At 43.7% G+C, this 72,089-nt stretch overlaps 2 protein-coding genes and 1 pseudogene across 4 annotated transcripts; all 3 read right to left on the reverse strand.

Moving 5' to 3' along the window:
* Positions 1–2,068: 2,068 nt before the first annotated feature.
* On the reverse strand, positions 2,069–11,807 carry LOC117023526 (zinc finger protein with KRAB and SCAN domains 4-like; annotated as a pseudogene).
* Positions 11,808–39,451: 27,644 nt separating this feature from the next.
* On the reverse strand, positions 39,452–45,954 carry PBDC1 (polysaccharide biosynthesis domain containing 1). 3 transcript variants are annotated; one of them, XM_033102545.1, is made up of 7 exons: positions 45,874–45,954; positions 45,718–45,783; positions 44,451–44,510; positions 43,806–43,946; positions 42,712–42,823; positions 42,194–42,432; positions 39,452–40,761 (listed from the first exon to the last, which is right to left on the reverse strand). In XM_033102545.1, exons 1-6 carry the CDS (start codon positions 45,901–45,903, stop codon positions 42,242–42,244), a joined length of 600 nt encoding a protein of 199 aa, XP_032958436.1. In that variant the 5' UTR covers positions 45,904–45,954; the 3' UTR covers positions 39,452–40,761; positions 42,194–42,241. The 3 variants fall into 3 exon arrangements, with proteins under 3 accessions (XP_032958436.1, XP_032958352.1, XP_032958517.1); XM_033102461.1 differs by lacking the exon at positions 39,452–40,761 and having other exon boundaries at positions 41,954–42,432; XM_033102626.1 differs by lacking the exons at positions 39,452–40,761; positions 45,718–45,783 and having other exon boundaries at positions 41,954–42,432; positions 45,874–45,946.
* A 14,774-nt stretch (positions 45,955–60,728) lies between these two features.
* On the reverse strand, positions 60,729–63,036 carry MAGEE2 (MAGE family member E2). The gene has a single exon (XM_033106486.1). It carries the CDS (start codon positions 62,833–62,835, stop codon positions 61,264–61,266), a length of 1,572 nt encoding a protein of 523 aa, XP_032962377.1. The 5' UTR covers positions 62,836–63,036; the 3' UTR covers positions 60,729–61,263.
* Between the last annotated feature and the right edge of the window lie 9,053 nt (positions 63,037–72,089).

The following is a 72,089-nucleotide window of genomic DNA, read 5'->3' on the forward strand; positions in this document are numbered from 1 at the left end:
TCTGGTCCCCTCGGCCCTCGGACTCCATTTCCCAGGAATCTTCGACACGGTCCCGAAGTTCTCAGAGCTAAATGGAAGAATTTTTTCCTGCTTTGTAGCTCCACATTCGGCTCTGCTGCGCCCTCCCGGCCTGGGCCTCACCTGCAATCTGGAGCCCTGAGGTCCCAGCCACAAGAACGAGCAACGACTTCACCCGTGCAAAGCCTTCCTGGATTTTAATTCATCCCCCAACCCCGGTGGGACTCATATACCAAATTCGATTAATCATTATCCCTGGCTCTAAAACTTGAACGTTCCTGGACCCATTTCCCAATCTGTAAGAACTACAACAATTTACATTTACTATCAGTCTCTTCCTTGTCTTTCTCCATATCTCCTCTCATCTGAGAGAACCACTATTAAAAATCTTATCATCCTTTTACTTTTATAAATATAGTTCTATCAGGTACATATGCATGCCCAAAAAATATATGGTTTGACTTTTCGATCAAGAAGGCATCACATCATAAGTAATCTGATACTGCCTTTTCACTCAATACGTTACTAAGATTTATCCACTTTTTGAGTTAAAATTAATTTTCATTAACAATTGTATAACCCACTAGAGGATATAGCATTTCATTCATCCATTCTCCTAAAGATGGGTCGATACACTATTATCTCGCTTCTGGATTACTGCCATAACCTTATAACTGGTCCCTCTGCTTTTACCAGTGTCCTCCACAGTCTATTCTCAATAGAGCAGCCAGAGGGATACTGTTGAAGCCTAAATTCTATCATGCTACTGAATGGTACCAGAATATGCTTCCCCAAAACACGCGCTTCAATAGACTGGTTATCTTGCGCCATAAGCACTTGAAAAACAGCAAAGAGAGAGGCTTTGTCTGACACCCCTTTCCCCACCCCCCTTCCCTTATCTGCCTAAAGACAGAGTATCCAAAAGGAATTGTCATAAATCCTCTCCCTGGGGTTTCATCAACCAGGGAAGGCTGGTTATTAATCACAGGAGAGGAGTAACAATGCGACCAGCTAAAGAGTCAATTTCCTAGTCTCTGTTACTGTTAGGAGCGTTCAATTAAATTTATGAATATTGTTTTGTGCATAATAATGTTTTGGGTTTCCTGGAAAGCTCTGTAAGGGTGCTGCCTTAGATGAAAGACACACCGTTTTGCTTCTTCCTTCTTCTCTCTGATGGTTGGAGCTCCAATAGCCAACATGACCATGGGGTTACCTTGAGGATGGAAGTTGTACACTACAGATGGTAGAATAGAAATATAGAAGAGGCATGGGTCCCTTGTGACCACGAAGCCACCATACCAATCATGGACTTCCTACCTTATAGACTACTTTTATGTGAGGTAAATACAGATAGCTACCTTGTTTAAGCCATTGTTGTTATCTGTTCCTATTACTAGCATTCCAAAAGCAATTCCCAATAGATTTTCTTAGCTAATATTCGGGAAGAATCTATGCATGATTTTAAAAAAGCAATCCCTAACAGATTTAGTAGAGATACTTACAACTTAGTTTGCTCATCTTTGGGAGGTTAGCTTGCATTTGATAAGCATAAAAGTTACATTGGAAAGAAAGTTACATTTATATTATTCTGAAAATAGAAACCTGGATTAAGAGGAATTTTGATGGGGAAGGAGAAGGTATTAAGTTTCTTATTTAGGGAATATATAAATATTAACCTTAACATAGTCATAAAAATGTTGGGATAATTATTAAAAACAACAGTAACAGGCTGAATGATTTACCAGTCACTATAGGAAAAAAGTAAGAAACATGACTACTGTACTAAATAAATTTTGACTATAAATATATGTAGGTTCTTAGTTTTCTAATGAAATAGAGACAAGAACAATTTGTCAACAAGTATATAACAACTTTTCAACATATACATAAACCAGTCAAATGTCTACTGGTAACATTTACTTAAGTTTAAATGTATTTATTTGACATCATACCAGTAATTTTCACAGGGTGACTCACCTCATAAGTGGCAGAGGCAAGATTTAATCTGACTCTACAGCATGAGTTCTTAACTGCAAGGGACGCTGCCTTTTCATGATTGCATGAACTCTGAAGGTAATTCAAGACTCAGAACATTAAATCTAATTGTCCTGAATGAGTTGCAAATTTGTACACCTCCAAACCCTTTATCTTGATTTTCCATGAAAAATTGAAATATTTCAGACTGGGTCTCCTAATTCTGTTTTGTGTAGATAAAAAAATATTTTTGTAGCTCTTTACTAAAACTTGGTTTAGGTTTATGTTCCACTATATCCATTGTCATATTTTAAATAAACACTCCTCAGTCCTTGCAAATTCTGTACTAAAATTTCTATGTACTTGGCAATGAATGCACTAGATTGACCCAGAATCTAGAACCTCAGAGAATTAGACAAACAAAAATGGCCTTAGATAGAAACCCTTGAAATCTAGACACCAGATTTTCCGCGAAATGAAGGTCAATGCAGTGGTCTATTTAATAAACATCTGTAGCACCTACACGCAAGGCACAATGGTGGGGTAGAGATGTCACTGATCCAACCCACTTGTGAAGGGTTCACATAGGCAAAATGAGGGGTCAGAGAGAAGCCCCAAATCAGCCACCTACCCAGGATCTGTCATCAAGTAATGGCTGGGAGTGGTGAGTCAGTCTGGAAGCCCTTGAAGTCCGGTAGGTGAGAGCAAACCACTCGAGGTCCTACCTCTTCCAGACAACGCTTCCTTTCCAACAAGTTTTTTTCTAGTCACCTTCTAGAATGTAGAAGATAATTCATCTCAGCCACGCACTATATTTCCCCTCACACACACGCCTGACGGTGTACAGGGGGCAATACATCCCAAGCCCAGTTTCTGTAGTCAGGAAGGGACCCAGGGTGCCTTCACTTCAACTTTGGCACGGAAGACGTAGGTCACCGAGACAGAATTGTTTTCCCAACATGGCTCCTCTGATGTTGAACAAGGTATGAAGTCCGGGTGAAGCCTTTTCCACATTCATCACAGGGATACGGCTTCTCTCCAGTGTGGATTTTGTGATGTTCAATAAGGCTTCTATTCCTAGTGAAACTCCTCTCACACTCATTACATCGATAAGACATGGGAGCCTCAACGTTCCCCTTGTGACTCTCCAGCGTCCCCTGACTCTCCCAGCTCTCCCCGTGTTCAGGATCCTGAACGCTTTTATCACTCTGGATCTTCCGATGTCTCAGGAGATGTGACTTCCGCCTAAAGGCTTTGCCACATATGTCGCACTGGTATGGCTTCTCCCCAGTGTGGATTTTGTGATGTTCCAGGAGGCTGCAGCTCTGGCTAAAGGTCTTTCCACACTCATCACACTCATAGGGCTTCTCCCCGGTGTGAGTTCTCTGGTGCTTGGTGAGGTCTGAGCTCTGAATGAAGGCCTTCCCACATTCATCACACTCATAGGGTTTCTCCCCAGTGTGGACTCTCTGGTGAATGATGAGAGCAGAGCTCCCAATGAAGGACTTGCCACAGTCCTCACACTCGTAGGGCTTCTCCCCAGTGTGGATTCTCCTGTGCTTAGTCAGGCCTGAACTCTGAGCAAAACTCTTCCCACATTCCTGGCAGATGTGCCGCCTTTCTGCTTTCTGTGTAACCTGCCCTCCTGCTCACCAGCTTCTGCACGTGCAGGGATCTGGGCAATGGCTTCACCCAGGTGGTGCGGGGTTGGAGCAATGGCTTCACACAGGTGGCGCAGGGTCTGCCCAGGCTCCTCTTCTGGATGTTTCTCATCTAGAGGCAAGTCTCTGATCTTATTCTGCATTTCACCACCTGAAATAACAAATGACCAGCAACTCTCAATTGTGCCACGCCATGGAAAAAAGCTCTCTGATGACCCCAGGGTGGCGAGAATTACAGAGGTCTGTATAAGCGTGGATGAGGATTTCAGTACAGGAATCAGGATGGAAATGAAGAGGAAGGGGTGCTCGGAGGAAGAAGGGTCCAAGCTGAGGATGGAGGAAAGGGGTGTCAACTGTGCTGGGGACACATGCAGAGGCTCCAAAGGGCTATCAACGTTGACATAGCATCTGAGATGAGCCAGGCCTATACTAGGCGTTGTATCCGCATCCTCCCGTTTAACCTGACTAGAACACTGACAGGGCAGGGAGGAAAGCCCTGTCAGAGAGCTAGTCCATAACAGCCTTCTGAATGCAAACCGTGGCTTCTAACTGCCCAGTTGGTTCTCATACAAAGGAAGCCAGGAAACCTGACGAGCAATCAGTGCCCATTGCTCTTACCCAGGGAGGTCAGAGGAACACCGTCCTCCTGCCTTTCACCTCTGTATGACTTTCACCTGAGATGAATCCAGCTCTGTCCATCCAGGGGACACAGTGAGAGCCACATCTTCCATTTTCAGCAGCCCTTGCAACAACAGGGAATCCCACCTAGTTCCTCTCGTCCAAAATCACTCCAAAGCTGACACATGCAAAGAATGAACATCCCCTGAAAGGGGCCCTGTGAAAAAGAGCCTGTGTGGCACCCTTTGACCCACTTAATCTGATCTCTAATCACATGGGCCATATAAGGAAAGAACTATTACACGCATTGGGGTAAGTACTTCACTTAATACCTAAACAGTCCAGAAAGTGAACCGGTTTGGAAAATAAAGGCCAACACAGTGAAGAAAACGAAACCAAATCGAAATCTTTCTGAAGATTTGTGGTGTGCTGGGACAAAGTGGGGTGGGGGTTCGTTTACATTACTCATTTTTTTAAATACAACGAAATCGAGGTCTGAGGGGAGAAAAGGCAGGGAAGAAAATGGACACTACAGAGCCTCAAACACTGTCTTCAAGGGCCTGAAGAACTGGGTAGCAAATTAAAACCCAGTGTAAGTAAAGCTTGTTCAGACTGTATTCTAAGTTTAGATAAAAGAACATGCCCTATCTGTCCCTTCAAATTTAAGTTCCTTGAAGGCCGAGGCCATGGGTTTTTAATTGCTCACTAACAGGACGCTTTTCAGAAACTTTAAGAAACAGAACCAAACGAAACCACCATCACAAGAAAATCTTCAGTTTCATTTGCTATAGCGTCCTTCTGGAAGAAGAAAATCCCTTTGAGGAAGGAGCTGACCAGAGAGACAGAATAGGGAAGATCTGGGGAACACAGACAGCCCCCCGCCAAGCTACTGACAAAACAGGAAAAGGCTCTGGGAAGAGAGCAGCCCTCGGTCACGGAGTGGTTTCTCCTAGTTATGAGTCAGCCTATCACAGGTCATCGTGATAAAGTGACTGTCATGCTGTTGCTTACTTAACAATCGACTATAATACAAAGCACTGAGAAGCTCTTAACCATCTGCGTAAGTCAATTCTACTTTTTGGAGGAAAACAGACACAACAGGACAAAGCTTTCCGCCAGGCACCAAAAAGAAGCGAGGAGATGGTCAACAGCCTCGGCACAGATGAGGACATGAAAATCCCATCTAGGACTTGGGTTGGGGTCTAGGGTGGGGATGGCGGGACCCCATGGCAGCACACAGGAGCAGAGGGCACGGAAGAGGGAGAGGGGCTCCAGCTCACCTGGGACTCTGGAGTTAGCCCGGCGGCCACCACTGCGTGCGCTGTATAGCGCCCGCCCACAGCAAGCCCAGGCACCTGCAGAGCTGGGAAGGAGAGAGGCCCTGGATGAGATCCACACCCTCGCATGCCGCCTTCCTGCCTGTGGGACCCAAGTTCAAATGCTGGGTTTGCACCTTCCTGCCAGGAAGTGCCTATGGAGTGCTCCTTTCCAGAATTCCTGACCCCACCAGCTCCGTCCTAGGGCCCCAACGTGTGGTGTGCTCTATAGATGGATGAAAACTACAGAAAAAGACAGGCTGCTCAGTAGGGATGGTGTAGTGAAACCAACGTGAAAACAAAACAGAGCCTTCCGTTTGAAGATGCTTTAGTCTTGAACTTCGCCAGGATAAGGGATAAGAGGATTTCTGTTGCTGTTGTTACAGTGTCTTTCGTAGCTCTTGGGGTATTTTTTGCTTTACTTTTAAAAACCTCAAGGAGCCAGACAGAGCTGGGCCCAGAAAGGAGGAAACTGGTGTCTGCTCATATAGAATTTGCTCAGATTCGAGAAGCGAAAGGGAACTTTTACATTTTAGAAATAAGGACTGTGTGGTATAACTGGCGTGTCCCAGTGTCGCGTGTATTGAGAATCCACCCACGTGTTCACAGCACATGGCGAACACCGGGAACACGAAGCAGTTTCCTACTGAGTGATTTTCATCCTGTTCTCATTGCAGACCGAGGGTTTATGCTCCTCTGTCTGCAGCTGTCCTAAAATCTCGGGACTATTCCGGCTGGCTTTACCGATTCTGCCTTATCTTCTTCACAGCTTTTACCAGTGCCTAAAATTGTATTCTGAATGTACGTGCTATCTTCCTTCCCGGAATGTAAGCTCCACTGCAGCAAGAAATCTGTCTTATGCCGCCTCTGCCCCTGGTGCCTACTGTACGGCTACCACATATCCACAAAGATATGTTAAATGAGTGGAGACCACAGTGTTGTTAAAAATTCAATTCTTTCCAAACCCACATATTAACGAAGTCTAATTTACTATGTCCAGATTTGGTGAGGAACGCTCTCCACCACCGTTTGAAATTTCCCTTTTCGTCTCAGTCTGAAAGTCGAGTCCATCTGTGCTGGGCACGTGGAGCCCCAGCAACAGTTCTGCCTTGTCACGAACCTGAAGCGAAACTGGACGAGGTCGGCGGAAGATAATCCTCACCTCTGTCTGGTGGGGACTGGGATCCCACACATTCGTGCTTGAGCAGAGCCTTCATCGGCTGGAACCGGGCACTTCGTGACCTCTGAGCCGGAGTCAACACTGCCATCGTGCAACAGAGCAGCGGCCCCTGGTCACCACCTGGCACCTGGAAGTCATTCATTTATTCACTCATGAAACACTTCTACCATGCTCTGCACGTGCTAGTACCTTCTCTTTTCCAGGCACTACTTCTATGAGCTCTACGAATCTTAATCCACTCAACGCAAACAACAACCCTCTGAGCTGGGTACTATTATTGTTATTTTTGTAATGGGGAAACTGAGGTACAGAGTTTCCTTAGCTTGCCCAAGGTCACCCAGCTAATAAGTGGTAGTGCCATGATGGGAGCTCGGAGGCTGTGGCTCCAGAACCCGTGCTCTTAACCATGACTCACTGATCCCTCATTATAACGTTTGTACTTATGTGAAAACTCTGGGGCCTCAGAGAACACTCCTATCTCTTCTTGTGTGAAAAACGAGGACAGTAATTTCTACCTTACAGGTTTCTGGGGACCAGTCAACGAGGTCACGGTATGTGAAAGCACCTAACAGGCCCCTGCGTGTGGTATGTCCGCGTTAATGCAGGCTTCCCTCCAGACATTTATAGTCAAATTCCTTTCTCCCACATCCTCTGTAAAGAATGAAGAGCCTGAGATAAGTGACTTCAAATGACTTTTCCGTTACGGGGCACGGGTGCAGTAGGTCCCCGTCAAGAACCCTGGTCTCTTGGTCACTGTTTAGAAGGATCTGGCCACACGTCCTCAGAAGGAACGTTCACAAGGACACAGCACAATGCAAAGAGGAAACCTCCTCCTAAAACAGGCAAGAAGATGCAGGACAAAGTCAACCTATTTTCCACCAAAAGTTCTGAATCTGTGATCCCTGGACTCCCTCCCACAGGAAAAAAAAAACCGATCTTCATTTTTACTAGAGAAGCAACAGAGCCACGTGGCATAATCATACCCAGGACTCTGTCATCAAGAGAAACTGCAGATGTTCTCACATCACATCACAAGCAGGCAAAAATTGTCCAAGTCACGCATGCTTAGAACCTTGAAATGACCCGTTACTGGACCTGTCCCTAGATCTGCCTAGTATTTAGTGCACTCATTTGAAAATGCATATATAATGTTCCCACGAATTTGTGGAACGCTTGGCTAACTGCAGTCCCGCCCAACTGTGTTCTTCGATGTTCTGCTCTATGTTCCTCTACACGTTTAGAAATATCACTGTGAGAGGGGCCCGGGGCTTCACCTCGCTGCCAGGGAGGTTCACGGCGCACACAGTGCCACCTCGGGGTCTGAAAGGAATGCCCACACTCGTTCCGAGTTCAGGGGGAAACAGCGCGGCTCTACCTGCGGCCTGGGCTCAGGCAGCTGCCTGTCCAGGGACTCCAGCGCGGCCACCACCGCGTCCCAGCTCTCCGGATGCTGTGCGCGCACGCAGGCCTGGAGCTCCCGGGCAGGATGCTCAGGAACTGCTCCAGCACCAGCAGCTCCAGCATCTGCTCCTTGCTGTGCGTCTCGGGTCGCAGCCACAGGCGGCAGAGCTGGCGCAGCCGGCCCAGCGCCTCGCGGGGTCCCTTGGCCTCGGGGTAGCGGAAGCCGCGGAAGCGCTGGCGGGAGCGCTCGGGCCCGGGAGCGGGGCTGCAACTGGCCTCCTCGTCCTCCACCTTTACGACAAGAAGCCCCAACTGGTCGTCCGTGGACGGGGCGCCCAGGGCTTCGCTGGGTCTGGACTCTGTCGCCATGCTGGGCTTACCGTGGCTGGACCTGAGCTTCTGCAGCAGATTCCTGAAAGCAGGGAATCTCTATGAGCAGTACAATGCAGGTGGCCCCTCCGTGGGCCCCGGGACACAGGACAAGGCCCGGGAGTAGCTGTGAAGATTCCTTCCCCAAGTTTCCTGGCCTCTGCTGCCACGTCTCTGCAGGGCAAACAGACTACATGCCCCCTCTTCTGTGGAGCCTCTCACCCACCCCCTCATGCCAAATGAACTGTCTCCTCCATGGAAAGAGCACACTGAGAGTGCTCCATGGATTTCACAGGAAACACACAACGGCAGCTGTCCATCCTTGTTCACCACTTAACAATCTGTTTACCCTGCTGAACTTGGCTGTGTTGAAAACAGCTCCATCTTGAGCTTCCTCATTTTTGTATTCCCCAGGTCCTGACACAGTAAACACAGAATAATTTTGTTGTGTTTTCTAAGTGAAAGGACAAAGCAATGCGAAAGCATTAGGTGAATAGTTGTCTGTGTAAAGCACTGCTAACATTCGGGTGGCCTTAATCTATGCTATGGGAGGCTGGTGGGCTGTCCTGTAAATAGTAGGGTGTTCAGCAGCACCCCGCCTCTACCCACTAGATGCCAGTAGCAAAACCCACCCCTCCCATCATGACAATCAAAAAACATCTCCAAAAAGGGAACGCTTGTGCACTGTTGGTGGGACTGCAGACTGGTGCAGCCGCTATGGAAAACAGTATGGAGGTATCTCAAAAATCTGAAAATGGAACTACCTTATGATCCAGTAATTCCACTCCTAGGCATCTATCCGGAGAAATCCAAAACTTCAATTCAAAAATCTTTATGCACTCCTATGTTTATTGCAGCACTATACACAATAGCTAAGACATGGAAACAACCAAAATGCCCATCGGTAGATGACTGGATTAAGAAACTGTGGTACATTTACACAATGGAGTATTATGCAGCCATAAAGAAGAAAGAAATCTTACCATTTGCAACAACATGGATGGATCTAGAGAACATTATGTTAAGTGAAATAAGTCAGACAGCGAAAGATAAGTACCATATGATCTCACTTATTTGCAGATTCTAAAGAAAAGAATAAGTGAATGAACTAATCAGAAACAGTTTGGGAGACAATGAGGAAAAACTGAGAGTTGCTAGATGGGCGGGAGGGGTGGGGGGTGGGAGGGAGGGTGAGGGGATTGGAGGGCAATCGGTGACCATAGGATGGCCATGGGCTTGAAAATTAATCTGGGGAACGTAATTTGGTGGTTACCAGAAGGTAAAGGGGTTGGGGGGTGGGGGATGAGGATGAGGGGGATCAAATGTATGGTGATGGAAGGGGAGCTGACTCTGGGTGGTGAACACACAGTGTGATTTATGGATGATGTGATACAGAATTGCACACCTGAAATCTATGTAATTTTACTAACAATTGTCACCCCAATAAATTAAAAATAAATTAATAAAAAAAAAAAAAAAAACATCTCCAGACATCACTAAATTTTACCCTGGGAACTAAAGGGCCCCCAGCTTAGTAGCATTGCTGTCAAGAATGAAAACACGAAGTTCTGAGTTACAAAATCATCTGATAAGTCTCAGTGGCAAACGCTTATAGGGAACATAGGGACCAGAAGAGGGAGTCACCTGGCCAGTGAGTAAGAACAAAGCTCCTTCCAGGTAAGACAGGCAGGCATCATAGAGACTCCTAAGTCTCCCATAGTCGGACACGGGGAGCAGAATGGGGTGGGCAGACAGGGACTGGGGACTGTGTCTCCTGAAGACAGAGAATACATGGGGTGTCCCACGAAAACCGAAGGGAATGCCCACCCTGCCCTCACTGTGAAGTCTCAGGTGTTAGTGGCTGCAGAGAAGTGACAAATGGGCATTCAGAGGCTGCCTAATGTGCCTTATATGAGCGCTGTCACTAAGCAAAATCAATGCCAGAACCAGGCTGGGTGAGCTACCCTACACTGTTGTTAGAACACTGGCACAGGGACAAGACAGCCTCGATTTAAATGTTATCTCTGCCACTTATTTGCTGTGTTTCTTATCAACTACTCAGTGCCTCAGTTTACCTATCTCTAAAAGGGGGATAATAAAAGGATCTACCTCATGGAGTTGTTACACACTTGTCAATATTTGTAAAGCACTTAGAACACTGGCCGGCACACAAAACATACGTTGAATGAAACATACAGGATGGGGTTCTAGATTGGTCCCTTCAATTTTAGTACACAGGTAACAAAATTCTCTCTCGGAAGCTGGATAGGTCCAGGAAAGAAAGGAAGAAAAGGAGAAGGTGGTGGAGACTACACATACACCATACCTCGTAGGTTACTCCCTCTCTGTCATTAGCCATTCCCAGAAGCCACTGGACCTGGGCATGCCCTAAAAGGAAAGGGAGCCCTGAGATTCCTTTGCAACAGATGGCACTAGTTCTAAACCTTAAGTGACTGCAAACCAAAAATGACGGGGTTCAAGTGTCAGTAAGTGACTTTACTCCTACGGTAGAGGAACTATAAAATGTCAGGTTGGTAGTGGTTACTCTGGTAAAAACAATTACAGTTCTGCACCTTCCGGAGTTTTAATTCTTAACCCAACCTTAGACAGTACAGAGGGACAAGGAAGGATGGAATTTGGGCAATTGAGAGCCCCCAGAAAATACTTCCTGCTAACAGTTGCCACAAGAGACCTGGGACACTGCTCCACGAACAAACTATGGAGAAACAAGTGCGCCCAAGTCCAATCAAGTCTAGATCCAAGCGCCAGGCACCGGTAATGACCTTGTCTCCCGGTGGAGCAGCAATGCAACGGCTCCCATTTTCAGGGCTTGTCTGTGGGCGACCCAATATTCCCGTCTCCTAACGCCGAGGCACGGACCCAGACACCCAGGAACGGCCCTAGACAAGGGGCACCTGTCATGGGCCCCACGCGGGGACCTCCCGCACCACTCTGGCAGCGGCAGAGCACCCTTCCAGCCAGCCCCAGGGTCTCTCCCAGGGGTCTCGCTCCTGGGAGACTCGGCTGCCTGGGTGGGTGCGGGCAGCGTTTCTGTACGCACGCGCGCGCGCTCCTACCGGGAGACACACACACACACACACACACACACACCACCACCACCACCACCACCACCCGAGAAAAAACTGCTGCGGAACTGCCGGAGGACGGCCCCAAAAGGACACCGAAACCAGCCACGGGATGACCGCGACTTACCCCACACTCACCGACTGTCAGAAGCCCGCGAACCGCCGTGGGGTGGGTCACAGGGGCCACTTCCGGCCTCTCTGGCCGCCGCCCCGCCAGACACTCTGTGGTTCACTAGCTCCCCGCCGTTCACCTCGCCTCCCCCGTGCCTATTAAAAAGGCTTTTAAAAATGAGCTTTGCAGCTGTGATAAAAGGAGAAAAGCAAGGCGCAGGTCTCTGTCTATAGTTTGCTACATTTGAGAATAGAAGGTAGTAAAAATAATTAGTTATATTTTCTTGTGCAGTCAGAAAGAAACCCTGAAGAATACATAAGACAATAAGTGGATACCTGTAAGGGGTGAATGGTTGGAAACTGAGTGCAAAGGAGGACCAGGATGAGAGGAAGAATGTTACTGTACATGTTTTTAATATATTTTTTTAAATTAGAGCTGATTGAATTACCTAGTTAAAACAATTACAAATACAAAACTTTTAAGGAACAGGCTGAATTATTTACATAGAAAACTCAAGATAATAATCTAATACTCAAATTATGATGCTCTATAAGAGAGCTTAGCAAGGATGTAGACTTTTTTAAAATTTATAGTCACAAATGAATTTCCCATCACCAGTCAGATTTTGCTTCCAGAAAAGCATCTTGGGTGCCAGTGGACCCAAAGGGGCTGGTGGTGAGTCTGCACAAGCAGCGGCTGAATGAATTCAACCAAGGTTTGGCACACACACAAGCCACCACCAAACACTGATGACCACAGAACAGCAGCAGGGTTGTGCCAAATGGGTCTTGAGACCTTAGTCTCTGTGCATTAAATCCCATACTCAGGGAGAGAAGTACTAGAATCCAGGCCTTCTGAAAACCAGAATAGCCAGTAGTCTCATTGGAACTCGTGGGAACTCATATATGTTATATATGAGAGAGAACAAGCTCCTGGGTTGACCTGATTATTTCCCACGAAAGGATACTACTAGGGGGGGAGGATGGTTGGGCCCAAAGTCCAACCCCTCCTCTAATCACCAGCCCACTCTCTTGTCAGTCATGGGGGAAATAAATCTTTTTAGTTACTTAGCCCAGAGTGGCTCCTTTTCTAATTTTCAATTCTTCATGTGAGACTGCAGGAGTTCTGAGAAAAGGAACTGCAGCATTAGGCCTCTGGAGTAGGTGTCATTCATTGTTCTGATGATGACGCTTAGAACTCATGTGAGTGAACATATTAAAAATAATGGTGAAACTTCTTTAAATGAAGTTGTACTTGAGACTTATTGCTATTAGACAACACTAATATTTATACTCATGTTTTTAAATCTAATGAGCAGATAGTTTACTGGACAGTGGAATTGGAATAGAAAGATACTGAGAAAATTGTGTGCATACATTGTTCTCATTGCTCGACTGCTAACTTAAACTTTGAGTCTAATCTCCTTCCTGTCATCATCTCAGAAAAACGTGGTCAGAGCAGGAAAAAATGCTTCCAGACCCAGTTATACAGAAACTCTACAGCTAGGAGTATACCCTGAGGAACTAATATTAACTGTATGGACAGTGTTAGAATATTCACTGCAGAGAAATAGTTTAAGTCAACCTAGATTTAACAGGAGGACGTCTATGCATACGACATATACATGAGATGGCATATACACAACCATTTACAATCACATTTACACAGAACATTTATGCAGTGGGAAATAATCTTGATGTATGTGGAGTTTCTTAAAAATGTAGTAACGGTCTGGGATAAATTTGAAGGAACACAACACCTACCAAGACTGAATCACACACAAATAGAAAATCTGAATAGACCTGTAACAAATAAGGAGATTGAATCCGTAATCAAAAATCAAATAGAGTAGTACATACAGAAAGGGCTTTGGGAAATGGGGAGAGGTGTACAAACATAAGCTTTTATTGCAGAACACTCAGCAGAATTGTGTACATAGGTTTACCCAAATTACTTAATGTTTGAATGACTAAACAAGTCTTTTCAACATACGATTGGTAGAAAAGGGAACGGTGAAGATGCTGAGGAGTCACCCTCCCAATGTCACAGGGGCTCCTGGGCCAATTCATGCTCTTCTAAGTTTGCTGCACTTCAGTGTGTGAGCAACTTGGGGAAATAGGAATTTAATTTTTCAATGACCTGAATAGAACCTTCTCCATATTAGACACACAGATGGTCAACAGGCACACTAAAATGTTAAACACCATTAGACATCATGGAAATACAAATTAAAACCACAATGTGAAACCCCTTCACATGAAACAGAATGGCTATAATTGAGAAAAATAAAACAAATGGCAGCAACAATGTGGAGAAATTAGAACCCTTAAATATTCCTTCTGAAAATGTAAAATGGTGGCCTGAGTGTGCTATAGTTTGGAATTTCCACCCCATAAAAAAATTCCCCTGTGGTACAACAAATCCACTTCTAGAAATAGACCCCCAAAATTGAAAACTGATGTTCAAACAAACACTGATACATGAATTCACAGAATCACTGTTCACAACAGCGGAGGCCTAAACAATCCAAATGTCCATCTTAATCAGCAGTGAAAACTAAGTAAATAATTGTGTAGCTATACCAGGATTCTTTAGATTGATATAATTATGAACATATTAATAATTTCTAGAAACATTTATCCCCATAGCACACACAAAAATTTTAATGTACCAGAAGACATGTTTACTAATACACCAATAAATTTAGTTCCTCTACAATAAATACCAACAAATTGATAACTCCATCTTCAGTAATCAGTGTTTCATTTTCTCCTATTTGGAAGTAGTCTAGACATTCTATACATATCAATCATAAATTTAGATAACACAATTGTAAAGTTTCAAATTACCAAAGACACGTAGAAACCTTTTTCAATGATTATGTACAATATAATTATCGCTAAAAAGTTTACATAAATATCTTTTATTTTCATTGTATCTATTATATATATATTCGTTTAAAATCTGAGATGTCAAAATCAATTATTACCGAAGCTATTTTCTTGACACATTTTGTAACACAGATAACAAACTTATTTTTAGAAGCCCAGTTAAAATATATACATTTTATGTTAATAACTTTCAAAGATATGACTATGTGATAAACCCAAACTAAAACCAGCTTTAATATCAAATATTTCACCACATCATGTGATCTTGGAAAGCATTTAGGTTAGTTTGTATTTTATTTATCAATTTATATAAGCATTTAATTTGTTCAAACCAATCAAATATTACACTAGTAACACCATCCACAGATACAAAACATCTTACCACACACAAAACAAACTGGTTTCACACAGAGATCAAAAATTGACAGAATTAGTAATAACTATAGAGAACTCACAAGATGTTTTACCAAGAAAACAGCTGGTAGTCACAAGAGCTCTGTAACACAATTTAAATGTAGAAGTTTTTCCCATTCCAGGATCCATCGTCTGTCCAAGGACAGTGAGGACTAAATAGTGAGACAACCAACCAGCCTCTTTACAGCTCAGGCCAGGAAGCCAGAGGCCCCTCCACACCGAGTACAGAGGAAGCAGCCCTCCCAGAGCCAAAGGGTCACCCCAAAGACAGTCAGAGAAAGCACAGACCTGCGTCACCCAGGCAGTAGGGATGGTGGGGTGGACAGGGTGTCTCCAGTCTCCCACAAAATGTGAGGCACCTCCAAGTCCCAAACCCACTAATTTGTGGCCCCCTGGAGGTGCTACTGGACCGGGATCTGTCCAGTACTAACAGGTAAGGAAGGCTGGGGAGACAGATGCCCCTTAAGGGCAGAGGCCCCTCAGGACACACTCCCTGGGAGCTGGCATGGCCAGGCAGAGGCACACTGAGGACCCCAGCTTATCTTACTGGCCACCAGGCTCAATGGAGTAACTGCACCTGGCCGATGGTGGGGACCGGAGAGGATTAGCTTCCTTGGTTACAAAGCCAAGCTCCCAAGACACGAAGAGAGAAGAAAAACCTCAAGCGGTTTTTAGAGAGGGATCCACAGCAAAGTTTGTCTCCGCAGACGCCAGTCTGGAGAGAACCGCTTAACTCCCCAGCCAGTGGGGCCGGCTCCCACGACAGGCTTACGGGAGCCTGTGCCTGTGTTCTGTCCCCGTGGTAGTGCCTTCTTAGGACAAACGACATCCAAGACACAGACACAGGAAAAAACCAACATCTCTGGGAGGAAAGAATATAGAAAACTCTTAAGTCTCTAGGTGCAAAAAGTTAGCTGCACAAATATTTTTTTCTGCTGATCTAAATTCAGAAAAGAGACAAAAGCCTCACCAGCCTTCTAACTTCTACCCAACCCGACAGACAGAGACCGGGAATTGTAATACATGCGCACCTAGAAATCACATAACCATGAAATTTCCGAAGACAGTGAGGAGAAATCAGGTAAATATGACATTTTTGACAAGGGTGGGAGTGGACTCTTAGATTTTAGATGTAAAATGGGAGATTTACAGGTAATTCAGGAAAAGCTGAATACCCGTGGAAGGTACATTTGGTGAGTCTGCTGCATGGAGTCTTCCTGTCTTCTGCTAAGGGGATTGTGCTCAGGGCTTTATTTGTGCTTCACAGCCTTTGGGGAGGCAGGAAAAGGGGAGCCAGGCTGCAGGAGGGAGGCTTGTATTGTTAAAAGTGCCCCTTTTGCGATTTCTTTTCCTTTGCTCAGCTCAATAGCCTCAGGGAGTTGTGGGCTGTGTTTACATTTCTGATCTGCTCGGCCGAGGACCTGGGGGAGATGCTGAGACTAATTTCAATCAGACTGAAAAAGAAGATTCCATTTTGGTCAAGTTTCTGATCAGTTATTACATTCCTTAAAACTTGTTCCAACATACCAATTCTCATAATATTAGATCGAAATACAGTTTTTAAAAATTTGCACATCTCTTTTTTCCCTTCTGCCTTTTTTAAACCTAATGTTGACATTAGCATTTTTAAGACCCAACAAGCTGAAGAACTAATTCAAAAGTTAAATTTCCTTGAATTCGTTTGTATTAAACATGTGGTCTTCCTCTAGGTTCCGATAAAACAGCTATTTGCCATGAAAGTTCTCCAACACATTCTCAGAACTTGAAGTTTTTCCAATTCAAAGGAGCCATGGTCTGACCACTAAGGATAGGATTTTAATAGCTCCTCAAACCAAAAAGCCCTTTTACTAGCTAAACCAAGGAAGCCCAAGGCTTTCTGTACCTGTGACCTTTTTTTTTAATTAGAGTTTATTGGAGTGACAATTGTTAGTAAAGTTACATAGATTTCAGGTGTACAATTCTGTATTACATCACCTATAAATCACATTGTGTGTTCACCACCCAGAGTCAGTTCTCCTTCCATCACCATACATTTCATCCCCTTTACCACCCCCCTCTCCCCTTGGTATTTCCTTTTGATTACAAACGCACAAGAGACAGACACAGAAAAAAATGACCACTTATGAGAGGAAAGAATCAATAAAGAAAACTTGTGAGTCGTTACTCCCAAAAAGCTAGCTTCACAAACATTTTTTCCTGACAATCTACAAGTACAATACAGGAAAAGGATATGCAGCACTTCTAGATTCTCCCCAACTCCACAGAAACAGACCAGGAAAGATGACAGGGTGAACAGAAACACTGCTTACCTCTGCCTGCACGTCCTTGAGCTCCCAGCTGCAGCGGTTTCCAGGAGCTAGCAGTGCTCCAGCCAGTAATTCTCCTCACAGGCTCCCCAATACTGCGGGGGCTTAAAAAAACATTTTTTTGATCTCATCTTGTGTGTTAGAGGAGATCAGGTCCTTGTATCATCACAGGAAGACATTCCAGGATGTAGGAACAATGCATCATGAACGAAGGCAAGCAGGCCAAGGATTTACTAAAAGAAAGAAAATATATTCCCAAAATGCAGGAGTACACAAGACCACTGGGAGAGCGACTGAGCTGGAACAAAGAAAAATTAGGATTATATCTGAATGAGGGCGGGAAATATTCCAGGGTGGAGTCACAGGTGATCTATGGGCGTCTCTAGGGCATTCCCAGGGCATGTCTTTGTTGATGCCTCCTTCCCACCAGGAGGGATTCATTCCCCTGTAGGAACTGTCAAAGAGGTGGAGAATTTTCCCTGCCTGCAATGCTAATAGTGTTATGGCCAATTACAATTAGCTGTAGGTGTACCTTTCCTTAGGAGTGATTGCATTTCTGTTTTCTTTGTTTCCTCTCACATCTTCCTTCCTTTCCTCCTCCCTCCCCCCGTGGCCCTGTGCTCTCTGCCTATGGTAACAACTTTTTCTAGCTGAGTTAATCATAAAATTAATACAATCAGATTAAGGTGAAATAGAATTTTAATACATGCACATGGAGAATTCACATACGTGTAAAAATTCCAAAGGCAGCGAGTTCAGATTGGGTGCTTTGCAGGTAATTTAGGAAGAGTGGCACACTCTCGGGCTACCCAGAAAATAATGGGACATGGGGGAAGGGTGGTCAGCAGGCTCCACAAGGCGTCTTCCCACCTTATGCTAAGGAGTTGATGCCAAGGTTCCCTCCCTAAACCAGGTCTTTCCACCTGAATCTCTTAGACTGGAAAAGGGGAGGGTCAAAGGGTGATTCAGAGTCTTTTGTTCCCTGACAAGGAGCTTAAAGTCAATGTGCCCAAAGGCAAAACTCTTGGTCCTCTTCATTCCCACCTTTGTAACTTTAATACAAGTTTCACATCCAGAAGGTAAATTGGTAGATTGTTCCATATTTCATTGAGCTAATCATTCAATCCGGAGAATAAGTTAGTTTAGTTAAATTGTTGGATCTTATTTCATGATGCGGTGATGTAGAACGATCCCAAATTTCACCTTTTATCAACTACCTGATGACTTGCCTAGGTGGAGGGAAGGAACAAACTGTCTTCTACCCTCAAGGTTCTTTTGGCTGTTCTAAAAATCAAAAAGATGTGAAATAGATTAGCCAAGAGAAAATAAGACGATTTAATACATACACATGGGAACCCCGCATAGAGGAGAGTCAGAGACCCCACATACAGGAGAGGTAGGGAGATAGAAAGGGAACGTATGTAGCTAAGACATGCCAAGCTAGGGATGAAGTAAGGTCCCTTGGGGGCTTGAAAGGGTCACTGCAGGGGGGTGACAAGAACAGATGTTTCATAAATATCTTGAACCTAGTCAGACAGACAGATGTTGACATAGACTAAAGGAAGTCAGACAGGGGCAGAAATAGACAAAGAATGTGGGGTGTGGGGTGCTGAGCTGCTACCAGCCCAAGGTCGCTGACTGTGTGTGACCTGTGGGTTTGGGGTCTCTCGGGGTGTCCTTGGCTGGCTCTGCACGGTTTTCCCAGGTCTTCCATATATGCCTACAGGCCCCCCCCCAAGACTGAAATTCCCACACCAGGCCAGCACTCTAGACCTGAGAGTGGCCCCAGCCTTGGATGAGACCCCTTATTCCAGGGAAACGCTGAGGGACTGTACCCCAACCCACCGGATAGGTCCAGCTACCATAGCTGTGCAGGGGCGAGCCTGTTCCAGCAAAGCTGCGCCAGGAGCCTGGTGTTCAGCTCCCCGTGTAAATGCTGCACCTGGAGTGGAGTCCCCAAGGCCCCTTCAGGAGCAGTGCCCAGGCCAGAGCTTGGGATCCCACCACAGCCTGCCTCCTCTGCCAGGAATGCTAATAGTGTTTTAACCCACTACAATTAGCTGTAGCTGCACCATTTCTTAGGAATAATCTCATCTCCTCTCTTTCCTTTGTTTTGCCTCACATCTTAGTTCCTTTCCTCCCCTCTTTCCCTGAGACACTGTTCTCTTTGGCCTATGATTACAACTTGTACCTGAGCAGTCATCAAATGAACAAAATTAGATTAATAACATACATCAAATTTTAATATATGTGCATGCGGAATTCACATACTCGTGAAAATTCCACAGGCAGTGAGGTAAGTAAAATTGGGTGTTTTGCATGTAATTTAGGAAGAGTGGCACTCATGAAAGGTAAATTTTTGTGACCCAGAAAGTAATGGGACACGGGGGAAGGGTGGTCAGCATTATCCACTGGGCGTCTTCCCGTCTTATGCTAAGGAGTTTATGCCAAGTTTCCCTTCCTAAACCAGGTTTTTCCATCTGAATCTCTTCGGCAAGAAATGGGGTGGGGTGTCAAACGTTCTTTCTAACTCTTAACAACCAGCTTTAAATCAATAGTCCCAAAAGCAAAAGTTTTAGTCCTCTTCTTTCCCACCTTTGAAAGTTTATAAGTTTCACATCCATAAGTTACATTGGTAAATTGTTCCATATTTCATTGATCACTCATTCCTAATGATGGAGGAATATTTTCCTGTGATTCCCCAAATGATGTAGATAATGTTGGATCTGCCGGCAGTTTCTGGGTGTGGGCCAGGATCGGGTCTTGTGAGACTTAAGAATGGAAACACGGACCCAGGACAGGTAAAGAGTTTTAAAAAGAGAATAGTTTATTGAAAGCAAAGAGTCAGAGCTCCCGAGCGGCAGGGGGTCCCAAATGGGGGTGGCCCTGTGACTGAGGCAAAAGCCCTTACTTTCTTATCTTCACTTGCCTGTTTGGGAAATGGGACCTGTTTGAAGAAGGGAACTGGCGCCTTCTAATCACATTCATCTACCAGGTTTGTTCTGCTTGCCCGTCCTGAAGGAATTAGCAAAGTAACCCACTCTTATGTATCAGATCTATTCCGTTTGTCAGGCCAAAAGGAATTTTATGATTCATCTCAAGGCCTCGTTACATTATGTCCTGGAGCGAGGGAGTGATTTCAAAACCTGGAGTTTTAGGATATGGCTGCCTTTTGTTTATTCCACCAGGGACCTCCCTGTCTACCTAGGGACATGCTAACTAACCTGTACCATTAATAATAAGTTAGTTTATAAACTAATTGTTGAATCTTATTTTATGATGCAGTGATGTAGATGTACTCCCAAATCTCACCTTTTAACTATCTGATTACTTGCTTATGTGAAGGAGGAAGACACTTTCCTCTACCATCAAGTTCCTTTTGGCTGCTCTGATAATCAAATAGACATGAGACAGATTAGCAAGAGAAAATAAGCAGATTTAATGCATACATAGGGGAACCTCACACACAGGAGAGAGTCAGAGACCCAGGTACAGGAGAGGTGTGGAGATAGAAATGGTAAATAAGGCCTCCCGAGCTAGGGATGAGATCAGGTCCCTTAGGGGCTTCCAAGTGTCACTGCAGGGGAGTGTGACAGAGCAGATGTTTCATGAATATCTTGAACCTAGTCAAAGACAGATGTTGACAGAGACCAAAGGAGAAGGTCAGACAGGGACAGAAATAGAAGCACAGTGTGGGGTGTGGGGTGCTGAGCTGCTGCCAGCCCACAGTTGCCAACTGAGTGCGTGGCCTATGGATTTGGGATCTCTCGGGGTGTCCCTTGGCTGACTCTGCACTGTTTTCCCAGGTCTTTCATATATGCCTTTAGGCCCCCTGCTTCCCCAGCTGTCCCCCTGCTTCCCCAGCTGTCCCAGGAGGCTGCCATCTGGACCCTGCGGGCCTCTCTGTAGTCTCTGAAACGAGGCCTGGTTGGGACCCCCACAAAAGAGGCCTCACCTCTCCCTGCCCCAGAGCTTAACAGATGACCAACCCCCTCCCGGCGGTTTGGGCTTGGAATGTCCCGTTCCTGAGCTTAGGAGATCCCCCTGTCCCAGTGACATGCTTTAGATAATTACCCTGAAACTTATGCTTGCTTACTAGTCACAGTGCCCTGTGCTTGCCGATTACAATCTTTAAGGCCTAGCATTCTTTCCAGGTCACTGCTCCTGGGTTGGTGAACACATTGGAGAGGCACATCGCCAAAGGGAAGCCTCCATGCAGACCCCCGGCACCATCACGTGGGTTCTGGAGGAATGCCCAGATTTCCTATAAATATCCCAGGCTGGTCTGAGAATGTCAGGGCAGTTTTTGGAGATGTTAACCTGCTGCCTTCTCAGACCACCGGTGCTCTGATAATAAACGCTTATTCTGTGACCCAACTCCTGTGTCGGTCTATTGGCTGAGCGACGCAGGCAGCACGAGCCCCAGACTCGTTTGCCTCCAGTTTCAGTTTGTGGCAACCAGATGGGACAGCCTCGGGGCTCCTCCGGTAAGTGTCGGCTAGCGGAGGGTCTCGGGGGCTGCCTTTGACTGGGCAGATTCCTTGGTGCAGGACCGACCTCTGCCGAGATATTTTGCTCGTGGAGGTGGGGTTTGTGCCAGGGCCTGCCCGTCATGGACGCCTGTTCTGCACAGTTGGGATAGAATAAGCGTTGGCTCTGTTTCCTGCCTCTAATTTCTGGTTTGGAAATCGGAGTGGCTCTGGCATGCGCAGCCAGAGGACTTTGCACTCAACATCTGGGGCTCCTCTTTGAGGGCCATCTGGGGGTCATATTGACCCATTGGCGTCAATAGGTGAGGTTGCAACATCCAGCAAGGCATAATACCCCCACCAGTAAGGCGCTCTGGTACCAAGTTTACACTGGTCTGGGAAGCACGCCTGCACTGTGAAAACCACCACGCTTGGTTTCAGTCTTTGGGCATTGGGTAGCCTTAGGGCTACACTTGGTTTTTGGTATTCGCTCACTGGCCGATTGTGTGATGGTGAACGGACCGTGTATATGGAATAAGACAACATCGCATCCCAATTTGGTGCCTCACCAGGTTTTGGTTTTGGTATTCGGATCCGAAGTTAGTTTTTCTGGTTTTTCTCTATCTGATTCAGGAAGTACTTGGAGCTGTGTGTGTGTGTGTGTCTGTGTGTGTGAGTGTATATCAAGTGTAGCTGTATTTGTTCAAGCTCAAACATGGGATCTAAGGTTTCAATCCCAGCTGGGAGCCCATTCGGTAAAATATTAGGAAATTGGCAGAAGCACAGCTATAAGCCGTTGACCAAAAAGAAATTAATGTTCTACTACAGTGCTGTTTGGCCAGTGTATATATTAGATTATGGAGAGTGCTGGTTGCTTAATAGTTCTTTAAATTATTACAATATTTTGCAACTGGAATTGTTCTGTTAGAGGTCTGAGAAATAGGATGAAATTTCTTATGTATAAGCCTTTATGATAGACTCTGAAAAGATTGGAAGAAAACTGATAGTTCAGCAAAAAGGGGACTCCACCCATCTCTAATCCACCCTAATCCACTAATAACCAGGAATGCAGAGGCTGAGGTAACTTAAGGAAAAAAAAAAAGACACTTTTAAAACCAAGCGGCTAATTCTCAAGCCAGACCTCCCACCCCTTGTTTCAGCCTCTTTGAAATTTTAGGGGTAACTGTAAGATCTTAGGACTTCTCTGCAATTGTTAATTCTATTCATATGTATATGATCTGTGATGTGTGTTTGTATGTTTTACATATAATGTTTTTGCCTCCGGATGTATTGCCAGTTTATAATTGATTGGCTTAAAAACAAAGATTAATCACTTATAAATTTAAATAATAAAAACTAACTCAAGTACTTTTCATGATCAGGTGATCTAAGAAAATATTTGATACTAAGGATAGTTTAACTTTTAGATATGGTTTCTTTTTTAAGGTATTAACATTAAATAGGGTATCTTTTGCCTGGGTTTACAAACATAAATTCATGTTATCTCAGTCAAAAGTTTTGTCTGTTAACATATTAAGAACTAATAATATGTTATCAGATAAAACTTTTCAGTAATAATATAGTGTGGATGTTTGGACGAGGTTTCTCAGCATCTGTTGGTAACTTAAGATTTCAGTTCTGGGCAACTGGTTGGCTCAGTGGTTGGAGCACAGTGCTCATAACACCAAGGTCACTGGTTTGATTCCCCTGTGGGCCAGTGAGCTGCGTCCTCCACAACTAGATTGAAAGCAATGACTTGACCTGGAGGTGAGCTGCGCCCTCCACAATTAGATTGAAAATTACTTGACTTATAGCTGATGGGTTCCCCAATATTCCCCCAATAAAAAAACTTTAAAAAAAAAAAACTTAAAAAATTTCAGTTTTACTAAGTTGCATTAAATGATAAAAACTATTGAATGTGTAGGTATTTCAAAATAACCAAATGCTGCAATATTAATTACTGGATGAGTCTGAGTTCACCTACTTTTTGGTGTCTTGTCACAGGACATCTGAAAGCTAACTTACGATGTCAGTAAATGTGTTTTTTAATTTTCTTTAAAATATAATTTTTAAAAATTGGTAGATATATTGCTAACAAAAACCTATACTTCTAAACGTTGCAAAATGTGTTTATGGATTTGATAATGGAAATATTGGATACTTGCTTTTAGTTGTCAGTAAAAATTAAGGCTCTGAAGGTTATAGATTTTCATTAATATATAAGGAAATGATGTATGTTTTCAAGAAACGCATAGGGTATAAAAATACATTTTTGAAGGAAAAGACAGAAAGAAGTTTGTCCTAAGGATGATTATTTCTGAATGAGTGAGAGGAGACAAACCAAAAGGGACTGGGAAAGTTATAGAAGTTTTGTGAAGGAAAATCTTGAAGAAATTTTATATATGGTTAAACTAAATGTGACTTAAATAAATTTAAGAATCAAAAGTAACCTGGTGCAAAATTCGGGAAAATTTCTCTCTCTGCTAAATAAAACAAAGTTTGTTAGACTACTGGTCTGCTAATGATATTATAAAACAGTTTTCTGTCTGAAAAGCAAAGATTACATGTCATGAAAATAATTTTCTATGTATTATATTGTCTTAATTAGATCTTCAGTTATTCAGGAAAAATAAATCTAAGAACTGAGTTTTGCTAATAGTTATGTAAACGTCCGTATTTTAGGACTGCTGCAGTTCATGTGTTCTCCTCAGTGTCACATATAGAATACAAGGAAGCTTGTTTTTCCTAACCTGGCAAGGTAATACAATGGTTCTGGTCCACTGTTACATTCCTGATAGAGGCTCAGATCCTAAAAGAAGGACAGGGGGTTTGTTCATATGTCTTTAACAACCGAGACAGGGAATAGGAGGAAAGGAATAGTGAGACTGTAGATGAGGCCAGAGGCAGGCCAGATTTTTGGCTGCAGTTAATAGACAGTTACCTCAGGGCCACCCCGGCAGCCCCAGAAAGGAAAAGGAGCCTGCTTTGGACATGGAAACCCAGGCCAGTGGGGTAAGGTGTGTTCGAATCCTGCAAAGCAGCCATGCCCACTGTGCAAACTGAAGGGCACTGGAGGAGGGATTGTCCCCTGTTCTGAAGGGAGCAGGGACCAACTTCTTCCCTGCAAATGGCTGTAATTGACTGAGGGACCTAAAGTGCCCAGTGGCTCCTCAGAAGAAAGAGCTCATGCTCATCACAGAGGAGGACCTGCGGGTGACCCTTGCCGTGGCAGGTGAGCCTGTTAATTCCCCGATTGATATGGGAGCCATTTATTCTGTCTTGACTGCTCACTCTAGACCTATTTCTTCCTCTAAAATCTGCTTGGTTATAAAGATAAAGAGAGCCCCTAGACTTGGGCTCATTCTACTCAGCCTGTTCCTTACCAATGGTCTATACCTGAGAGAAAATATAAAATGAACAAATCAGACTTAAAAAGGGCTCTGGAGAAGTTTTGTGAGGAGACCTCTAGGCCCTGGCTGTAATTGCTGCCCATTGCTTTAGATGGTGACCTCAATTCTGTTGTGTCCTGTGTTAACTTGGGAGAGGTTCAGCAGGCACTTAGGAAATAGGGGGGACCAGTACCTCCCCCAGGCCAACCCCTCTACACATTGTAGCCCCAGAAAGCCAGGAGGCCAAATACTACTGAGCGCCTAGAGGGTGAGGGGTCTCTAACAGATCAGTTAGCTCAGAAATGAAACGGACCCTTTGCAGTTTTCCCGAGCCCCACAACTGTTGTTGAGCTTCAGAGAGTCGGTGGCTGGGTCCACTTCCCTCGAATCAATTCTGTTTCATTTAAGTCTCCACAGGACGCCCCCAGAAGGAAGACTGTCACTCCTGTCCTGTGAGCCAGCTGAAGACATTGCTCCTCTTCAAACAGACAAGTATGTGTCGTCTGGAACACAGCAGTTTTCATCTCCAGATGGCCATCCGCCAGGGTTCTAACTCGTCCCTCCCGAGGATGACAAGCCAGGCCAGTAGCCACTTAATAACCAGAGGACCTTTCCTCCATAGTCCCCTCCCCGCTGGAACTGAACAGCAAAGAACTTTGTTAGCCACAGGCAGGGACTAGGCCATCTCAGCAGGAAGTAGCAAGAGCCCTGTCACCAGTATACCTGGATTTAAAAATCTTTATAATATAGTTATTTGTTTTCTCTCTACTTTCACCTTACTGATTTTATAGAAATAAAATGAACATAAGGCACGGGGGAGTTTAAACAGAGTCTGATTGGGACGCCACAAAAGAGGCCTCGCCTCTCCTTGCCCTAGAGCTTAACAATTGATCAACCCCCCGCGCCTCCCTGCTGTTTGGGCTTGGAATGTCCTGTCCTAGTTCCTGAGCTTAGGATGTCCCCTGTCCCAGTTCCCTGCTTTAGATAATTACCCTGAAACTTGTGTCCCTGTACTTACTGATCACAGTCTTTATGGCCTAGCATTCCTTCCAGGTTACTGTCATCACTGCTCCTTGGTTGGTGACCACATTGGAGAACAACATCGCCAGAAGGAAGGCTCCGTGCAGACCCCTGGAACTATCAGGTGGCCTCTGGAGGAACGCACAGATTTCCCCTTAAATATGCCAGGCTGGTCTGAGAATGTTACGGCAGTTTTTGGAGGTGTTAACCGGCTGCCTTCTCAGACCACCGGTGCTCTCATAATAAACGCTTATTCTATGACCCAGCTCCTGTGTAGGTCAACTGGCTGAAGGGCGCACGCAGCATGAGCCCCGGACTTGTTTGGCCTCCCTGTGGTCTTTCCATACCCAACCTTTCAACTCGCACATCTTGGTTCCTTTTGGTCTGGTTCTCCAGGGATGCCTCTTTTACAAGCAAAATAAACCTTTGCTTTGCACGCCACTGCTCCCAGATGTGGCAACATACAGAGGCTGTCTAGGCAAACTATTAATTCAAAAGCAGCCCTGGGGAAGGTCGGGAGCCAAGAGGGGCTGGTGACATAAGGCTGCATAGGTAAGAGACAGGCGAGAAGGCAGTTAATTCAGGTGTGCCAAGCCCTGTGCCGGGTTTCGCCTCCAGGACTCCACATTCCAGCGGGCAGCTGCCAGGGCACAGATGACTGCACCTGGGGCACAGCCCTGGGTCTGGCACCTTGGCTCAGAAGCCTTTGGAAAGCAGAGCTTATCCTGACCTCCACTCAGGTGTTATTCCCAAGATGCACACAAGATGGCAGCAGAGAATAGCTTTTCCTGGTGACCTGCACATACTGTTATTCCAAAGATGAACACGAGATGGCAGCAGAGAGCGTCTCCCTGCCCACCCGCTTTAAAATGAGATTCCAGACCCTGGGGCTGAGCTCGCTGAGAGATAAACCCAGTTCCAGGCCCTTCACACACCTCATCTCACCCACTGTCCCCATTTTCCAGATAAGGCAGAGACGATTACTATCCACATTTCACAGGTATTTAAAGGGGAGACTGATTCTAACACAGTGCTGAGTCCAGAACCGAGGCTGAAATGGGCCCACATGGGCCAGTAGACCTTGCACACACGGGGTCCTGGACACACAGTGATCCAAACAGTCCTTACAGCACTGGGTGGAATCTTGGTCATTCTATTCAGGAAAATCTGCAGATAACCTCACGTTCCACCTTGCCTTGCACTCACCCAGGCTGGTTTTGGGGTGGGACCAGGGCCGGCAGATGGGGACAGGGACGGGTGGGAAGGGAGGTGGTGGCCTGGCCCTTCCCAGGAGGACAAGAAGCACCAGATCCCTGTGACGAGGACTCCCCCACAGCTATGCGAGGCCTGTGCTCGGGCCTTTTTAAATCTCTTCTTCCTCAGCCCTGAGCATGGCTCTGCTCTGCCCACGCCCCCTTCCTCTGAGGTCACAACCGACAGGAGCTTCCTGGCTGCTCAGACTGGAGTCTGGGGTGACACTTTCCTTATGGAGGGGTGCCTGAGCCTCAGATAAGTGCAGAGCTGACGACTGTCCCCTCGAAGTACTACCTGTGCGACTTCAGGCAAAGACTTTCATGGAAAGTCAGTCTCCTCGCCTGTTAGGTGGGGATAACCCACTCTCAATCTTGGGGTGGCTGTGAGGTCAGTGAGGTGATGCAGGTCGGCTCCTGCCCCACACGTGATGGGCCCTCACTCCCCCTCCCTCTTCCCTTCTCAGTCCTTTCTCTACCTTCCATGGGCTGGAAGGATCAAGCGTTTAGCAAACAGCCTCCTTGTGGCAGAATGAGCTTTCCTATTGGTGTCCACACAGCCACAGTCCTCTGAGTGCTGACTCTGGTACCTGTGCCAGCTTCATCCGCAGGGCGGCACTCACCACAGCCCCTCCCTGGTCATCTCACCCCCACTCATCTCCAAACTCATGGTCCCCACCTCAGCTCAGGCCAGCAGCACCTCTCACCAGTCTTCTCAGTGGTCTCCCTGCTTCCCTTCCCTCTCTCTGGTCCATTGCTACCTCCACGCTGTGACCAGCTAAATCTTTCTAAATTAGGGATCTAATCCTGTCACTTATTGTGCCTACAACTACCAACAGCTTCACTTGGGCTAGAGAATAAATTCTTTATCATCAGCACAGTGTTGAGACTTTGTCAGGCCTCATATTCTTCTCCTTGTCTCATTTCCTATCATAACACCCCAGTTCAGTCACCAGGTACCCCAGTTGTCAGCATTAACCTGTCTGGTTGGATGACCAGTGTGGGCTTTAGCAGAGGTTGCAGCACTGAGACTGAGCCTGAATGCAGGAACCTGAATAAAATACAGACTTTAGTGAATAATAATGCATTAGCATTTGTTCATTAACTGTAAAAATTATTTAAAAATCTAGACAGAGAGGAAAAATTAAAAGTCAAATAAGAGAAACCTATTGCATCAAAATGGGTGATTTCCTAGGAAACATACACCTTAACAAAGTGGACCCTAAAATAAGGAAAATAGCAACCAATTAGCCATCCAGGACCTCTTTCTCCTGCTGGTTCTCCTCACATTGTTCTGCGGTTCCCTCTCCTGGGACAGGGAAGGCACAGGGACACAGCTGTTTGACACCTCCCCTAACCCAGTGTCCTCCCCACTACCCCCCACCCAGTGTCCTCATTTCCCCCACCCAGAAGTCTCTTGATTCTGATATGTCAGCTAGGACTTTTTTGATTGCAAGGGACTGGACACTGTTACTGAAATAAAATAAATTAATATTTTTAAATGGTAGAAATACATTAATACTTGCAAGAGGCCCGTTAAGAGTGGGTTTGGACCTGGAAGTTTCATGTTCTCAGTGGCACTTTGTGACCTGATTCCTCTCCAACACTCTGTCATGCTAAATGCCTTTGGGTGGCCCCATTCACAGGCACAGTCTCTCTCCCTGCATTCAGGGCCTCCAGCCACTACAGGCTGACACCCACTCACTGTCCATTCTACCATGAGGGTCTCTTTCCCTTGGGTTCCATGAAAAGTCATGGCCTTAAATGTTTTTGGCCTGGTGTGGGTCACCATCTCATGCTTGAACCCATCAGAGCACCCAGAGGATGGGTTGTGGGGTTGGCTAGACATGGGGTCAGCCCTCTGGAACTGTTTGGACTGGAAGCAGGTGAGATGAGTCCCTAAAGGAAGTTGAGGTGCTCGACTTGGGCCTGAGAACAGATGCTGGGTCAGGGAAAGCAACAGATTCCACATCACTAAACCCTAAACCCCAAACCTAAAACCTAATCCTTAAACCTGAACACTAAGCCCTTAACACTAAACCTAAACCTAAACCATAAAACCTTACAAACATAAATCATAACCATCACTATAAAGAATAATACTAACCTATAACCATAAAGCATAAGCCACAAACTATAAATTATGAACGATAACCATAAAGCATAATTATAACCATAAACCAGAGCCGTAACCATAAACTGCAACCATAAACTGAAACCATAACCAAACTTTAAACCATAACCTTAATCCATAAACATAACCATAAGCCATAAATGTAATATATACTCTGTTACCATTCACCATAAATTGTACACATAGCTGTAAACAGGAAACATAAACCATAACCCATAACTTTAACCCCTAACCCAGCCCTAATGCCCACCCTAGACCAGGCCCTACTCCTACCTAGCCCTGTAAATGACTAACGTTAACCGTTATCCAACCAAATCACGGAGCTACATCACAAAAACAGAATATACGGACCTACATCCCTTATAAAGATGTACATGAATCCTCCATAAAATAATAGTAATATGAATCCAACAGCACATTAAAATGATTATGCACCAAAAGCAATGGCCTTTACACCAGAAATTTGAGGGTTGTTCAACTTACAAAAACCAAGCCAGGGAATATCCGACAATAGTATGAAGGAAAAACCCATGATCACATTGGTGAGGCACAAAGAGCTTTTCAGAAAACCCAGTCCTATTTCATGATTTAAACACTCAAGAAAGTAGGGACAAAAGGAAGTTTCTTCAGTGTGATCAAGAACATTAGGCGATACTTAAGCAAGCTTCATGGCTCCTTATTGAAGATGACAGGTTTAGTCCTGAAATCAGGAACAAGGCCAGGATGCTGGCTTTCACCTCGTCATTCAATAATGTACCGGAAGCTGGATCCAGAGCAATTAGGAAAGGAATGAGAGGCATCCCTGTGAAAGGAAAAACTAAAGCTGTCTATTCACAGATGACACGATGACACGTCACATCTTCTTATAAGTATATAATAGGACTTCCACAGACAGGGCGTGCCCACTCACAGAGGTCGACTGCAGGGCTCACAGCAGGCCCTCCCCCCATCTAAGTCCACTGATTTTTTTTACAAAGGGCAGACAACATTACATTGGGTAAAGAAAGGTCTTTTCATCAAATGCTGCTAGGTAACTGGCCATCCACATGAAGAGAAATGAAACTGGACCCTAACTTCACACAACAAACAAAAATTAACTCAAAATAGACAAAGGGCTTAAATATAGAAGGTAAAAGTATAAAATCTTGAACAAAACATGGAGATATATTTTCATCACCTTGCATTAGCAATGGTTTCTTAGATATGACACCACATACAAACAACAAAATAAAAAATAGATAAATTGGACTTCCTCAAAATTAAAAACATATGCTCATCAAAAGAAGCTATCCAGAAGGTGAAAACACAGCCCATAGAATGGAAGAAAAGAGTTGCAACTTTTATCTCTGATAAGAGTCTGTTATCCAGAATAGATAAAGAACATTTACAACTTATGAACAAAAAACACAGACAACTAACATTTTAAAACGGACTTGAATAGACCCTTCTCCAGAGAACTCATGCAGATGGTCAACAGGCACACTAAGATGTTCCACATCCTCAGTCCTGATGCAAATGCAAATGAAAACCACAGAGTGATCCTCCCTCACACACACTAGCATGGCTATAATCCAGAAACTAAAACTAACAAATGTCATCAACAATGTAGACAAATTGAAACCCTTAAACATGGCTTGTGAAAATGTAAAATCCACTTCTATACATGTAGCAGGTGTTCAAACATGAATCCACTGCAGCACTGTTCACAACACCAGAGGCATAAACAAGTCAAACATCCATCTTAATCAAAAGTGAAAACAAGGTAAGGAATTGTGCACTGGTACAGCAGGATTCTGTAGATTGATGCAATTATGAACATATTTAATCTAGAAATATATTTCCTCATAGCACACAAAAAATTGTTAATGTGGCAGAAGACATATTTACTAATACACCCAAATATATTTAATTCCTCTGAAATAAAAATTAAACAGTCGATAAATCTATATTCAGTAATTAGTGTTTCATTATTTTCTCTTATTTAGAAATGTTCCAGACATTCAATGAATACCATCATTTAATTTAGATGGCAAAACTTTAAAGATTCAACTTACCAAAGGCACCTAGAAAAACTTTTCAATGTATATATACAGTACAATTATTGTTTAAAAGTTTGCCTAAAAACCTTTTATTTGTATCTATCTTATTTTCGTTAAAACTTTATGAGATTTCAATTACCCAAGCTATTTTCTTGACACATTCTGTAAAACAAATATCATAAACTTATTTTTGTTAACACGGCTAAAATAAATGTATTTTATATTAATAACTTTCAAAGACATGTCTATATAATCAAACCAAACTTAAATCAGCTTTAATATGAAATAGTTCACCAGATCGTCTGATCCTGAAAAGTATTTGGGTTAGTTTGCATTTTATTTATCAATTTATATATACATTTAATTTGTTCAAGCCAATCAAATATCACAAACTGGTAACACCATCCGGAGCTAGAAAACATCTGACCACAATCAAACACCATTTCAGACAGAGATCACAAATTAACAGAATTAGTAATAACTATAGAGAACACACAAGATGTTTTACCAAGAAAACAGCTGGTTGTCACAAGAGCTCTGTAACACAATGTAAATGTAGCAGTCTTTCCCATTCCAGGATCCATCGTCTGTCCATGGACAGTGAGGACTAAACAGTTAGACAACCAACCAGCCTCTTTACAGCTCAGGCCAGGAAGCCAGAGGCCCCTCCACACCGAGTACAGAGGAAGCAGCCCTCCCAGAGCCAAAGGGTCACCCCCAAAGACAATCAGAGAAAGCACAGACCGTCGTCACCCAGGAGGTCAGGATGGTGGGGTGGACAGGGTGTCTCCGGTCTCCCAAAAAATGTGAGGCACCTCCAGCCCCAAACGCACTAAATCGTGGTCCCCGGGAGGTGCTACTAGACTGGGATCTGTCCAGCACTAACGGGTAAGGAAGACTGGGGGGACAGATGCCCCTTATGGGCAGAGGCCCCTCAGGACACACTCCCCTGGGAGCGGGCACAGCCAGGCAGAGGCGCACTGGGAACCCCAGCTTCTCCCACTGGCCACCAGGCTCAATGGAGTAAGTGCACCTGGCCGATGGTGGGGACCAGAGAGGATTAGGTTCCCCAGTCATAAAGCCAAGCTCCCGGAACACAGAACAAGAAGGAAAGAAAAACCTCACACAGTTTTTAGACAGGGACCCACAGCAAAGTTTGTCTCCACAGACACCGGTCTGGAGAGATCCGCTTAAGTCCCCAGCGTATGGGGCCGGCTCCAACCAACCACAGGCTTACGGGAGCCTGTGCCTGTGTTCTGTCCCCGTGGTAGTTCCTTCTTAGGACAAAGGACACGCAAAATACACACACAGGAAAAAAGGAACATCTCTGGGAGGAAAGAATACAAACCCTAGAGTCTCTCGGTGCAAGAAGTTAGCTGCACAAATATTTTTCTCTGCTGATCTAAATTCAGGAAAGACAAAGGCCTCGTACCGCTTCTAACTTCTACCCAACCCCACACACAGAGACCAGGAATTGTAATACATGTGCACCTAGAATTCATATAAGCATGAAATTTCCAAAGACTGAGGAGAAACCGGATTAAATATTGTAAGGGTGACACTGTCTTCTATTTTGAGATTGAAACCTATAATGTAATTCGATTTAACGGGGTAGTTTAGCTTGGGACTTTCTGAAAGTTTTTTTCTTCACCTCTCTCTGGCTAAATTTAATGACTCTGTTTACTATACATTTATTATTCAGACCAGTTTCAATGACTCTCTTTACTCCTGGCCAAGACCACCTCACCTCCACTCACCCCTTTTTTCCTTTGTTCTTCCTCTTCTTCTGTGCCCAGGAAATCTTTCGGCTGTGCTAGGAGGTGGGGTGGGGGTTCTTTGGACAGGTGTCCTCCATTCCCCAGATTGCTGGCATTTGGAATAAACCTGCTTTTCTTTCCACCAACCTCCTCTGGCTTTCATGCAACCAGCAGCCAAACATTTAGCGTGGTAACAATATAACATTTTAGACAACGGTGGGAGTTGGCTCTTAGACTTTAGATGTAAAAATGGGAGATTTACGGTAATTCAGGAAAAGCTGAACACACGTGGCAGGTCAAGTTTTGTGAGGCTCCTGCATGGAGTCTTCCTGTCTACTGCTAAGAGGATTGTGCTCAGGGTTTTATTTGTGCTTCACAGTCTTTAAGGAGGCAGGAAAAGGGGAGCCAGGCTGGAAGAGGGAGGCTTGTGTTGTTAAAACTGCCCCTTTTGAAATTTTTATTTTATTTACCTCAGCGGGCCTAGGGCAGCTGTGGACTGTGTTTACATTTCTCATCTACTCGGCAGAGGGCCTGGGGGAGACGCTGAGACTTTCTCATTTCTATCAGACTGAAAAATCAGCTTCCATTTTTGTCAAGTTTGTGACCGGTTATCAAATCCTTTAAAACCTGTTTCAACATACCAGTTCTCAAAATCTTGTATCTCCACAAATTTTTAAATTTGCACACCTCTTGATTTGCTCTTCTGCCTTTTTCAAACCTAATGTTGATATTAACATCTATAGGACCCAAGCTGCTGAAGAAATAATTCAAAAGATTAAGAATGGTTAAATTTCCTTGTATCCGTTTATATTAAAAATGTGGTCTTTCTCTAGGTACCAATAAAACAGCTGTTTGTCATGAGAGTTCTCTAACACATTTTCCAATTTAGAAGTTTTCCCAGGGGAAAACTTCTGGCCACTGACGGTAGGATTTTAATAGCTACTCAAACCAATAAGCCTTTTCACTGCTTAACCAAGGAAGCAAAAGGCTCTCTGTCCCTATGGTATTTCCTTGTTACGACAAAACGACACAAGAGACATAGACACCAAAAAGCTGACCATCTCTGAGAGGAAAGATTCAATTCAAAAACCCCATGAGTCGCTACTCCCGAGAAGCTACCTTCACAAATATTTTTTCCTGCCAATAAACATGTAGAACAGAGGAAAAGGACATGTAGCACTTCTAAATTCTCCCAAACCCCACAGAAATAGACCAGGAAGTCTGACAGGGAAAACAGAAACACTGCTTACCTCGGCCCGCAGATATACACAAGCTCTCAGCTGCAGCAGTTTCCAGGAGCTAGCAGGGCCCCAGCCAGGCAAGCTTCCCAATACTGTGGGGACTTAAATAAAATAAAGGCTTTTGCTCTCACCTTTTAAGTTCTTCTTGCAGACTTAATAATCAAATTAACAAAATCAGATTAACAAAATAAAATCGAGTTTAATATATGCGCATGGGGAATTCACAATACGCATGAAAATTCCAAAGATAGTGAGGTAAACTTGGGTGCTTTGCAGGTATTTTAGGAAGAGTGGCACACTCATGGAAGGTAAATAGTTGTTAGGCAACCCAGAAAATAATGGGACATGGGGGAAGGGTGGTCAGCAGTCTCCACTGGATGTCTTCCTGCCTCTTAAAGGGGATTATGCTAAGGTTCCCTTCCTAAACCGGGTCTTTACATCTGAATCTCTTAGGCAGGAAAGGGGGAGGGTCAAAGGCTGTTTCTGAGTCTTTTGTTTTTTAACCAGGCTAAAATCATTATGCCCAAAGCAAAATTTTTGGTCCTCTTCATTCCCGCTTTTGAAACTGTAATGCAAGTTTCACATCCAGAAGTAAAATTGGTAGATTGCCCCATATTTCATTGATCTAATCAATCAGTCCTAAGAATAAGTTAGTTTAGTTAAATTGTGGAATCTTATTTCATGACACAGCGATGTAGATATACTCCAAAATTCCACCTGTTATTAACTATCTGAATTCTTGCTTAGGTTGGGAAGAAATTTTACCCTCAAGCTTTTGGCTGCTCTAATTATCAAATAATTACCAAGAGAAAATAAACAGATTTAATACATATATGGGAACCATGCACAAAGGAGAGAGTCAGGGTCCCACATGCAGGAGAGGTGTGGAGATAGAAAGGGAACGTGTGTACATATAGACATCCTGACCTAGGGATGAAGTGTCAATGAAAAACATCCAGCTTAAGAGAAAGCTTATAAGAGATTGAGTCAAACTGACGATAATTGCCGGGAAGCAAGGTCTCAACAGATTGAGAAAATGCTCCGGAAAACGGCCGCTTTGCAACTTATTTTATACATTAGAATCAAAGGAGGAAGGTTACATGAAATCCACTAGTTGTAGATTAAGGGGGTGGGAGAAAGCAAAGCGGGGAAACCTGTGGGATTGGATAAAAAGCAAAGTGGAGAGATACACAGTTTTTTTTTTTTATTGGGAAACAGTGTGTTTTTCCAGGACCCATCAGCTCCATGTGAAGTCGTTTTCAATCTAGTTGTGGGGTAGAGGAGGGGCACATCTCAGCGCCAGGTCAAGTCCTTGTTTTCAGACTAGTTGTGGAGGGCACGGCTCAATGCGTTCTAACCACTGAACTAACCACCTGCCGCCAGACACACACTTCTTTTACATTGATGGATACAGGATAGTTAATAGCATTTACAGCACAGAGAGATGGTTTTGGGGAAACAATATAACAATGAGGGATATTGCAGTTTCCTGCACTGGTATGGTAGGTTGTGTCCCCTGGGGGGTCCGGAAAAAGGGATTACTCTGATATTCCAAGGGTTTGTTATCTTAGATGCAAAAAGACGACAGACAGTCTCACTTAGTGTAAAGAGTGACCTTTGTCAAGGAAGCTACAGGCCAAGGACGTGATTCCGGCCATGGCTCACCATAGTTAGGAATTTTTATGCTCATGCCATCCTCTGTGGTTATTTTCAGTCTCCTGAGCTTGTCAGGTTTAACATGTCCACCCTTTTCCGTCCACAGAAGTAAGGTACCTTGGGGACTTCAAAGGGTCAATGCAGGGTGATGAGAAGAGCAGATGTTTCATGAATATCTTGAACCAAGTCAGACAAAGACGGATGTTGACAGAGACTGAAGGAGAAAAACAGGGACAGAATATACGGAGAATGTGAGGTGTGGGTGCTGAGCAGCTGCCAGCCCACGGTTGCTGACTGAGTGCGTGGCCTTTGGGTCTGGGATCTCTGGGGGTGACCATGGCTGACTCTGCACTGTGTTCCCAGGTCTTCCATATAAGCCTTTAGGCCCCCAGGACTGAAGTTCCCACACCAGGCCAGCCCTCTGGACCTGAGAGTGGCCCCATCCTTGGACTAGACACTTTATGCCAGGGTAGAGGTAAGGGACTCTACCCCAACCTACCGCACAGGTCCAGCTACTACAGCTGGGCAGGGGGACACTGTTCCAGCAAAGCTGCCCGAGGAGCCTGGTGTTCAGCTCCCCCTGCAAATGCTGCACCTGGAGTGGAGTCCCCAAGGCCCCTTCCGCCCCAGCGCCCAGGCCAGAGCCTGGGATCCCACTACAGCCTGCCTCCCCAGCTCTCCCTGGGGGCTGCAGTCTTGTCCCTGCAGGCCTCCCTGTGGTCTTCCCATACCCAGGCTTTCAGCTCTCAGACCTGGGTTCCTTTGGAGTGATCCTCCTGGGCTGCCTCTTTTACGTGCAAAATAAATCTTTGGTTTGCACCCCACTGCCCCCAGATGTGGCGACTTACAGAGGCTCTCTAAGCACACTGTTCAAAAACGGCCCTGGGGAAGTTTGAGAGCCAGGAGGGGAGGGTGGCATAAGGCAGCATAGGTAAGAGACAGGCCAGAAGGCAGTTAATTCAGGTGTGGCAAGCCCTGTGCCGGGTTTCGCCTCCAGGACTCCACATTCCAGTGGGCAGCTTCCAGGGCACAGATGACTGCACCTGGGTCTGACACCTTGGCTCAGAAGCCTTTGGAAAAAAGAGCTTATCCTGACCTCCACTTAGGTGTTATTCCCAAGATGCACACAAGATGGCAGCAGAGAATAGCTTTTCCTGGTGACCTGCACATACTGTTATTCCAAAGATGAACACGAGATGGCAGCAGAGAGCGTCTCCCTGCCCACCCGCTTTAAAATGAGATTCCAGACCCTGGGGCTGAGCTCGCTGAGAGATAAACCCAGTTCCAGGCCCTTCACACACCTCATCTCACCCACTGTCCCCATTTTCCAGATAAGGCAGAGACGATTACTATCCACATTTCACAGGTATTTAAAGGGGAGACTGATTCTAACACAGTGCTGAGTCCAGAACCGAGGCTGAAATGGGCCCACATGGGCCAGTAGACCTTGCACACATGGGGTCCTGGACACAGAGTGATCCAAATAGTCCTTACAGCATTGGGTGGAATCTTGGTCATTCTATTCAGGAAAATCTGCAGATAACCTCACGTTCCACCTTGCCTTGCACTCACCCAGGCTGGTTTTGGGGTGGGACCAGGGCCGGCAGATGGGGACAGGGACGGGTGGGAAGGGAGGTGGTGGCCTGGCCCTTCCCAGGAGGACAAGAAGCACCAGATCCCTGTGACGAGGACTCCCCCACAGCTATGCGAGGCCTGTGCTCGGGCCTTTTTAAATCTCTTCTTCCTCAGCCCTGAGCATGGCTCTGCTCTGCCCACGCCCCCGTCCTCTGAGGTCACAACCGACAGGAGCTTCCTGGCTGCTCAGACTGGAGTCTGGGGTGACACTTTCCTTATGGAGGGGTGCCTGAGCCTCATACAGGCGCAGACCTGGCTTCTGTCTCCTCCAAGTACTAGTGTGACTCCAGACAAAGACATGGAAAGTCAGGCTCCTCACCTGTCAGGTGGGGATAACCGCTCCCTGTCGGGGTGGCTGTGAGATCAGTGAGGTGATGGAGGTCAGCTCCTGCCCCACACGTGATGGGCCCTCACTCCCCCTCTCTCTTCCCTTCCCAGTCCTTTCTCTACCTCAATGGGCTGGAAGGATCAAGCGTTTAGCAAATAGTCTCCTTGTGGCAGATGAGCTCTCCTTTTGGTGTCCACACAGCCACAGTCCTCTGAGTGCTGACTCTGGTACCTGTGCCAGTTTCATCCTCAGGGCAGCGCTCAGCACAGCCCCTCCCTGGTCTTCTCACCCCCACTCATCTCCAAATTCAGGGCCCTTGTCTCAGCTCAGGCCAGAGCGCCTCTCACCGCTCTTCTCACTGGTCTCCCTGCTACTGGTCTCGTCCTTCTCTCGTCCAGTGCAACCTCCACACTGTGACCAGCCAGATCTTTCTAACTAAGTTAGGGATCTAATCCTGTCACTTCCTGTGCCTACAACTACCAACAGCTTCCTTCTAGGGTCAGGAATAAAGTCTCTGTTATCAGCAGTGTCAGCACAGTGATGAGACTTTTATCAGGCTTAATCTCAGGCAGCAGCTCCTCCGCACCACAGAGCCGATGTGCTGGAGCTGGACAAGAACAAGGACGACCTGGAGGTGTTCTCAAAGTGCCCCCATCCCTAGCAACTTCTTTTCAGGTGCAGCCAGCCTGGAACTCTGGGAGAGAGAGAACCAGAGTCTAGAGAAATGGTTCTTGATTTAGTATTGTTGGTTGTGGATTTGAGACTGCATGCACCCTGCTTATTAAGTGTTGTACAAGTACATGTGTTGGACACTTAGAAACAGGTAAGAAGCACTTCTCTAGAACCACATAGATTAAGTCCCCAGCATTGAGGCACCCCAACCATCACATCTTCTCGGCTAAGGCCTCATATGTAAGTGAGGAGAGACAAGCCACTTCTGCTGTCCTGCCTGACTTTTTGACACAATAAACCAGTGAGCATAATAAAATATAAAAACAATAAAATTATTTTATATCACTAAAAAAAGAACATACGATTATGAGAGCAACTATGGTGTACCAATGTGGGGTAGTGAGAATTGTCCACACTGCATGCAAGCAAAAAATGTTTTAGTATCTGTAGAAAATTTAAAAACAATAAGAAAAAAAATGAAAACATGGCATGCTTTAATTATCACCACACTCTGGCAATTTTTAACAATGTCAATGATAAAATATGCCTCTCCAGAAAAAATGTTTTCTTGTTCTAAGGTCTAAACAATTGAAGTTACTCTTAAATTTTATTAATATACATATTCATTAATAAGTATTGCATTGGACATAGGAATAAACTTAGAGAACTCCCAGGTATACCAACAACACCTGATACACACAGACTCAGCTGCAGGAGTTCCTTTGGAAAGTAAGTTCAAAATGGTTTAGAATTATTGAAGTTTGCTTTGGGTGCAGTTCCTAAATCACCTGGCATAGCGTATCCTAGTTTAAACCATAGTTCAAAATAAATAATGACAGTGGAGTGGGTGTTTGTACTTTTGGAGCAGAGCTCAGCAGGCCTTTTTAGTTTCCTATTGGTCCTGTAACAAATTACCACAAACTTAGTGGCTTAAAATTTTAAAATGGCTCCAGTTTTCCCTTCTGTAAATGCAAAAAAAAAAGAAAAAAAAAATTCCTTTTCCTGCCTCCAAAAGAGGTCACAGAGATAAATAACTGGAAAGGTACCACATTCTGAAAAAATCATACATTTTAACATACTATGTCAACACTGGCTTGCTATCATCTCCCAAATAATGCAGAGCAAGGGCTCAAATCTCAAACTTCCTGGCCTCTAACTACAATGCTGCTATCCTCTAATAGGATCCTTCCTCCCGCTTTCCAATAATATGTTTCTTACTTCATTTTGAGCCCTCACCAGAAGCACCCTTAAACTCTGTATTTCTACTGACACTCTCTTCAAAGCAATTTAAGATTTCTTTATCATCCTTCTCAAAATTCTTCCAGCCTCCACACACAAGGCACTCCCACATTTTAGGTACTTGTTACAGCAGAACTCTAAGTCTGTAGTAGTTTTCTACTGCTGTGTAACAAATTACCACAAATTAGTGGCTTAAGACAACACCCATTATTATCTCACAGTCCTGTGGGTCAGGAGTCCAGATACAGTTTCATTGGGTCCCCTGCTCAGTGTCCTGATTAGGCCAGACACACTCAGGATAATCTCCCTTTGGATTAAGTCAAAAACGAATGGTTAATAACTTAAACACAAAAATAAAATCCCCCCATGTTCACAAATCTTACCCATACCAACAGGAGGAAAGCATAGAGAGTGTATACCAGAAGTGGACATCTTGGCAGCCATCTTAAGAATTCTGTCCACTATTTCCACTTAAAGCTCCAGCGTTCCATGTTCTCATTCCCCTCCCTTTCCCCAGTTTTCAGTCCTTGGACAGATGCCTCTTGTTTTAAAGCAGTCTGAATTTAAACAGTATGTTTCTTATTCTCTGTAAAATCAATCAGAGAGAAGTAATTAAGTCAGTTTTCTTCCTGGTAGGCAATCTAGAAAAGGCCAGCAGAGGCACAAGTGTATGCAGCCAGTAATCTTTATTCTTCCTCAGTTCCTCAGGCAATGTATGTAGATACATGTTTGTGGATATTTAACACTATATGAAAACTAGAGAAAGTTAATACAGTAAAGGAAGCTCTTAATTTTAAAATGTCTGCCTACTATGAAGTATTTAACACTCTCGTCTTTAAAAACATATTTTTATAAAATGAAAACTGTAACAAACGTTTTAAATATTTTTAAGAATTGGCCAGAGAATTCATGGAGAAAGCGACTTGCTTTGCGCAGAATAGTTGCTGTTAGCTGTGTGCATCTCTAGTTCTGCTCTTACCTCAGGACTACTCATCAATTAAGTTTAATTTTTATTTTTCTCCTATGTCCACTGGGGAAAAAGCCTCATTTCCTCCCTCCTCTGCTCTGGTAAATCCTTGCATGATCATGCTGTGGTTAGACTCTTAAGAGTATTTACTGTATGCACTACAAACATTGTGGCTTCCTCTAACAAGTTTTAGTGATCAAGGTCAGTTTATATATGAGGACACATACAAACCTTTATACACATCTCAACATAACTGAAACATGCCCTCTTTAAAGTCATGAGGTGACAAGGAAACTCCCATTCATATAAAATCAACTGGTGTATTTTTGGAGTCTGACAAAATATCATTTAAAAACATCTTCGTTTTATGTTAACGTATAAATGCACGCTATGGTCCATAGCATTATAAACGGGAAGCCAGTCTACCAGGCTTTCTCTTTAATTAGTAATTTCTGCTAGCTTTCAGGTAACGACTTGGCTACCAGAAGAAAAGCACGTGTTGAGGCAGCTCCAGTCTCCTGCTCCTCTAATGTCAACTGGGCTGCATACACCAGTCTGCCAGGTTTAGGCTGCTGCTGTTATCTCCAGAGTATTTATCAAACGTTTTCCCAGATTTAATGAAGAAAATCAGAAAGCTACAGTTACTCAAATGGCAAGAGTCAATTCTTATGTTAGGACTTCTAATACCAAACCATGTACAACTTAATAGGTTTGAGGGACCTTCACTACAGAAAACACTGAGAAGCATTAAGAAATAGGCACAAATCATTTTAAATACCTTTTCAAAATTAATCACAGATATAGACAGTTGTAAGAACTAAAATAAATTTATTTACAAAATTTCTTACTTGTCCAGTGGACAGAGACAACAAAAAATATACCAAGAAACAATCAACTATGAGCCCACTAATAGTATTTAAGCCACTTCATACAAGAGAAGCAGCAGAGCAGCTCCTGACTACTAGGCTACAGAGATGTCCCTGTGCATGTCCTTCGGTGGCACAGGATATACATTGAACCACAAGGGTCCGTGCAAGTAGCATCATGGTACCTGTAGGCTTTGCTGAGTCAGTGTCCAGAGTGCTGTTCCCCGTCTACCTTACACAGCTGTTTCACCACGTTTGTTGACTTCTTTGTGGGCTGTTTCGTCTTTTCCTCCTCCGTTGTCAGTTTTCTCTTTTTCTCCACTGTCGGCTCCTTTCTCTTTGTTCTGAACACTGGTGTAAACTACTTTGTTATGGCCTTCCCGGTTCCGAGCAATTTCAATGGCAAAAAATTGTATCCTGGGGGCTGAAAGGTGAATAAAATTGATTATTGTCCTAATCACAGTGTCTTCTCTAAACCTACTGGAAATCTATTCACAAAGCTGAACTAACATGCAAAGTACTCAAGTATACTCGTAAGTTTCAGAGATGTGAAATTCTAATCCTATAATAAATGAGGGTGAAAATACTTAACCCCAAACTAGTTACCCCCATGTCACTAGTGACCCCATGCCACTGATGCATCAGTAAAACCAGGTCCCTCATTCACCTTATACAGAAACAATTCCATAGGCAAGAAACTCACCAAAGATCGTGTTTTCCTCAGTGTAGCCCTGAGAACAATCCAGTCGCAGCAAAGTACCATAGTTGAAGTCTTCTACAACCCCGTCAAACTTCAAACAGAATGGCCTCCATTTCTACAGGCAAAAAAGATGCCTTAACTGAGTAATACAGGACATTGCTAGAGTCAGGCCAGGAAGGGGGCTTCCATCTCTCCAGTAAGGACGGTAAGCATAGTGAAAGAGGCTAGGTTTAACGTGATCACCAGTTTCACCGGCAGTGAGTTACTGTGCTAGCTACTGTGCCTATAGATTGGTATTTCTCAACAAGAACAATATTGTGACCTCAGAAAATACTTGAATCCTATAGATTCAATCCTATAGTGACTATAGAATTAAAATTTGCTTTCTTAAATGGAATCTTTGTTTTGTTTTTACTTATTGGCTAGCTCAGCCACAAATGGTGATTCATCCCCACGGAAGCACAAATGAGACAGAGAAGGCAGGAATTTGGCCCAAAGTCACCAAGTTACATTTTAAGAAAGAAATGCATTCAGTAGAGGCAGTTTTACAAATATCAGTGACTTCCTGCTAAGATTAAAAGCTTACATTCTCAATAAGCCAAGTACCTAGTCCCAGGGAAACTTTTCCCTGACTAGAAGTTTTAGTACTCTGTAAAAGTACAAGATAATCAAGTAAGCAATGCAAAACCCATGTTTTTCAATTATCTATGGCATGGCCTGTGGTAATATCGACTTGAATCCAGAGAATGCAAACACCTCCCTGTACCCTACTTGCCGATCTTCCATCCATGCATTCTGGTTAAACTACTCATGTAAGTAAATTTATTCCTCCTTTCCTGAAAGGGCACAGTGGTTAGCAATCAAAAGTCCAAGTCAAAAAGGAGGAAAAAACAGATTCAATGAACGTAAAAAGTCCATAAACCAGAAAAACATTCATTGCATAACTTACGTATTGGTTGATAACTACACAAAAGCCCTGATTCTTTAAGTATTTTCCTTAGAACAACCCCCCCTCCCATTTAAATGTATAAAAACGTATTCACAATCAATAACTTCTAGTCAGATGATAGGCAATATTTAAGAGAGAGAATTCATACCTCTTTAGCTGATACTGATTTGAGCTCGTCTGGGTCCAATACATCTATCCTGAGTTTCTCAAAAGTTTTCCGAAATTCAGAATAGATTTGGTCATCCACTTTGGTGAGTTTCAGGAACTGGGGGTCAACTGATGAAATTAGCTGCCAGACAATAAGACAATACACATACACTAGTCTCTAATTTATACTTCTATTCCCCCATCCCCAGAAAACCCTTATGGTTCTCAAAGCATAAGAGTTCATTAGGAAGTACAGAAAGACAGCCTAGGTTCTGGATGAAATCATGACATAGTTTTAAAAGGCCATACATACAGTCCCTTCCACCAATTCAAACACTTTGGGCCCTAGTACTGCCTGGCTCTTGCCCTCTGTGAACTGTCCATTCAGCTGAGAAACATTTCTTAAGTTCCTACTATGGGCCAGGCGCCCTTTTGTCAGCAACAGAACTCTGGGCAAAGAAGTACAAGTCCTCATTATCAAAACAAAATTCACTTCCACCCCCATTCTCTGCGGGTAAGATCTTACAGTAACAAAAATTATCTCCAAAACACAACTGTTTAACTTGCTGAGAACAGTGATTCGCAGAGAACCATACAATACAATTACATGTTTAATTCTGCTTAATAACAAAGACAGACAACGCACCTTGTAGTAGACCTCGGCATGCTGCATTGCTCGCATGGCCCAAGCCATCTCAATATCAGGCTGCAAAGGAGTAAAGAATGCTGGGTCAGAAATTCCCCCGTCCTGTGCTACAGAACAAATTAACGAAGTCTGTTGATGCTCAAGAGGGCTATAAAACTTAGTGTTACTGTCAAAGGATAAAACTGGACTAATGGCTTTGAACAATAAAATAATTTTTCTGACCTTACAACAAAAGAAGGTACCTACACAGTCTAATAAACAGAATGAACCATTGGCTATCTTCTCCCAGAAGTCAGTGAAAGTGTGAGAGACTAAACAAAACTGTAGATAAACATCCTTCTCAAGACTGAGTTAAATCATTGTAAAACTGAAATAACAAACTCACATACACAACTGAATTATTGAAAACAAAGTAAGATAATGGAAATGAAACTAATATTTACTTTTAAGAGTGTAGCATGTCATAATCATTATTCGTATTTATCTGATAGCCAGTTCCCCACCCTGTAACACTTAGAGTCAGTATCTTGAAGCAGGCTAATTTATAAATAAGAGTTACCAAGCACCCACCACCTATTCCATTAAAATCTCCCACTTCAACTAGAGGGATCTATTTGACTGACCTTCGAAGAAGCCATTTGCATTTTTACCTTCATACCCTTTGCTTGACTGTCAATTAATGTCCTTTGTCCACTTACACTTTGAGGATCCAGTTAGATCCACTATCTACTGTTTGGGTTCTTAGGGATTTCTTCGTCAGCTAAACTGCCTTGTACTGTATGCCCTGATCCACTCATCTAGCACACATCACATTTTTGAGTGTTACTACTATTCCCATGCCCCTCTGTCTTGTATCTCAAAACATATCACGTGCTTTCCCTTAAGAATCTAAACCAAACACACTGTAAGCCAGTGCAACTTTACTGCATTATGGAATCACTGGGGGAACCTTTAAAAATACGGATTTCTGACTGTCAACACCCCCCCCCCCGATATTGTGATTTAATTGATATGTATTGAGCCCTGGATATCGGGATGTTTAGATGCCTTACAGGAGATTCTAAGGTGCAAAGTTTGGGAACTACTCCCTCTGGCATTAGTCCCGTGTTTGTGAACCAAAAAGATGAGAACTGAAAGGTGCGGTTTCAGGCGGACAGGGACAGAGGCTACAGAAGATATCAGGGCAGGAGGTTACAATTTCGCGGCAGGCCCTGCAGACATTCCCGATTAGCTGTGTGAATGGAAACGGTGGGTTAGTCACACTCACATCGTTGCCATAGGACTCGGCTGGGAGAGAAAGAGCATGTGCCACTGACACCACTTCCCCGGAAACCTGGGAAAGAAAAAACAGGAGAGGAAGGGAGAGTTCAAGGCTAGACCTGCTCGACTCCCCCATTCACCCGACCCCAGAGCAGCGTCTCACCGGCTCATCGGTTCCACTAGTCGCCTCCATGTTGCAGCTAACAAAGCGCGGCCCCACTTCCCGGAAGTGACTTTACGTCAGCTCCTTCCGTCGTTGGTTGGAAAGGGAGGTCCTGGCAAGAGCGGCTCTCGTCCTCCTGCGCCTGCGCGCACCCGCCCTTCCCGGGAGGCTGTAGTCCCCGGCCCCGCCTCACCCGCCCTGCGCCGACTCCGGCTGCTGGAGGGGTCTGAGGTGGTTAAATGCTCAGTAATATCAGTGGCGATGATGGGAAAAACCTGAGTTTTTCGTGTCCTCGCTGCACTGAGTGCCCTGCAGAGAATCGAATTCACACTCCATTTACATATGCGGGCACATACACACTCGTACACAGCTGTTGCTATGCCTTTGGGGGACGGGGCTTCAGGAGACCACGCTATGGGCTCTCAGTTGCAAAACGACTTCTTTGGCACCCCCACTAGCTGCTTCGTGGGCTCCCTACTCAAGCTACTGTCGTTTTCCTTTTTCTACCGTCTTGCTCAGGTCCCGCTGGAGTACTCAGGACCTTCTTCCTGGCTCAGAGAAATTGTGGCCGCTTGATGGCAGCATGGCTCCACAAATGTACGCAACTCCACTCCTCGTTCCCGCCCTTGTGTTTTGAAAAAAGTTCTCCTCAGAATCCAAACACAAATTACTTCTCAGCTGAGGCCCGTCTGTTTTAGGAGGCCCTGTAGCTCTCATTTCTTTCGTTAAATGTCTTTGATTTCTAGCCTGCTTGTAAACTTTCTCGCATATGACTTTGTGTTTTTTTGGCCATTCTGCCAAGTCTCCTGTATGGCTTATTGTAACTTTCTTGTTTTGTTCATTAAATTAATCTCAGGATGCTGAGTGTATAAAATGTTGAGAACTTAGAAAATAAAATTAAGACGGTAACTACCACCCCAACTCCACTGCCCAGTAATAACCACTAATATACTTCTGTATTGCCTGTATAACTGTTAGCATTTTTATGTAGTATTTTTCCTATTCATTAAAAGCTGTTCACAAACAACATTTGAAAGAGTTTAATCCTATTCTGTATCAAGATCATACTGTGTAGACTATGTGGACCAAAAAGGGATTCTATGGAAATTAACCTCATGGGGGATCTGATTATAAATTCCTAACTGGGCAGGTCATGGTGGACAGTCACACCTCAAGACTGTAACTTCTTTACATATCTTGGCATTCAGCAAGCCCTGTCCATTGTTTCTGTGCATCTACATTAAAACAACTTTCAAATATGCCATAACCACCCTCAAGAGAGCACATAATCTTAACAATCCCCACCTTGCATTCTCCTACCTTCACTTAATCTTCCTTAAATTTCTTCCTTAATTTCAAATTCATAAAATAAGCTACAAAACTTATTCTCCAGAGCATTTGAAATCTTGCTCCCAGGCACATGTCATAAGTTAGGTTCAAACAAACTCTTACAAAAGTTCTCTACAGGTTTGCACATTTCTTACATCAACAGGATTTATTATACTATTGACAAGATTGAGTATTTGAATTTATTCTTGGAATTATTCTAGCCAAGGTCTCTAGCTGATTTTTTAAAAAATATTTTTATTAATTGAGGTATAGTTGACATATATTACATTAATTTCAGGTGTACAACATCATGATTCGATATTTGTGTACATTGCAAAATGATCACCACAATAAATCTAGTTAACGTTGTGGGGGAGGAATATACTTTCCTCTACCCTCCAGGTTCTTCTGGCTGGCCTAATAATTAAATAGGCATGAGATCGATTAGCAAGAGAAAATAACCCCATTTAATGCACACATTAAGTATGGGAACCCCACACACACGAGAAAGTCTGAATCCCCACAGGCAGGAGAGGTAGCGAGATAGAAAGGGAACTGGGCAGAGAAGACATCTCGAGTTAGGGACAGAGTAAGGTGCCCTGGGGACTTCAAAGAGCCATTGCAGAGTGATAAGAGCAGAGCAGATGGTTAGTGACTATCAGGTTGCCCTGCCCTATAGGTGGGTCAAACACAGATGGTGGCTGATCGCTTATTATGGCTCAGGCCCCTAATTCATGTTATTCTGGATAGTTAAAGAGAGGGCCAGGAGTTTATCCTCAACCTGAGGATAAAATTGCCCGTAGCTCAAAACAATCCACATACAGAGGCAGGTCTTGGGGTGACTTGTTCTGAACCCCCACAGTTCCCTCCTCTGAAAGTTCCCTGCAATTTTCACACTCCAGAAGCTGGGCTGATAGACTTTTTATCATTAAACCATTCTCAGCCTTGACAGGAGGTTAGTTCAGTTAAAGTTGTGTCTCACTTCAGAAGGTGGTGATGCTCCCAAAGTTAAGCCTGATGCAAATGAACAGGCATTTAATAGCAGGCATATCTCTATGGAAACAAAGAAAAACAAAGGTTAATGACCGGAGCAGACTATAATCCCAGTTTCTGAATTCTGAAGGAAGGCAGTAGAGAAGATTCCTAGATGTATGTCTTGAAGCATCTTCAGATGGAGTGGAGGCAGACAGTGGGAGTCTGACAGATTCTCCTGGTGTGTGGTTGGAATGTCTGTGGTGAGATTGTCCATAGACGAGCTGCTGCGGTGATTTCTCTGAGGTCAACATCAAGTTGTCCCACGTTCGCTTGCATGGCCTTGGAAAAGGACAGTTTTAGTTCTCAGTGATTCCAAGTCAAAGGATGGGAAAACAAAAATTTTAGTTTGGAGGGTTGCAGACATATATTTAAGAAAAGTATAAAAATTCAGATTAAAACTCAAAGACAATAAAAAGCACTAGAATCTAATATCCACAAAGGTATATTACACTTTCTAGTGAAACGATTTTTCTCTCTAAAATCACCCTCTTTTTTCTCAAAGATAGCCAAATTAGGAATCATTTATTTGCAAAATAAGTCTAGTTTCAACAAACTTGGCCTGTATATGTCAAGCAACAATATTAAATAACCAGATAAGCACTGTAGGGACAGAGTCCCAGAGAGCAGTTTCCAAGCTCTCGGCCTCATGTGGAGGTGTGCTGGCTTGCTTATTAGATGGCCATCAGCTATAACCAGTTGGCCATTAGCCACTATTGTTTTCTATATAACTGCCGTGGCTACGCTAGCAAGTGCGATTAGCAAGCACGGATTGCTGATGGTTCAGATCCTACTTCCTGTGTCTCACCCCGCAGCCAGTGAGACTGGGGTGCAGGAAGACCCCTCATTGGGGTACTGGCAGACGTTTGCTTCTTGTGTCTCGACCAGCCGCCATCGAGAATATAGTGGTATGAACCCCCTATCTATGGCGCCGTTAGTGTTTCTTTTTGGCCTCACCATATCCTGCATTCACGTGCTGGGAGTAGGAGCTGAGACCTGGCATTACAGGCACTTTTAAATCTTTTCTGGAATCGTCAGATTGAACTTGAAAGACCTCTCAAGGCCACAAAAGACAAGGCAAGGACTTGCCATCTGGTGTTGCCTGCAATACCTATAGATTTGGGTGAGTTCCTGTCATGCAGGGACTCTGGTCCAACTCCCCACACAAGAACACAGGATATGGTGAGGCCAAAAGTAACACCCATGGAGCCATAGTTAGGGGAGTCATACCACTATATTTTCACTGGCGGCTGGGTTGGAGACACAGGAAGCAGGAGCCGCAATCTGCCGTCTGCTTCTCTGCCAACCAACCAACCAACCATCGTAGCCAGGGCAGTTATATCAGTGGCTAATGGCTAACAGCTGATGGCCAACTAGTCATAGTTGATGGCCATCTAATAACTGAGCCAGCACCCCTCCACGTAAGGCCGAGAGCCTGGAAACTGCTCTCCTGGCTTTGTCCCCACAGTGCCTCTTTTCTTGAGGTCCCCAAAATATAGTGAGTTTCCTGTACCTGTCAAGAAGTGACATTCTGTACTCAGATGGTAAGGCTGCTGGGAATCATGTAAGCAGGTACCAAGGCACTATTTCCAAGGGTTTCTATCAGCTTCCAGAAGTCAACATTAATTCCTTAAAGCGTATCTGAGTCTATGCATTTCTCTCTCAAACATGACATCCCAACCGGAGTCTTGATAATAAAACCAGTTTCTAATTATGTCCTGTTATAAAGAGAACAGATTCTTATTGAACTTAGGTAAATAAACATATGGCCATGAAAATAATAACAGTCAGTCTTTGAGAGTTTCCAAGTTTTGGAGGGATCAGATAGGGAGAAGAAAATAAATGTTTCAATCCTGCTTACAAAGGTATAATTTACCAAATTGCTAAGTCATAGATAGGTAGCTTAAGAGAAACAAGTGTTCTTTTATCTGAAAAACAAAAGATTTTAAAAATCAGCAATCACAAACAAAAAGTCATAGAAATTATAACCATTTTCATCATTTTATTCAGTCCTGTACAATTAGCCTTGTTCTGCTTGAATCCAGTTTTTCCATTAGTTCTCTCTACCTTGCCTGATAGTGGAGGGTGATTTGAGGGTGATAGGGCCAGTGATAATTCCAAGAAGTTTTTTTTGTGTGTGTGTGGGGGAAGGTATTTTTATAAGAGTTTATTTGAGCCAAAGCTGATGACATATGCCAGGGAGCAAGATCTCAAGTGCTCCCTAATTCCAAGAAGTTTGCAAGGCTGTCCATCAAGGCTCCTATGACTTGCTCAGTGAAGGGGGTGCCTGGATCGCTAGAAATTGTGGAAGGTGTACCCCAAGTGGGAAGCATTTTCTAACACTTTCTTTGCCACTTGTGAAAGCATCAGTCTTGTAGCTAGAGAAAGCTTTAACCCATCCAGAAAACAGACACACAAAAACAAGAACACATTTATAACCCAAACTATGTGGCAGTTGAATGAAGTCCAGCTTAAATGAACTATGGTGGATGAAGGAATGCAAAAACTGAAAAAATGCCTGGGAGACTGGAAGAACCAAGTGGCTGTCTTGGGTTCCCATAACCCCGACTATTCATGTAATTTATCAGCCATCTTAATTTCTCTGATTCAGCAGCAGACTTGCCATGTTACAGGGACATCAGAATGGCAAAAGTCTGGCCATGAGGGGTCATTTTTGCAAAACCAGAATGGACCTCATCCTCATGTACCACAATGTGATACTCAGGTTCAGTCCTTTCAGTGTCTGCCTCAGTTTTAATGACAGACATCTTAGATCAGGATATCTGAGATTTCCAGCAATTTCACATACATTTCGGGAACACTTATACACTTATACAAATACAACCTAAAGAAGGCTCAATGTTATTTCTTTTTTGACAATACTTCCCATGTAATTTCAACACACCAAAATAAGCCTAATTAGTTCAATATTTCTGTTATGTAAGGAGAGAAAACAAATTTTTTTTTAAGATTTTTTTATTGGGGAAGGGGAACAGGACTTTATTGGGGAACAGTGTGTACTTCCAGGAGTTTTTTCCAAGTAGAGTTGTTGTCCTGTCAGTCTTACTTGTGGAGGGCGCAGCTCAGCTCCAGGTCCAGTTGCCGTTGCTAGTTGCAGGGGGCGCAGCCCGCAACCTTGTGGTTGAGAGGACACGTTCCAACCAACTGAGCCATCCGGGAGCTCAGCGGCAACTCAGCTCAAGGTGCTGTGTTCAATCTTAGTTGCAGGGGGCGCTGCCCACCATCCCTTGAGGGACTCGAGGAATTGAACTGGCAACCTTGTGGTTGAGAGCCCACTGGCCCATGAGGGAATCGAACCGGCAGCCTTTGGAGTTAGGAGCATGGAGCTCTAACCGCCTGAGCCACCGGGCCAGCCCCAGAAAACAAATCTTTTGAGGTATTCCAGGGGCCCTTCTGGAATACGTCACAATTCCCATGGCCATGACTATAATTTAAATTTTTGAAAATTTGTTAATATGTACCAAAAGGTTTGGACATTTTACTAAATAGTATCATAAGTCATCATGAAGCTTAATTATGCATTTAACCCAAGTGACAATAAAAGATTTCAAAGACAAATACAGAAGTTCACATAATTGTTAGCAACACATAGTTCTTACTATTGAGGAAATTCAATTTTCTTAAGTAATTAGGGATCTGATTAAGACAATATAAAACACAGAAAATTCTTTTGAGGAAACAGAATGTTAATTCTTTATTGTTGTTTTTTTTAAAAAAAGAATCTTTGCTTTCTAGACAGAAAACTTTTCACAGTGTTAGTAGCAGACCAATACTCCTTTTTAGCAGAGAGAGAAAACCTAATCTAATTCTACATCATCTTACTTTTTCCCCCATTAATTTTATTGGGGAATATTGGGGAACAGTGTGTTTCTCCAGGGCCCATCGGCTCCAAGTCATTGTCCTTCAGTCTAGTTGTGGAGGGCGCAGCTCAGCTCTAAGTGCAGTCACCATTCTCAATCTCAATCTTTAGTTGCAGGGGGCACAGCCCACCATCCCATGTGGGAATTGAACCGGCAACCTTGTTGTTCAGAACTCGAGCTCTAACCAACTGAGTCATCAGGCCACCCCTACATCACCTTCCTTTTGATATTTAAATTCATTCACTTCATTAAATTTATTTCAGTCTTATTCAGCTTGACCACACATAACATTTCTGAAGATTCCTTTTTCATGGACCTCTTATAACTTTCCTTTTTACATTCAGATTTCTGTCCTGTTTTCACTCTTTCCCTTTCTGAAACAACTCTCAGTAATTTCACAAATTTTTTCTCCTGCCAACCTAAATCTTCCTTCTCACATCAGATTCCCTCTTATTTTAACTTGTGAGCAGAGCTTCTGGCTGCATCACCATAGCAACCAGAAGCTTGGGCCAGTTAAGGCATGACTGACTCATTGGACACAAGCTGATTATAGAGCCCAGAACATTGAATGGAAGAGAGGGTCTGACAGGAAGGAAAACAAGGCAGATCTTAGCTGGAGAGAAGTGAGCAGCTGAGTAGCTAAGTCCTGAAAAACCATTCCCCACCTCAAATCCACGGGAGCCAGAAAAATAATTCTTTGTAACTCCCTACCAACATGTGGCAAACACACAGATCTGGCTCTGGAATTTTAAAATAACATTCAGAGTAATGGACAGAGTAAATTACTGAGTCTTCCAAATACTCAGTGGAAGTTCCTCTAATGAAAAAAGCCTCTTCTTTCCTGTTTGAGGCTTTCTGTTTTCCATCAAAGACTGTTATCAATTAATGTGATTAGCGTATTCCAATTATAATTATTTTCCTCCCCCAACGAGGGTGGCCATCCCACTTTCTAGCTCCCTTTTATTTTATTTAGTAAGGAAAGCTCCTGGTAGAATTGCCATAGCAACCAAGCCACCAGACCCATTACGCCACTGAGGATCTGGACTCTGACACTGAAAACTGATTATGGGTCTTGAAAATTGAAGGCAGAGCAAGGCTGCTGGAATGAAAACAAAGAGGCTCTTAGCTAGAGAGAAAAGGCAGCTAGCTGAGGTCCTCAGGGCTTCAGCCAATGCTCCACCTCTAACTTTATCTTTCCCCACTATATTCTTTAGGGAAGAAGAAAGAGGCAGGAGTCAGAGGGAACTGACCCTATTAAGGATGAAAGTCTGGGTTTGGACATAAGAGCTTATGCCTCTAGTCTAACCCCTGCCATGTCCCCAAACCCACACATGTATCATGCCCTCCCTATTGGGTATCCTTACTTCCTAATAAGTTACCTGGCACATAGTAGGTACTCGTAGTTCTTTCCACCCTGCAATCCCACTACAGAGAGCACAATTACTCCAGTAGATTTTTCTGGGAAATGGAACTAATGAAAACCTTATGTCATCTGCCGTAAGGCTCCTTGTTCACAGACTGGCTCCTTTGCTTTCTGGTGATGGGTGGTGGTACAGCTTGGTTGGGGGTGGGGGTGGGATGACGATGACATTAGGCTGTTAATTACCAAAGGCCCTAAGGGTATTAGGTGATTCTCACCTACAAGAAATGCTTCCTGCCTCTCAGTATTCTCCTCTGCCTTCACAGGCTCCCACTCATTTTCACTGAGACAGCAGATCTCCTGTCTGCATCTCTGTAGCAACCAGAAGCCAGACAGAGTAGGAGGGTAAGGCAGTTATTTGATACCAAAGCTTAGGGTAGTGTCTGTTTGAGAGGGTTTGACTTTTGGCAGGAAAATCCATTATCTGTAAGTGGGAGAGAAGTAGAGGTCACTAGACTCCTCAGTGGTCTGACACTCCCACCTCATCCTCCATCTCTGTGCCTCCAGGCTTTATTCCCTGAGGGGGCCAAGGTCTGTGTTTGAACCAGAATATGTGTCCTCTGCCCTGTTCCCTGGCAAAGGCATCAGGCAACAGATACCCCCCAAACAAACACACATGAGTAAACCTCTATTCCACGGATATATTCCCATAACTGTACCTCCTGTGCCTAAAACTGTCATAAATATGGAAGGGGTCATTGATGCAAACTCATACATTTCCCTAGTCTACTCACTTCATCTTACACATTGCACTTCACATCTTCTCTCCTCAACCTCCATCTTCTACTCTAACAGCCACAGCTTGGGTTGCTGACACTGACAACATGAAGGAAAAACATTAGAAAACTTCCCACCTACCTGCATATGAGACTATATACTCTACCTCCCTCTTGTCACTATGGATGAACTATCCACACTGCTATCAGAACTCAGCTCTTCAGCTTGGCACTAGCTTCAACATTTTTGATGAGTAAAAGTGGCCTGAGCAATGCTACCTACCTTTTACCACATCACCAATTTACTCTTCTTTCCTGGATGATTCCCATCAGTACACAAACACTGTGCAAAGTTCCTCATCTTAAAAATAAAACAAGGAGGAGAGAAACAAACAAAAAACCCTACCTTAACTGTAAAATCCCCTTCATCCACTGTATCATCATCTATTTGCCCTTTATGGAAAAGCTCCTCAAAAATTATTGTCTATTCTTGATACCTCCACCTCCTGTATTCCCATTTTTCTTGAACCCACCCCAGTCAAGAGAAATAGCTCTTCTCAAGGTCCTCAAAGACCTGCACATTGCTAAATCTACTGGTTATTTCTCAGTGCTCGTGTGGTTTGACATTGTTGATCATTTTCTCTTCCCTGCAATACTTTCTTCACTTGGTTTACAGGATATTTCTAACTCTTGCTTCTCCTTCTGCCTCAGGATTTGCTACTTTTCAGTGTACTGGCTAGTTATTCTGTAACCCCCTGACCTCTCTGTATTAGAGTTTTAAACTCTCAGATTCCTCCTCTTCCCTACTTATGTTTATTTTCTACAGAATCATACACAGTTCCATCACTTTGATCCCATCCACACATTAATATTTCAAGCCCAGTCCTGTTACTGAACTCCAGGCTCATATATTCAATTGCTTACAGCACATTGCCTCTGATTTTCCTTCCCATAAACCTACTCCTCCCATCATTTTCCCTCTTAGGAAATAGGAATGGCATTCTTCTTTCTCACACCAAAAAACTTTGGAAGCATCATTGGATTCTTGTCATCATCACCTGATTCATGGATACTGTCATTTCTGCCTTCAATGAGATATTACAGAATGGTGACAACTGTGGTCAACTGTTAAAGCATTCAAAATGTTGACAATTATTCTATAGAACAAATGAAGCTCATTCTCAAGACAAGTCAGGCCATGGGGTTATGAGTTTCCCATACCCTATAAAAAGAAAGAGACTGGGGTCAAAGCAGAGATGACAGCTGTACAAAGGTTGTTTTACACCAAAGGTTGTGCAGCCCTCAGAAGATAGGTCCTGTGTATTTTTAGTTTCCTTTTTCCCCATTGCCCATCGTCTTTCCTCTCTATAGTTGGAACTGCCCAACAGCCATAGACAGAGTCATAAGCTATGTTGGCATGGAAAGAGCGCTAGGTTCGGGATCACAGGTCTAAGGTTTGAGTCTTAAAACTGCCACTGCCTTACCATTTGACCTCAGGCATTTCCCTTTACTTCCTGAAGTCTTGGTATTTCCACTTGCAAAATGAGAGGGCTCAGTTTGTGGGGAGACAGGACTGGATTATATGATCTCCAAAGGTCTCATACAGGTCTAATATTCTCTGAACCAGTAAAGTATCGCCTGATAGGAAATACTGTAGCAGGCCTGGAGGGCTTTTGACTTTCAGCTCTGCTAGAATATATTGGTCAAAATGTTAGATCCTATTTAGCCAAGGGATTGTGAGCAAGACTGGATTATGTTTGTCAGAGAACAAAACACTTGGGCCTTTCACATAGGTGGTTGCAGAAATTTACCCAAGCAAGAAATAGCATCAGAAGATGCTTCTGGTCAGTGAGGCCATTGCATGACTCACCTCCAGCAATGTAGAGGAGAAAGATAATGGGTTGAATTTGCAGCTGGCCAGTCCATCACTGCTCACACTGTTCCTTTCTCTCTGGAGCAGCAAAGTGAAAGACAGAAAAATGAGGTCCTTTGTGGGAAGTACCCAATCACTGCAAAGAATGGAAAGGGAGACTGGGTACGTCAATGACAACTTTCTCATATCTTCCCTGGTTATTTTTTTTCCTATTTATTTATTTAGGTGTGTTTTTCTAGGACCCATCAGCTCCAAGTCAAGTAGCTGTTTCAATCTAGTTGTGGAGGGAGCAGCTCTCCACAAGCCCATGTGGGGATAGAACCAGCAACCTTATTGGAAAGAGCACTGTGCTCTAACCAACTGAGCTAACCGGCCGCCCCTTCACTGGTTATTTATACACTAAGAATTTTTAACTCCTGCATTCAATTTGGTGATTTAAATTTTCCTAGGTAATTCTTTCTTTCTCTTTCTTTTTCTTTCTTTCTTTCTTTCTTTCTTTCTTTCTTTCTTTCTTTCTTTCTTTCTTTCTTTCTTTCTTTCTTTCTTTCCTCCCTCCCTCCCTCCCTCCCTCCCTCCCTCCCTCCTTCCTTCCTTCCTTCCTTCCTTCCTTCCTTCTTTCTGAAATTTGGAGAGGATGTCCCTCCCTAAAATAGGAGTGGGACAGCCGGGTAGGACTAGGAAGGAATGAGTAAAAGAGTGTCTCTCTAGGGAACATATAAGGGGTGGGGCAGCCATGGGGTGAGATTACCCACAATCGAGATGAGAGAGGGAGAGAGCTATTATTTCTTTACCATAGGTTTTCAAGTACACTTGAATAACATTCTTTTTAGCCCTTAATTTCTTTTCTACTGCTGCATTGAAGACAAACAAACAAAAAACCAAAGTACCTGGATGTCCCAACTGAAAAAAATAGTATGGGTCAAGGTATAAAGCACATTTTCAAGAATTAGAAATTAAAATCTCCAAATTTGGATCTCCAAATTCAGGTTCCAAAGTAATCATTATTCATGATGTGTAAAATATCTCAGGCCCGCTGGTCCTATTTAACCCTAAGGACTCATTAGAAAAACGGTTTGAGCTGCAAAAAACATGGCTGGGGGCAGCTCCCCTGCTCATGGCCAGGGCCTTTTCCAGTGACAATGAATAATCAATAAAGCCCAGTACCACACCCAGAGTCCTGCAGTGTCAGTGACTCATTGAGAGCTCTTAAAGTGATTCCTGAACTTAAAGCAATGGCTCATCCTGTCCCAATCCTTCATAAATAAAATGCTTCCCATTGTGAAGCACTGCGCAGGCCCTTGATATTTGTTCGTGCACTTGACACAGTACTGATGGATCACCTTCTACATAGCAGACGCTGGGCCAAAGAGTGAGGGTGAACTGGTGAACAAGCCAGTATGTGGCCTTATCCTCCAGGTGTTCTGATGGGGTATAATACTGATAGTCATGCTGAACTCTGACAGTAAAATCAAAGGAGCAGAATACTCAAGAGGGACCAAAAAACATTCCATCCTTGTCCCTTCCTCCTCTTTCATCATTATTTGTGGGTTCTGAAGTCTGAATGGTCATGGAGACCCCATATCAATATAAAAATTTTCCTTTGTGGCTTTCTATTTTAAGTAACTGAGTTTGAATACCCACATCAAACAAAAGGACCTCCAGACTCCCAGTGCATTATAGCTGCCTCTAAACAATTGTGAAGATGGAACTACACAGAGTGTTTGCTTTTTACCATGGACACTTGACTTGTCAATCCTTGACCAACAAATGCTTTGCAATCTAATGATCCCAGTCTACCTCCAATCCTTGTTTTGACATCTGAAAGCTTACATCCAGTTCACCTGCAAGCACTGATCAATTAAGTGCTTTAAAATTCCCAAGACATAGTCCTACTAATTTTTACTCCTTAATCAGCCCAGTACTATGAGTTTCCAATCCTAGGACTAGGCTGCCACTGTTCCCTGATATGTAGAGTGCTTTAAAATTCATTGAGATTCAAAGTCCCAAAATCGTAAAATCCTTGGCTCAGAGCCCAGTCCATTCATAATCTAAGAGCAACTGTATTTTTGCAGATTTACCCTGTGTTGTGAAATTCCATTTATCACTATTTTGGTTCCATTGTATTTTTCCTTTATCTTTATTAAGTAACTAAATTATCACTTAAAATTCTTTGTCTTCAGATCCATTTCTTTGTAATAGCTTCTCACATTAATCTTATTAAGTCATATTATAGGTGGTGTATGTGTATTTGAGTGTTTCTTTATGTAACCTTCCAGTTGCTGTCATTACAACTGCCTCAACGTGAACTAAATGTTCTGTTTCTCCAGTTTGGTAAGTGAGGCAGACATTGTGTGTGTTCCTCTAATATTTATTCCCAAGCATAGTTTAGGGAACACTCATAGGACAGAGTAGGAAGATTGGAAGATTGGATATAAGTGTATATTGTTCACCTAGACAGCTAGACAGCTCTCATGGAGCTCAAATGACGGAACATGGAATAGTCTGGAGAAATTTCAGCCTCACTTTCACCCTCCTTTGAAGGGCTATTGTTTTGACCCTCTTACCCTGACATGCAGCCCTTCCTTGTATTTCTTTTATTATTATTATTATTTCTTTTTTTTATTGGGGAGTATTGGGGAACAGTGTGTTTCTCCAGGGCCCATCAGTTCCAAGTAGTTCTCCTTCAGTCTAGTTGTGGAGGGCGCAGCTCACTGGCCCATTTGGGAATAGAACCGGCAATCCTGTTGTTCAGAGTTCATGCTCTAACCAACTGAGCCATCCGGTCGCCCCTTTTCCTTGTATTTCTTGAGAGTCATCAAATTCGAGGGAGAACATGGCACAGTGCACTGGAAACAGTGCGAACCATAACCAAAGGCATCCTGAGTCCAATCCCAGGTCTCATTGACTGGCTGTCTGACCTTGGGCATATTACTTAAGCCTCAGTGTCCTATAATGGCAAATGGAAAGATTAGAGATAGAGGAACTGAAAACCCCAGCACAGTGTCTGGCACAAATTTAGTGCTAAAAAAGTTGGCAGCTTTACACTATTGTTAGTCCAGATTTTACACCTTCTCCTTGGCGGGTTTCTTTCTAATAGTGTCCCCAGAAGAGCCGATGTGTTTTAGGATCCAGAAACGGCACCAATCCAAAAAATCAGAGCAGGACAAATTCAGTACCTGTTTGCCCCTCCTTCCCTGCTTCACAAACACATACAGATTAAGGGTCCAAGGAGGCTAAAGAATGAGAGACTGTCACTTTGGCAGGTAGGCAGGACCCTACTTCATGTCACAGATTTTGAGTTAGATACCCTCCTGCCTAACAACTCCACCACACTGCATTTTCCAGAACTCCTTTAGCTCATAGTCTGGTCACCGGAAATCCCGACCTTAGCATTCAGTATTTCTCAGATTGCTAATGCTATGACACGTCCGATTAACTGACATGTAGTGGGACTGTATCTTCCAGGAGACCGTAAAGTGTGTCTGAGCAGCAGCGTCCCAAAGCAGGCAGCTCTAATTTGGCTTCTGCACAGCTGCGGGATTTGAGGCCCAAAAGGGTATATTGGGTATATCCCCTCTTCCTGTTCCTTCTCCTGGTGAGATGGAACTGAGAGAAATGTAGCTGAGAGAAATGTGAGCAATGTCTTCTAACATTCTCCCATCTGGTAGGAGGTGGCAGTTGGGGGTAGCCCCTAGTGATTGAATGGATGAAAGGGCAGAAAACTTATGGGTGCCAACAGGTGAGGAAGTTTTAAACCTACACCCCTGGTAGGCAGCCCTCTACCTTCACTCTCCCCCCACCCCGTGCTGTCATAGGTGACTTTACCTATAATATCCACTACTGAGCTAGAGCTCCCTTCAAGGAGTTATTACCTGCCGGCTCTCTAGGGAAGTATTGGGGAGAGCTCCGAGCAGGGTTAGCATCTGCAAAGAGGGATCAAGATGCAGAAAGCCAATATAGTACCACTGACCTTAACAACGTGGTTGCAGAAATAAAGTGTGCTGCCAGAGGTCCTCCAGGTAGACTGTTTGGTCTGACCCAAGATGCGAGGCCTTCAGGAGAGCCATGGTTACTTTCCAAAACTCCCTCTCTGAGGCTATGGACCTTTGTTATTTCTCTCCCACTCCCTCTAGTGCTCAACAGTCTTTCTGAGCTACTTGTAAATACCCCCTGACTTCAGGAACCATCCTTCCCTCCTATCCCCAACCTCAGGTCTTACGAAACAAATCACTAAAGGACAACCTGTTCCCAGCCTTCTATACCACCAGCCCTGACCACACACACCCCCACTCATCCTTTGATCGACACCAGTGCCCCTTCCCCAGTCCTTCTTGTCCCCATCACCTTCTCCACTGTCCCCTCCCAGCACATAAAGTTTACTTGGGACTTACTCCTGTGGACTCATAGCACCCAGCTACCCCTATTATACAACTTGCCAAAGCAATAATATAATTGCTGGTTTGCATCCATGGCCCTCCCCTTAATCCCTGGGGCTCAGCTGCCTCTTCTTTACCCTTATGTTCCCAGCACAAAGCACTGTGCTCAGACCATGGCAGGCGATCAATAAATGTTTGTTGAATAAAAGAGTGCTTAAGCATGGGGTCTAATTCATTATGTTTTTATTTTTCACTACACTCTGAAACAGCAAAGCAAATACAGGTAAATGCCAGTCATTTTTTTCTTTTTATACAACAGTAGACACAAAGGGAGGTCATCCACCACAGATCGTGATTCTGTGCTTTTGTTGTGTGTGTGTGTTGTCACTATTGTTACTTAACTCCTGTATCAGACCATTTTACTGATTGTTTGAAATGGTAAAGAACAACTTTATATTGTTTTCCACGTCACAGACAGATGTAAATATTACCAATATACTTTTACACAGCTATCTGAACTTTGATACTGGAGCAGACAGGGATGGTAAATGAGCAATTTCATTTATAAACACTGATCATGAACCTAATTGAAGTGTATATTAAGAGGAAGAAATACTGTTAGAAATGGAACACGTATAGCAAGCACAATGTGTACTTCTAACCCCAACCCAGCCTGACTTCTGATTTGGGACCCCACTGCCCATTTACCCAGAGCCCCTTTAATTGATGCCACCCAACTGAAGTGATACATTTCCCCCAGACTTCACATGGGGCCAAAGAAGAACATGGCAGTTGCCTCAGATCTGGCTCTGGCCTCCTCATCTTCTACAGCCTCCCTGTACTGCTCTGGCCAGTCCTGTGGTCGCTTTCTGTAAATCCTGGCCATGTACTCCAAGGCTTTCATTTTGGTGGTTTCAAGGTGAGCTCGAGGACCCCACAGAAGCTCATATTCAATTGGGTTAGAGTAGCACAGCGGCCTGCATTCCAAATAGCGCTGCCTCATAAGCTTGCACGTGATGGCATGCTTTCTCCCCATGTCCACACCAAATCTACAGAGCAAATTCCAAATGCTGGCCTCCTTGACACGATTGCCCATGAGGAAAATCAAGCCCAGGATGGCCATCACATATTCTTGAGTGGGTCTCCCCAGGCTCTCTAGCATCATCTGCTCTTCTTCTGATTCTGGTTGCTGGACGAGGAGGTAAATGTGCTCGCTGGTGTCAACCTCAATCAGAGAGAAGCCATAGAACAAATCAAGGATTAGAGTAGCTCGACTGAGGATATTTGGGAACACGTCCTCAAATTCTTTGCCAGTGTGAGCCAGTAGCTCATCCTGATGTATAGGCAGCAACTCCTCAGTGACATTAATGGCCAACTGAACCAACTCATTGGCCTTATCGTTCATAGTGTCCTCTGACCAGAACTCTAAGCCAGCAGCCTGGCTTCTCTCTTTGGCCTTGTCAGCTTCCAGGGCTTTGCTATACTTTTCTGGCCAGCTCCAGGGTTCTTCATCATGGGCCTCTGCCACAAACTTCAGGGCTTCCATCTTTGTGATTTCCCTGTGGGCTCTGGAGCCCCACAAGAACTCAAATTCGAGGGGATTTGTGCCATACACTGGCCAGTACTCCAAGAATCGCATGTGCACAAAGTCGGTAATGAGTAGGTTCCTTGTGTTCCCAAAGAGGTTGTTGATCCTCTGGGGCTCATCCAATACATTAACTTTGAGAAGCAGGTCCCAAATGGAGGCCTCTCTTGCCCGGTTGCCATTCAGAAGGATGTGGCCTAGGACCAGAGCCAGGAGACCTGCCTTTGGCATGTCCAGGGATTCTGCAATCCGATCAGTGGTCTGCAGACCCCGTTTGCTGATTAGGTTGTAGGTGTCAGCCTGAGGATCAAGAACCCTCAGGTTCAACCCAAACACCTGATCCAGGTGGGCTGAGGCTCGTCTGAGGATCTCAGGGAATTGATCTGAGTATTCTCTGAGGAACTCCAGCATCTCTGTCTGCTGGATAAACCCCTCGGTTTGGCTTTTCATTCGCATGAAATTCACCAAAGCAATCGACCTGTCTTCTAGAGGGTCGTGGACCCTGAGCGCCCCCAAACGTCGGGACTGCTCGTCGATCAGGACCTCGAGGTCACTCGGGTCCTGCGCTGCCTGGGAAGCGCTGGTACTCTGAGGCTCAACTGGCGCCAGAGGGCCCTGGGGGTCATCGGGAGCTAGCATGGAGGTAGGGGACCCGGAGGTGTTAGTGGCCTGCATCTCACCCCAGCCGTCGCCGTAATCTGCAGTGGTCTCTGCACTACCGTGGCGCGCATTCTGGCTTACCAGAGGCATGATTCCAGGTGACAGGAGCAGGAACGGGGAGGCCAGCGATCCGTTGGAGAGAGGATGGTAGGTGTGTCAGCGCCTGGGCAAAAAGCCTAGGTCAGACACACGAATGCTGGGCAGACCAGGAGTTAGGGACCTGGTGAGAGGAGAGACCTTTCTACACAAACACCAGCCAGCAGTGACCGCAAGCCTCAGAGCGCTGAGTTTTGCCGCAGTCTACGCAGGCGCAGACGGGTTCTGCGGCGTGCTGGCCACGCCCCTCTCCGGTCCCGGCTCCAGCCCTTACCTCCGCCCCGCGGGCCACGCTGTTCGAAGTGCTTGCTACTGAACCCGGACTTGTTAGAGAAGAGAACTCAAGAAAGGAGGTAACAAACAGAGGTCAAGCAAAGAGGGGACAGATAGGGGATGCTCAGTGAGTCTGCACCTGAAGTTGTCCTGTGAGGTATAAGACACCGTGCTAATAGTCAGTAGAGGCTTCGGACAGGAGGAACAGGACGAGCATTCTTTTACTGATTCATTAGTTCGTCCCCCCATTTAACAAGTACTTCTTCAGCATTGGCACGCGCCAGGGACAGTGCTGGGTGCTAACGGTACACCAGACCACAAACATAAAGACCATCCCTTTCCGGGGGGACCTCCCACTGTGCGGTAGGCTCAAATAATGCTGAGAGCAATGAGAACTAACCCTTATGGAACACTGGTCACATACCAGGCACCGTTCCTACTGCGCTCACTTTCCCCATATTCAATCACTTAACCCCACATATGATGTAGCTAATCTTAATGGTCCTCATTTTACAGATGAGGAAACTGAGTCAGAGGGCTGAATTTACCTGTCCAATCAGGTAGCAACAGTGGAAGAGACCAGGATTTGAATCCATGTATGTCACAGTCGCAAGCATAAGTACTTTCTGTCATACCATCTGCCTTTCATATAGTGTTTAGACCAATTTATGAAAAACGACTCCTATGAGGTAGATAGAACTACATGCTCTATGGTGTTAATTAACATGTGGTACAAACACAGAAGAAGGAGCAAACTCTGAACTACAGCTTAGTCTGAGGTGTTTTGGATTGGGAGCACATGCCTCAAGGAGGAATTGATCTCTCAGTGAGAATAGGATGGGAAGGATTTATAAGGGCATTCATTTTAGGCTGAGGGATCAGCATCACAAAAGGCTCAGAGGAGTGAAAATACAAAATAAATTTGCATAACAGCCACTCAACAAGTGCGCCTAGAGTCAAAGTGCACCAGGATGGGGGACAGATGAGAATGAAGCTCGCGAGACAGGAATGATTTTATTTCCTGTTTCTTCATTTAGCAGTATGTCAGAACTGGTTGGGGCCCTACAACGTGGGAACACCAACATCAGAACAGGACCTGATTATTTAGGGGGTTTGAAGAAGCATCACCCAAACACTTTGACCAGGAACAGAGCTCAGCTGCTTTATTTTCTGGGAGTGCTACCAAAGTACTTGGGCTAAATCCTAGGCCTCAGCCATCAAGGTACACAGTGGAATATTGGGAAGGAGAAAAATTTACATAGGGTTGCCATCTGCAGCCACAATTGAAATCCTTCCTTAAATTCTTGATGGCAATGAAAACTGATACATTCAGTTATCCTGTGCCCTTGAATTCCTTCAGAAGGCACTGCCTTCACGTGTGAGGACCATGCACTTATCTTTCACATTTTCTACATCCCCGGTGCTTTCTGTATTATACCTGGAAATTGAACCTTTTATTCCCCTTCAACTTCCCCAACCTTCTTTTTTTTATTTTTCAATTTCAGTTGATATTCAATAGTTTTACATTAGTTTCAGGTGTACAGGGTACTGATTAGATATTTCTATAATTTAAGAAGTGAAACTCCTGACTAGTCTAATACCCACCTGGCACTATACATAGTTATTACCATATTATTAACTATATTCCCTATACTTTATATCCCCATGACTATTTTGCAATTACCAATTTGTACTTCTTTTTTAAATTAAATTTATTGGAGTGACAATGGTTAGTAAAATTACATGGGTTTCAAGTGTACATTTCTATAATACATCATCTATATATCACATTGTATGCTCACCAACCAGGGTCAGTTCTTCTTAATCCCTTCATCTTTTTCACCCTGTCCCCTAAACACCTTTCCATCTATCACCCCAATAAATCTAGTACCCATCTGACACCATACATAGTTATTGCAATATTATTGACTCTATTCCTTACGCTGTACCCTACATCCCCATGACTACTGTGTAACTACCAATTTGTGCTTCTTAATCCCTTCACCTTTTTTTCACCCCCCTCCCATGTGGCAGCCAAGAAAATGTTCTCTGTATCTATGAGTTTGTTTCTGTTTTATTTGTTTGTTTATTTTGTTCTTTAGATTCCACATATAAGTAAAATCACATTGCGTCTGTCTTTCTCTGTCTGACACTCCACTTAATGCAATACCTTTCAGGTCCATCCATGCTGCAGCAGATGGCAAGAACCCATTCCCTTCCTTGGCTGAGCAATATTCCATTGTGTATATGTACCACCTCCTCTTTATCCATTCATCCATTGACAGACACCCAGACTTCCTTCATATCTTTGCCATTGTAAACAATGCTTCAATGAACATATGGATTCACACGTCTCCTCGAAGTAGCGTTTTGGGTTTCTTCAGATAATAACCAGAAGTGGGATTACTGGGTCCTTCTTTGTCTCTTGTTATAGCCTTTGTTTTGAAGTCTATTTTGTCTGGTACAAATATTGCTACCCCAGTTTTTTTTTGATTTTCATGAAATAACTTTTTCCATCCCTTTACTTTCAGTCTGTGTGTGTCTTTTGATCTGAAGTGCATCTTTTGTACGCAGCACGTGTAAGGATTTTATTTTCTTATTCATTCAGCCACCCTATGTTTTTGATTGGAGCATTTAATCCATTTACATTTAAAGTAATTGTTGATAGACATGTAGTTGTTGCATTTTATTATTCATATTTTTGATTTTTTTTCCATCTTAAAGAAGTCCCTGTAAGATTCCTTGTAATACTGGATTGGTGGTGATGAACTCCTTTAGCTTTTTCTTGTCTGGGAAGCTCTCTATCTGTCCTTCAATTTTAAATGGTGGCCTTGCTGGGTAGAGTACCCTTGGTTGTAGGTCCTTGCTTTTCACACGTTGAATATTTTGTGCCAATCCCTTCTGGCCTGCAAAGTTTCTGTTGAGAATTCAGCTGACAGTCTTATGGGAGCTCCTTTGTAGGTAACTAACTGCTTTTCTCTTGCTGTTTTTAAGATTCTGTCTTTGTCTTTAACCTTTGCCATTTTAATTTAATGTGTCTTGGTGTTGGCCTCTTTGGGTTCATCCTCTTTGGGACTGTATGCTTCCTGGGCTTGAATATCCATTTCCTTAGCCAGGTTAGGGAAGTTTTCTGTCATTTCTTCAAATATGTTTTCAATCCCTTGCTCTTGCTCTTCTCCTTCTGGTACCCCTATGATGTGAATATTGTTATGCTTGATGTTGTCCCAGAGGTCTCTTAAACTATCCTATCCCCATTTTTAAAGATTCTTTTTTCCTTTTGCTGTTCTGATTGGGTATTTTCTGCTACCTTATCTTCCAAATCATTTATTTGATCCTCTGCTTCATCTAGTCTTCTGGTGATTCCTTCTAGTGCATTCTTCATTTCAGTTATTTAATTCTTCATTTCTGACTGCTTCTTTTTTATGGTTTCTGTGTCCTTTTTTATGTTTGCTATCTCTTTGTTGAATTTCTCACTAAGTTCCTTGAGCAACCTTATAACCAGTGTTTTGAACTTTGTGTCTGGTAGGTTGCTTGTCTCCATTTTGTTTAGTTCTTTTTCTGGAGTGTTCACTTGTTCTTTTATTTGGGACATATTTCTTTGTTTCCTCATTTTGGCTGCCTCCTTCTGTTTGTTTCTGTGTATTAGGTAGATCTTCTATGTCTCCCAGTCTTGGCCAGGTGGGCTTATGTAATAGGTGACCTATGGGGCCCTGGCACAGTCTCCCTAGTCATCTGCTCTGGGTGCTCCAGGAGTGTCCCTTATGTGGGTTGTGTGTGCGCTGCTGTTAGAGTTGAGCCTTGATTGCTGTTGGCATGGCAGTGGGTGGAAATGACCCTTAGGCTGACTGGCTGTGGGGATTGGCCACATCCACAGCTTTTGGGATGCTGTGCGAGGGGCTTACCCCACTGACTGGGATTTGCCCCAGTGGGCTCCGGTGCCTGTTGAGACCATTCTTTGTGTGTGCTGCTTGTGGGGTTAATAGGGTGGTGCTCTGCTGTGGTCTGAAGCCAACCTCCAGGTATGTTGGTTGTGGGGCCTCTTGGAAGGGGCTCCGGTGTAGGCCCAGGTCACCTATGACCGGCTGGGACTATCTGGTAGGAGCTACAAAGCGATCCATGGTTGGTTGCTTCCTGTGCTAGACCTGGAGGCATGTGGGAGAGACCATGCTGAGCTAACTGGCCACCCAAGTATGTTTCTTTTGACATGAAAAAATATTCAACCATTGAAAGATATTTATATTAGCATATTTTAATTAGATATAACTAACCAAAGAAATTAAATTCTCTTTTATCTTGTCATTTTTAAAATATTATTTTGTAAATAAAAGCTATCATGACTGTTTTAACTTAATTAAAATTTGAAGATTTTTGGAGAAACCAGTTATTTTTATTCTTTCTTTTTTAAATTAAATTTATTGGGGTGATTTGAAATAGTCTATAAGAATTTCATAAAATTAATCCCTTTGAAAAGACATCCATTATAATATTCATTATATTATATAACACTAATTATATTAGTGAAAATAATAATTCATTACGATAATAGTCATCTAAAGATGAATACAATTTTACAAATACAATTTTTAAAATTTTAAACAAGATATGAAAAAAGAATAAAGTTATTTAACTCATAAACTAATGTAGGGAACTTAGGAAGTTTGAATCCAAAGAAATTTGACCCTGGTCTGGAACAAACCAAAATATTGTGTTAACATTATATTATAGTATAAACTAATTTTTAAAGGCTCGAGTCATGACAGAATCCTTCATTTATCTTGAAATTAAAGCCTTTATATTCTTATAGCTATAGTAACAAAGGCTATTATGGAAATAAACCCTCCCAAATGCATAGCTTAATAATTTCCTTTACATTTTAACTGTTTATCTAGACTAGACATTCTTAAAATGCACATACAACAACTGAGTGATTTTTTGATTGGAGCATTTAATCCATTTCCCTCAAGAGAAGGGAAAAGAGAAGAAGTAGAAAGGAAAAGAAATGAGAGGGGTCTGCCTTCAGACAAATATGCAAAAGCTAATTTTATTCTCTCTGCAAAGAGAGAGGAGAGAGTTTAGATGCAGAATAATGGATTTTGCTATATACACAAACAAGACAGTGTGACATACAGCAGATTTTGAAATATTATGGCCCTTGACGATTTTATTAAGCTCCATGATTAAAAGTCCAGCATTTTTTAACCCCAGAGTACGGAAAAAAAAGAAGAGGATTTTTTTCCATGTTAAACAAAGTTATCTCTCTTTTTGAATAAACAAGACAATCTTCTTATGAGGGTTTTTTCACTTTTTGTTTTAAGGTACTTCTCAAATGAACAATCTTGCTCATGTGAAAGGATCCCCAAGGTTGCCACAGTGATCATGCCAGTTTTAGAGACATGTACAAGTTAGCAATATAATGAGAAAAAAATGAACAAATCAGGTGTTTAGTCTGGAAAACCATTTTCAGAGTTTGACCAAAGGCCAGTCATCACTGATTGGGGCTGGACAAAATGAAACTAAATAACCCCATTTATAGGGACACTACAAAAAGATTGAAGAAGTCCTTATCAGATTTCGAAATGGTGACCTTGGGCAAAATTGGTCCAAAGAATACTGGTTTGAGAAGAATCATTCTGAACTTCTCAGCCCTCAGCACTGGGTTGAGGACAGACCTATTGGGTCTATGTTTATCCTCTCCCTAAACATTTCTTATAGACAGACAACACTCAATATGTAAAACAAGCCAATGTTAATGTGATCAGATTTGTAAGAATCTCAAGGGATCTTATTCCTAGGAACCTAAAATAAACCCAATGCTGAAGGGCTTTGATAAACCACCAGAACTCAATTCAGTGTGAGAGTACCTCCCAGCTAAGACAAGGTGGTTCCTTGAACAGATACAGACACAAGGGGTCTCTGATGCAATGTGCTATTATGGGTTCTTGGTGGAACCTTCCTTTGTCAGTGACCATCAGGAACACCCCTGTAACTGAACAAATTGACTTTATTAGTTTTTGCAGCAAGGGAGAATGCATACTGTGGAAAAATGTGTCTAGGTGTGGAGTTCTTTGTGTATTCGGACTTGGAGTTTTTTGAGTTACTGAATGTGTAGATTATAATTTTGATCAAATTTGAGAAGTTTTCAGCAATTTTTCAAATATTTTTTTCTGCACCTTTCCCTTTCTCTTCTTCTTCTGTAACTCTCATTATATATATGTTGGTACACATCATGGTGTCCCACAGATTTCTGAGGATCTGTTATTTTGTCTTCATTTTTCTAGTCTTGACATTGAATAATCTCTATTTGTTTATCTTAAGTTCATTGATTCTTCTGCTATTGAGTCAAATTTTAGCAATTGTCTATTTTTCATCTCCAGATATTTAGTTTCTCTTTTATGATTCTTATCTCTTTCTTCATACCCCCTATTTGATGAATAGATGATGTGATTTCCTTAATTCTTTAAACATATTTTCTTTGATTCTTTTGAGCATATGTATGATACTTGTTTTGAAGTCTTTGTCTTCATCTAACATCTGCACTCCAACTGAGACAGTTTCTATTGACTGGCTTTTTTTCTTGCACATGAGTCACAGTTTCTTTGCATGTCTTATAATTTTTTGTTGAAAACTAGACATTTAATAAACTACTGTTTCAAATCTGGATCCGATTCTATCTTACAATTCAAGGGAAAGTGTTTCTTGCTGATTTGCTTTGCTTTGTTTATTTGTTCAACGACTTTCCTGGAGAAATTATGTGAGCCTGTTTCCCCCAGAGTGTATGCCCTCTGACGTTTGCCCAGTTTTCTTTTTCTTTTCTTCTTCTTTTTATTTTTAATCTTAGTTCCTAGGGATCCCTTTCGGTAAGCATAGATTAGTGGTAAGTCAATGACTGAGCAGAAGTTGTGTTTACAGAACTTGAGCTAATACAGTTTAGAGCCTTTGCCATCTGTATAGGGCTGTGGAATTCTTTTAAAGTTTAGGGAGTTTTCAAATCTGAAAGAATGCTTTCACTGCCCAGTTGGTTGTAGGAAGATGGAGCCTCAAGGTGGCAGAGCCTGACCGTGGGATATGTGGCAGTAACTTAAGGCTCACAGTCATTGCTGGGAAGTGTGAGTTGGAGTCACGTTCTCTCACAAGTTCGCATTCCAGCTCCTCAGAATTCTCAGGCATTTAATTGGTTTGTGTCTACTCCCACATGCCAGTTGCCAGAATCATGTCTCTCATAAGTTGTATTTGTGCCACTGCCATGGTGCAAAGGCCACTGTAGGCAGCAACTGCATCTGGGGAGAAATGCGGAACACCAGGTTTTGCTTCACCGGCATGTAACCAGTGCAGTTGCGTAATGTCACACTCTCAAAAATGGGCCCATGCTTGGGGTTTAATGTTCTCTGTTTCCCATTTTGAAATTCTTCATAATGTTATGTTTGAATTTGTGTTTATAAGTCAAGTCTGATGGAGAAATTGAGCATGTACTGAGCACTTGGAACTTTAGCTCACACTTGGTCCCCCACCCCTCCCCTGCCTCCTTGCCTCTGAATGATTGGTTCTGGGAACCTTACTCCCTCAACTCCTGTAACTTAGGAAGCATGGGAACCTGTACCATGGCACAGAGAAATTTGGGCTCAGGTGCCCAAATCCTACACACTTAGTTGTGGGACAAGGTCCCTAGGCAACTGTGAAGATCTCCACTTACCCTGTGAATATTCCTGTTCCCAAAGGAGAGTGTCATTAAACAGGAAATGAAAATCATTATGTAAAGTCGAAGACTACAAAAGAAAGGTCAAAGTTTTTATCCTGCTTTTTGAACAAGAGGCCCTTGTGTGCTCACTTGTGCTGAGCCCCACAAACATGTAGATGGCCCTGCCAGTCCTTAATGACTCTGGTCTCCCTACTGCCACGCTAGACCAAGTTGTCCCCTAAGGTTCTAGTAACCCCTCTATCTGTGGAGCTATTCACTGACTGTAAGGGCCTGAGCACTTCTAGACTGCCCACCAGCTCTAAGGACTCATTGCATTGTTGAGCTCAAGTGCTTCTGTGAGCCTAAATCCCTCCAAGCTTCCCACTGCTTTTCTGAGCCCTAGTGTTGCCAAGGTCTCTGCAGGCTATGAGGGTCCTAATGGTGCAGAAGAAGACATGAAATTCCAGGTGCTAAGAGACTGTGAGAGCTCCAGCTTCATTATGAGCTCTCAGCACTTCCCAAAAGCCCATGGATGAAAAGTATTATATTTCTATGAAACACAAGATTCCTATTTAAGATGTTGGGATAAGTTACTAAAGAATACCATGACAATACCCTGAATACCCTGAAATCCTTCGGTGAATAGTAACCCACCTCTACTGTTGTTCTAATTTCAAACGGAGGTACCTTGGTCTTGTACATCATGCTTACATCCTCATTAACAAATTGGGACTTGTACCGTTGGAAGGGAAGAAAGAGAATTTGGAGGACCAAAAGTGGGTCTCGTGATGATGATCATGAGCCAACCAGGCCAAGGAGACTGACATTTAGGAAATGCTTTGAATGATAGGGATGCAGTGGCAGAGGAGGCATGGCATTTTTGCCAAGATGAAAGTCCTAAAGTTCATAGCTGAGATCTATAAGACCTATCCAAAATACTGGCTAGAGCAATGCAGTCAGACCTTGGAAAGAGATGCCACCAGAGTTAATTGACAGTGGATAACTCCCACCTCCCTCAGGAAGTCCCTGTTCTGAGGAAGCTGCTACAGAGAGGCAGCATCCCCCAATTTAGAGGCTAAATGCACTTAGTCATGGTCTGAGTCCAAATGGGAGAACAAGACAAAGAAGTTAGTGCAATTTATTCTGCTGATAAATCCAAAGAAGAGAGGAATGTTGTGATACATTGGACAAAGTATGCACTGATTTCAGTCAAGTCTCTCATGTCCTTTACCAGGTCTATGAGGGAGAACATGACCTTAGTATCACTCTTGTGCTCTGTATAATTGAAGGGAAATACAGG

Source organism: Rhinolophus ferrumequinum, chromosome X, assembly GCF_004115265.2.
Source record: "Rhinolophus ferrumequinum isolate MPI-CBG mRhiFer1 chromosome X, mRhiFer1_v1.p, whole genome shotgun sequence".
Taxonomy (NCBI): Eukaryota; Metazoa; Chordata; class Mammalia; order Chiroptera; family Rhinolophidae; genus Rhinolophus; species Rhinolophus ferrumequinum.

Excerpts from the sequence above, each read along its gene's own strand:
- PBDC1 (XM_033102545.1), bottom strand. The coding sequence starts at position 45,903 with ATGGAGGCGACTAGTGGAACCGATGAGCCG. Across the intron at positions 45,784-45,873 it reads CTAGTGGAACCGATGAGCCG|GTTTCCGGGGAAGTGGTGTC; the intron begins GTGAGACGCTGC and ends TTTCTTTCCCAG. Across the intron at positions 44,511-45,717 it reads CCGAGTCCTATGGCAACGAT|CCTGATATTGAGATGGCTTG; the intron begins GTGAGTGTGACT and ends ACTCCTTTGCAG.
- MAGEE2 (XM_033106486.1), bottom strand. The coding sequence starts at position 62,835 with ATGCCTCTGGTAAGCCAGAATGCGCGCCACGGTAGTGCAGAGACCACT.